The sequence below is a fragment of the Medicago sativa genome, chromosome 1 (genome assembly GCF_051527215.1).
Source record: "Medicago sativa cultivar Bolivia chromosome 1, Bolivia_mono, whole genome shotgun sequence".
Classification (NCBI taxonomy): Eukaryota; Viridiplantae; Streptophyta; class Magnoliopsida; order Fabales; family Fabaceae; genus Medicago; species Medicago sativa.
The window spans coordinates 29,984,019-30,041,701 of NC_140749.1; the positions used below are offsets into that span (position 1 = coordinate 29,984,019).

The following is a 57,683-nucleotide window of genomic DNA, read 5'->3' on the forward strand; positions in this document are numbered from 1 at the left end:
TGTAAAAAAACGACTTGTTCCATGTACATTAGTAATTTAATTATTTATTTTGATGGAAATTATTTTAAAATTTATATGTATGACGACTTGTCTCGTGTATAACAATTACTTTTAAATTTTGAATAGTGACAACCTGTCTTATGTGTAATATTTATTTTAAAATTTGCATCATTGACGCTTTGTCTCATGTTTAATAATTATTTTAAAATTTATATCAGTGACGACTTGTCCTGTGTATAAAAATTATTCTTAAATTCGTATCAGCAAAGACTTGTCCCATGTATAATAATTATTTTAAACTTTCAGCAGTGGCAAATTGTCCTATGTATCATATTTAGTTTAAATTTTGTATCACCAACAACTTTCCCCATGTATAATAATTATTTTTAAAGTTATATCGTTGTTGACTTTGTAACATGCATAATAATTATTTAATTTTTTTTATCAAGGACAACATGTCATGTTTATAATTTGTATCAGTGACGATTTGGCCAGTGAATAATAAGTTTTAAATTTATCAGTGACAACTTATCATGTGTATAACAATTATTTTATAATATATATCAGTGATGACATGTCACATGTTTAATAATTATTTTAAAATTTATATCAGCGACGACTTGTCTCTTATGTTATAATTTTTTTAAATTTTTTATCGATAACAACATGTTCCGTGCATAATACTAATTTTTAAATTTTTAAGATAAACAACTTTTTCTTTCAAAAAAAAAGTGACCAAGTTTATTGTGCATAATAATTATTTTAAAATTTGTAATAGTAGTGACTTTGTCCCGTGTATAATAATTTTTTTAAACATTTAGCAGTGGCAAATTGCCCTATGTATAGTATTTAGTTTGAAATTTGTATCATTGACAACTTGTCTCGTGTATAATAATAATTTTAAAAATTACGTCATTGATGACTTGTCTCGTGTATGATAATTATTTTAATTTTTTTCAAAGATAAATGTCATGTGTATAATTATGTTTTTTAAATTTTACGTAGTGAAATATATTCAGGGCCGTCTTAACAAATTCATAGGCCCAGTTTTAGTTTTATAAGGGATGCAAAAAAAAATAAAAATTATGGGCCCCAAAAAAAATAAATAAGTCATTTTAAAAAAAAAATTATACTTTGGTGGGACTTGAACACATGACCTTGCACTTAACAAAAGCTACCCACGCCACTGGAGCACACTGATCTAAATGATTTTATTTGCTCTTAATATATATATATATATAACCATTTTTCAGTGTCATAAATATTAAAAAAAAAATATTTTGGGCCCCAAAAAATTGGAGGCCCGGTGCCGTAGCCCAGCCTCGACGGGCTATGGGCCGGCCCTGAATATATTAATGACAATTTATCCCGTTTATTTGAGTTAATTCAGAAAATATATTAGGGAAAAATTGTATACTATTTTACTTGTTCTTTACTTATTTGTATAAATAGTGGTCAATGACTTTTAAATTGTGGCAGTACGTAATCTTGAATTTAGCGGTCTATGATATAATATTAGAAGAGATTAATGGTGGTTGTTACGGTCCAAAATAATTGTACACACCCAATCAATTAAAGCATTTAAATTCTAACATAAACTAAATTGATATAATAATTTTAAATGTTTTAATTAGCTGTGTGTGTAAAGTTGTTTTTGACTCTCAATCATATATCATTAAACGCATAATATAATTAATATATCTTAAAAATAATTTTTTTTTCTAATTATATATCTCCCTCGCTATTCTACACGTTCAACTCACACACTTTCTAAAAAAAAAAATCACACAATTTTTTTTAGGGTTAATTATGTTTTTGGTCCCTACAAAATTGCAACCTTGTAAGTTTAGTCCTTACTTAATTTTAATAGCATTTTTAATCCCTACAAAAAATTTCTGCACTCAATATTAGTCCTTACTCAATCCAAATTTGTTTAATTTATGCTTAAACTCTTAAGTTTTTCAACAATTTTTTACAGGCGTGTTAAGAGCGTTATTAAAAGGTCATCCGAAAAAAATATCGCAAAAATTTGATTTATACGTCCATATTTTTGTTATTTATATCTTAAACTTTTGTCGTTTTAAAAAATTCATATTTAATTTATTTCATGTTAAAAAATTATAGATTTTAGTAAATGAACCGTTCATAGTGTTCTAAACTTGTATAAAAAGAATCGTTAAAAAATTTAAGAGTTTAAGGATAATTAAACAAAATTTATTTTAGCAGGGACTAAAATTATAAGTAAATTTTTTTTTTGTAGGGATTAAAAATGCTATTAAAATTAAGTAAGGACTAAACTTACAAGGTTGCAATTTTGTAGGGACCAAAAACATAATTAACCCTTTTTTTTTATGCACAAAAACAACACAAAAAAAAACCATATTAAAAAACAAATATCTTACAATTTTATTTGTTTTTAATTATTCTCCTATCTCTTTCTCACGGTCTCTCCCTTTATTTTGATTTTTTATTTTATTTTTTAACTGCACCTATTTGACAGCAAAACAAACACAATCTTCATTATTTATTTTTTTCTCTCTCTTCACTTATAGAGAAAGGGAATCATAGATCTCATCTTCTCTCTCAACCAACCCTAGCCGCTTCCACCCGTCTTTGTGGCCGCTTCCACCAACCTAAATGGTCAAACCAGATTTATTTCTTCCTTTTTCTTTCCATCAGTTATTTTCTTTCCACCTTTTGTGTTTCAAAATGTTGAAACTATCGCCGGAGCTCCATCCAAAATTCTCCATTTCTGATTGATTGAGAGCTCATCCATGATTTTAACACCAGGTCTCTATTAGGTCTATTATTTTCACGATACGGCCTCTAACCACACGAGATCTTGTTCTTCTCCATTTAGAGATGTATGAAGATATGCTTCTGCTTTTTTTTTTTTTTTTTTTCAGAATATGTAATTTCTTTTTTTAATTAGGCCTGGTATTTTGTAAAAACAAATACTACTATTAGATCTGGAGCAATTTAACTTTTATTTGTTCTAGATGTATTATGTGTATTGATTTTGGTTTATACAAATGGTTCTCTTTTGGAAAATATAATTTCACAAGTAAATTTAAGTTATTCACTATGTTTGTATTTATTTTCTTGTAACTCGTTTTTTTTTTCTCTACAATTTCTTTGCAGAATATTTTTGTTTCTTTTTAGCAATTTTATGTTTTAATGTAGAAAAATGGAAGCATATGTTGTTGCTGCTAAATAAAATTAGTTGACTCGACTTACATTATCCAACTAATTTTTTTCTTCTTATTTTCCATTTACTATTTTTTTTCACATAAAAAAAAAGTATGATTGTTAGAGATTTACAATACCAGATTCGTAAAAGTGTCATGTTCTTTTTTTATTTATAAATCTTTGTTCTCTCTTCTAGTAGAATGAAAAAAAATAAATTAATATCATACAATAAGTTCTTTAATGGTGATATTCCATTTAAAAAACTCTAGTTGCTTTTCTTACCCATACTATCACAAAAACACACACAGTTTGTTCTTTTCATAGTGATATGCGTCTTTTTTTCTTCTTTATTTGTTCTGTTTAAAAAACAAAGGAAAAACCAAGGAAAAACTTTGCAAGAACACAAGTATTTGTGCATAATGCAAATCTTCATTGTAGATATGAAATAATATATTTATTATAGTTTGGATTTGAATGTTTGATATATTGTGCAGTAGAATTTGTGATGTTCATGTACCTAGACAAAAGAAGAAAGTAAACTCAGTTGAAGATTATGTTATGAAGAACATGAAAAGGGAAGAGGAAAATTTTGCAAAGAAAAAAATATAGATGTTATTGTTGTCTTACTCATCTTCTTTCTTTATTAGTATTCTTCATCTAGAAAGAAACATATCCTGCCCATAAAAAAATAAAATGAAGATTAGAAAAATGGATGAGATGAAGAAAGACATGTGAGAAAAAATGTGAGAAAGAGAAAACCAGATAGAATGATATTGTGAGATTATTGTATCTTATATAAAAGAGTTTTGAAATTTGAAATTTGAAATTTAAATTTAAGAGTTTGCCCCCCAAAAATATTGGGAAAGTAAATGTTGAAAACAGTGAAAATAATGATATTTTTTATTGATGTGGTGTGTCATTCAGTTCAAAAGCAACAATGTGCATTTCTTTGTTAATAACAGGCGGTTCCCATTCAATTGGAAGTCTTGTTTATAAGAGCAAACAAAGCAAAAATGACTTTATTATTAGTTAGATGACATCATTGTAGTTAAGTGATATCATTTAGTTAGTAAAAGTAAATTTTAGACATGTTTTACCCTTAATATTGTGACGTGGCAGAAGCAAAGGTTAGGGTAAAAATTGATTTTCCACAGCATCTTCTTTTCTTATATTAAGAGGGATGCTAGCAACACACACTTTTCATACACTCCAAATTTATATGGGATCAACATGATTTGGTGGGTCCCAAATTTTAACCAATCAACGAGAGTGTTAGAAAATGTGTGTTAGAATGTGTGTTGTTAGCATTCCTCATGCTATCATTGGCCTTCCGAATTCTTTGTCAACAAAGGTGTATACATGTCGAAGTTTGTTATTGCATCTTCACGAAAACAAGGAAATGGTAGCACTCATAGTCATAAAGTGGTGTTTTCTCTTCATTATTCTTCTCTTTCTGGAAAGTAGAACTCAGAGAGAGTGTACCTAACAGTTAGAAAAAAATTAGAAAAGGAAGAAACATGTTGTCTTGATAGAGAGATATGAAATGAAAGAGATTGGTTTATATATAAGGGACACATTTTTACCCGTGCGTCTTGTTTATGCAACCCAAATGCGTGTTTTGGCCGGTGATTACCCTTTTCTTGACTTACCCTTTGTCCCCATTTTCAGTAAGACACAAAACTCTTCTTTTTCTCTTATTCATTCTAGAACTTTGTATTATTGCTTTATTTTTAGGTTTCACCTACGAAGTACAGACTCAGACACGAATACCAAACACAAGATTGCACGTCGACATCGATAATAATTTAAAAAAATGATATAGTTCAATATAATCATATATATCGGTGTAGTATCATTGTCGGATAAAATAAGTATCCGATATTGAAACACGTCTAATCCTAAAAGTTTCACATGCAATCCTATGTGATGAGACTATATTTGAGAATTATAAGCATGGTTACCTCTTTTGATAATGAATATATTATTTTATTGGATAAACAACTCGGATTAATGTTGTAGTGCTTGCTCTGCAATCGTAAATCTCTACAACATTATGCCGGTGGATTTTTTATGCAGCTTTTGGCCGGTCATTTCCGACAAAAGTAGTGTCAAATAGTCCATCTTTTCTTGAGATAAATTAATCAATAAAAATTGATTTATTTGGTTCATAATAATACATCAACTTTAATTGATTCATATGTTACTGATAAAAAAGGCGATATAGTATATGATATTGATAATGGTTCAATGATTAAAATGTGATTAATTTAATTAAAATTGTAGTTAATTAAACTAAATAATTAAACATAATTCAACATGATCTAGTTTAACCATATATTTAGTTGAATTAACTATATTTTGCACGTGATTGATCGAGTATCGCACATGTAAGGAAAAATGGATGGCCATGAAACATGTTTTGATATGATATATCTCACAATTTCACATATGATAAAAAAATTGTATAAATAAAAGAGAGAATATAATTTTTATAATATAATCTTTATCATATAATAGATAGATAAGTATATAAATGACACTCGTTAACTATAAATCAAAAGTATGAAGATGAGAGAGAACTTAAAGAGAGAAACTCTAGGGAGCACACAAGACAAAACGGTTTTCGATGGGGGAATGGGTCCACGGGGACTAAACAGGTTTCACTGGCGAAACAACAGTGACCTGGTTACTTCTAGCTTAGACAAAATCACCACTCTCTTCAGTGACCTGGTTACTTCTAGCTTAGACAAAATCACCACTCTCTTTTTTTTTTACAAAATTTTTGGATCATGCAAACATTTCTGACCTTTAGAAGTTGTTCGCACGTTTTGGACGAGTGGGAGAAGTCTTTGTTTCGAGAAAACTGAAAAAATGGGGCCGTCGATTCTGGTTTGTAAAATTTAAAGAAGTCAGGGATGAATAAGATTCTGGAAAAACGCTTGAAAAGGTCAGTTTAGGAAAAGACGAAGCTAAAAGTAAACCAGGCTCCCTTTGGTAGAGATGAAGGAAAAAGAAAAGAACAGAAGAATGAGGAAAGGAATGTGGATTATGGGTGTACAATGGTGGGGGAAAATTCCTTTAAAGAGGCGGGTGACTAATGAGATAGAAGGAAGGGAAGAAGATCTGATGACCAGGTCATGTTTGAAGTTTCATTCGAGATCAGTGATGTTAGAGGAGCTACAAGATTACTTCGTGGGGGTGTTATCTTTTAACATATAAGGTAGAACTATCTAAAACTATTTGGTTTTGGAAGAATTAATAATTATGAGAGCAATATAAATGGGGAGGATATGGTATTGTTGAAACCCTTGGTACCAGAAGATATCGAGAGAGCACAATTGGCACACAAGCAATGGTGGGATACTACTTTCTCTCAAGTTCGATGATGGTCTCCTCAAATGGAGTCAACATGAAGAAGGGTTTGGCTAAATGTGTATGTGATCCCACTTCATTTAGAGGATGAAGGTTTTTTAAATTTCCAGGGTCTAAGTTTGGTACTTTCCTTGATTTTGATGAAGCTATGATATAACTGAGAAGATTGGATATGGCACGGATACATTTTAGTATAGGAAGAATGGGGCTGATTGACAGATTTCTAAGGATAAAAGTGGTGGGTGAAGTGTTTAATTTGTGGGTGGTGGAGGAAGGGAGGAGTTTGGAGGTTAATAGGGTGGAGGTTCATAACGAAGGTGAGTTTGACGGTGGTGGCGCCGCCTATGTTGATGGTGGTGTGGAGGGGGATGAGGAAATAATGGTTTCAGGTGAGAGTGATGGAACCCTAGTCTCTTATGATTTCGTACAACTAGGGGAACATGGAAACAATCCTATGTTTAGGACAACCAATGCTATCATGGGGAAAAAGGTAGGGATGGATATGACCTTCTTGTTTGCCGATATGACAAGAACAATGATAAGTTAGAGGGGGTGAATAACTTTTCCCTTTTTTCTAAATCTTTTTCGAAAGCGCGGTTTTCTAAAACTTCTTTTGAAATAAAATGACTATATAAAATTATGCAATATCCTCAATGATAAAAGAATAAGAAATGACACAGTAATTCAACTTAGAATGAGGTATCCACTATTGAATTGTAATTTATCAATAAATTATTAATACACATTATAATCCACAAAACCAATAACTATTTCAAACCAAACCTAATCTTAAACAAGAAATCAATATCACAAGAAACTAACAACTTTGAGATAATCAACTAGTTAATCACTAATATGAAAGGTGATTGAATTAATAGCTCAATAATATTCTTGACAATAGGGTTTTAGAAATTATTCAATCACAAACCATATAGCAATTAACCTAATTAATCAACATCATATATCAAAGTAAATTTGGAGAAATTAAAGAATAAAGAAAAAGAGAACACCAAATTTATGAAGGCTCCCATATCGTCCTCGCTAAGGGAAGATCCTCTCTTCGTAGAAGAAAACGCCTCTTCTACGAACTTCAACTAGAATGTTGAAAATGTTTACTAGAATTAATCACAAGGTTCCTTCAATATATGAATCACCCACAATCCTAAATCTTTCTACACTATGAAACCACTCAGATGCCTCTAATCTTTAAGCTCATTGAAATTGGATGAATCCCAAGGTCTTTAGATTGAGATATATAACATGCAATCCTTCGACCTTCTTACCCAAGGAATCTTTTATGCTATGACAAATTAAGATCATACATGATAGCCATATGTGCTTATTTTTGCATAAAGCCCTACAATAGATACAATTAGGGCTTATTTGTGCCTAAAGGTCCAGAAGCATTACTACGACCAGAAAAATTAAAAATAAATAAGAAATTTAAACCATAACTATATAAAGAAATTGCATTAATGAATTCGAACAAATAAACAAAGTTTCATCTTATAACCCTAATCAGAGGAAGTTTAGTTGCTCATGGCAATAGAAAACATAAACAAGAAAGAATTAGAAAACATACTCTAAAGGGAGAAAATTGAAAGAAACCATATCTTCATCCTCCTTAATGATAGACTTGCTTTTGTGTTCACACCTTGCACCGTCTGGTTTATGAATGAATAATGTTTGTGAGGGGTCTCTATATACAGACAAGTTTTGAACCAGGTTGTTGGGCTTTCTCCACGTTTTTTGTCTTGAAATATAAGTCAGAAAGGCGTTGGGCGTCTTCTGAGGTGCATGGGATAGAAGCAAAACTGCATTCAGGAAGTGCCATGCGCCTGGGGCGCATGGCGCCGAATCTTTGCCTTAAAATGTTGTTTTCTTTGTACGTTGAGTGATAATCTTCCATGCTTTCATCTTGGGACCTGGGACATTATTACCCCACACTATATTGTCTTCAAAACCCTTCTTGAACTCTTTTCTTTTTCATTCTTTTCCTTCCATAACACCATGTGATGTCTTGATATGCCAATTTACATGATATCTCACTAAATTGACTCAAAATGAAAATAATGCTAAATGTTCCATAAACCATAATCAATTCCTCTAAAATATCTCTAAAATGACCTCAAACTATACTAAAACGACTCAAAAACACAACTAAAATATCATAAAATACCTTGTCATTAGTGTTTCTAAACCTTCATTGGTTAGGGCTCACCTAATAAAATTGGGAGCAATAGTCATCGAAGAGATTTAGAGACCAGGAAATTGGGCTAACTATTTTGTACAAAGGTATTGAAATCAAGTAATCAATAGCACCAGGGGCGGACCTGGACTTCCAATATCAGTGGGGCAATATTTTTTTGTCAAATGATTAAATAATACAATATAATAAGAAGTTATATTAAAAGTGGTTGTAGCAACCAAAAAGTACAAAACAAATGCTATATTTTCCATTTGCAGGTATGCGAGAAGGATCTGTTTCTAATATTTCAAAGTCGATGACTTTGTTACTCTCACTACTACTACTAGGTTTGTCTCTAGGCTTAACCGGAAAACAATTCTTCATCCTAATTCAAAAAAACAAATCAATGTAAGAGGAATACTACTGTAAGAATACAAAAATTTCTAGGCAGTAACCTCTAAAACACTTTCCTCCCGAGATTCTACTGCGTTCTCTTTAAGAACATCTTTCATTGTTACGCTGCAAGAATTCTATAATTGTTTTGCTGCAAGAATTCTATAAGTAAATATGTTTCTCATATGAAATTTTTCAATATGTATAACCTGAAAGTAAATATATTTCTAATCATATATCTCCAATCCTAATTCATAGTTTAAAGATATAAATAAACTTCAGAATATTACTGTAACTTAGTATGCAGTAAGCAGGACAATGTAAGAGAATTCATAGAAAGTATATTGACAGCAATAAATCACCACTTTTGAGGATTACTAATTACTACACTATCAATATAAAATCAACAAACAAAACAATACATTCTAATTCAATTTCAACTTCAAACAATATAAAACCAATTTTAGTAACCAAACCCTAAAAGTTAAAATCAATTTCAATTTCAATTTCTGTACTTTTATCACTATTACTCTCACTATCTTAATTCAATTTCGATTTCAATATCAAGATTCAATTACTCTCACTAATACTATCAATTTCAGTATAGTAATTCCAAATCTGATCTGAAAGAGAAGAAGAGAGGAGATGGGCATCGATTGGCCGACTGAGAGAGGAGATGAGATTGGGTAACCGGCTGTGAGAGGAGAGAACTGATGGACGGTTCATTGGTGGTGATGGTTGTGGACTGGTCGTGTGTTGTTTGTTGGATTCTGAATCACGTTTTGCCAAAGAGAAGAAGAAGGAACAAAAAATACGCGTGGTATTTTTCATAGAAAATTGCTTTTTTGACATTTAAAACGTCATATTGACACATGGAAATGACGTTTTTACCCCCGGTGGTAGTTAACTACCGCTGGATTGATCCGGCGGTAGTTAACTACCGATGTACACCAACACAACTTAAAAAGAAAGACATTAAAAAAAAAAACTCCAACGGTAGTTAACTACCGTGGAGTATAATCAAAGTTTTATGATAACACATGCTCTGTTTCATCTCCTCTGCTTTTCCAACCTCCAAAGAAAACATTAACAAACACAACACAATATTGAATAAATTACTATTAAACTTGATTAACAAGTACTAATTCTTGTTTTCAATAACAGTTTCACTACATGAAGATTCTCATATAGTTGTTATACAAAACCAAGAACAAGAAATAAAGATAACAAAATAGCAGTGGCAATCATCCCTATCAATTTCTTCTCCACAACGATTAGTAATATGGATAGTAAGGTAGAATAGGATCAGGCGGTGGTGGAGCACCATAAACACCACCACCGTTGTTATTATTGTTGTTGCCGTTGTCACCGCCGCCGCTACCGTAAGGTGGTGTTGGATTATAAGGGTAATTGTTATTACCAGATGGTGGTGGATATGGTAATCCATATTGTGGTGGTGCTGGTGGAGCTGTTGAAACTGAAGAAGTTGGATTTGTAGGAGTGACGATGGTGGGTAACATGGATAGGGACAAGGGGTGTCAGATTTTGTTGTGGTTGGAAAACAGAGGAGTGTTATTGAGAGGAAGGAGAGAGTGGAAGTGGTTAAGTTAAAGATAGACATGTTTGGATGGAATTAAAAAGATGGTAAAATGATTAAGGGAAATGAAGAAGGGAAGGGAAAGGAACAAGTGGTTGTGTAGTGATGAGAATATGTGAAGGTGATGAAACAAAGTGAGTGAGTTGGAAAATGGAAATAAAACTGAGTGGGCTGGACTAATAATAATAATAATAATAATAAAATTGGGCCTGAGCTGGTGTGGCTATTGCCACACCCTGCCTTGCTCAGGTTCGCCCTTGAATAGCACTGTATTCACAGTTGTTAGTTACTCGAATAATTATGGGAAGGAAATCTACATGACCTAGTCACTTTCTCACTCTCTGAAGGAATCAAAACTAATAATACTGCCAAGTGCAAAACCCCTATTTTACTTTAAACACCCTAATCATAATCGTAGTCGTCAAGTTGAAACTACATCATCCATGTGAAGACGAACTCTTTTATAAAGATTACTACCTATACTAGTATTTTGTCACGACTTTGTTTCGTTTGTATTCAACATTCTACACATGAAATGCACATTAAAGAGCAAATCATTCTCTTATATTCTTTTTGTCACCATAAAAAATGAAAATTAGAGTCCACTCTTCTTCGAACGAACTTAATTCTAACATACCAGTCCTTAGAGCTTTGATTCCATCCAACTTACCTCTTCGTTTTATGCACACGTGAAAATAACCTATATTCAAGCACATTCTCTTAACTACCTCAATCGAAACCATTGATAAGTTATTACATCGATCTTTCCTCTTAAGAAACTCTCACAATTGTTTAAACAAAGACTTCTGATTTTCAACTTCAACAATTGAAATACCTCGATCTTCATATTGCAAATCGACCACATTAGTAGTATTCTCCACCAACTTTTGAATGAATTTTAACCTCTATTGCTCCATACACCTCCCTATTCCACTTTTTTATCACCCCTTTCAAGCCCTTGAGCATCTCCTTTAGGACATACCTTATCATACCTGTGAAGGACTAGTTCCTCCATGTATCTTCTGCTAACTCTATGAAACTATTATTCTTGAGATAATGATTGTTAGAAGGAAACAGCTTCAGACTTCAATCTTTCAAATTATACTTGTTTGGAAGACAATTATACTAGAGAGTAGATTCTCTTCATTGAAAATATCTCATACATGTTTTTTCCTATCAATAAAAAGATATTTAAACATGTAAACTTAATAAAAATTGATAAATTTAAAAGTTTATAAATCATTAATTTGATTCAATTGAAGGAATAGATCTCAAGTTTAATTAATATTTAATGTTAATATAAAAATTATTTACACTTCTTTGTCCATCAAATCATATTTTAGCAGTCCTCGTGAGCTTAACTCAGTTGGTAGGGACAACGCATAAAATATGCAAGGTCCGCGGTTAGAACCCTGGCCGCCACCAAAAAAAAAAATCATATTTTAGCAAATAGATAATTGTGAGGAACCACTATATAAAAAAGAGTGAATAAATAAAATAAAAAAGGCCTAGGCTGGGCTGACCTATGGTCCACATGAATCAGGTCGGGCTCTAGAATATGAGACTCAATTATAAACGAGTTTGGTTGAGCTGATCCATTTATCTAACCAGGTCGAGCTGGGCTAACCTATTTGACAGCTCTAGACTTATACTCAACAACATATTAAATTATCAATTTCAGATAATTTCAACAATATAATTTGAATTTAAATCACCTATAAATCTTAAGTAGTACTTTTTTTTACATAAATAAATGACATTCATTTATTCAAATTGATAGAGTACATAGATACAATACAAACTCAAAATTGCTAAAAACAAAATGGATGAATTTGCAAACAAACTCACAACATCCATGTTAATAGCATAAAACGGCAAAGTCAAGTGTCTGAAATACATATGTCTCCAAATCTATAACTCTGAAGACGTTTGATTGAATCTCCACTTGATCAAAGTTAATCATTCAACCCAAATCAAATAAAAACCTCATTGATATATGAAATTCAAAACAAATTGTACAAAAACGGGAAATCAAAACTACGAACAATGTGACCAAATCATAAAAACATACGAAATAAGATTGAAAATATGTGGAAACCACCTATTTAACTAACAGAGAAACAAAAACAATTTTGAAAGATGACTTCGGAAAAAAAATTGAGTAACCATCCTTTTTTCGTAGATAAAAAGAAGAAAAAATTGATGACAACAAGGGTTCAATAAAGTTCAAAATTTGGAGCAATTAATTTTTATGGCAAATTATTCTTTCTTCTTTTTAAAAATTTGTGTCATTTTGTTTGGACATTGGCTATAATCATACTCGTGTTTGTGATGTTGGAAAGGGGGATTTGTGAGGGAGGTTTTGACGGAGGACAAATGGTATTAAATTAGTACTTAATACTTATATTCTGCTTCTAATTTGGACTATAAAAAATAAGTTAGAAAGGTAAACTTTCACCATTTTAAATATCAAATAGCTGTTTATTTTAGTTTTATAGAAGAAAAAAAGTCTACGTAGTCAATTATTTATACACATATGTATGTGTATGTGTACGAGTACGTACTGAATGGATTAGGTTGATAAGAATTACTCCTCAAATCAAACATTGATGAATTAATATAGTGAACCGAGAAAATGACGTGCTCCCACCTGGCAACTTGCACGCTACCCCACAAAACCCTAATTTCAAATAATCTCCCAAAGAAAGGGCTTTTGCTTTTTATTTTTTATATAAAAAAAGGCAGAGCTTGTTGAAACTTGTATGTTCATCATGTTGCCATTGTTGCCATTCTGGCAACTATATATAATTTCATAAACAAGAAAGCAAAGGAAGAAAAAACACAATCAAAGAGTGAAATTAGAGTAAAGTACATAAAAAGCTATAATCGTACACAAATAAATGGATAAGTTCCTAATACTAATTAAACGAGGAGAAACTCCTAGGCACAAAATTTAGACACATTTATAAAAAAAATACTAGGTTGAAAAAGAAAAAATTTAATAATGTATAATTTAAAATAACTAAGTTATATGTATTTCTATGCATGTGTCCAAAATCTTGTGACTATAACGAGAAAAAAATACCGAAATTTTAAGAACATTATAAGAAACTCTTTTATAAAAAATTAGAATTTTTAAGCATGTAATAAATTAAATATAAATTTTTTTAAACTTCAAAATTTCAAGATAAAATTAATGAAAATTTTGAGCAAATTTTTTGGAGATGAACTTTTATAATGATTTAAACAAGTCTTTAAAAAATCATTCAAAAATTTAAAAGTGTAAGCATAATTAAACAAATTTTAATTTAACAAGGACTAAGATGATTTGTTGAAATTTTTTATTGGGACCAAAACATGTCAATTTTTTTTATCAGAACTAAAAACGAAATTGACTATATTTATAGAGGCGAAAAACTTATTTAAACAAATAAAAACTATAATTGAAGTCGAAGTTGCCACAAACAATACATATGAAAGTAGCTAAAGTGCTTATTTCAATAAATTGAACCGGAATGTACCACTGCAACTATTGATTAAGGGATATGATGCATTTGACCCTTTAATTAATTTTTTAAGGACTTCAATTAAAATTTTATTTTCAATAATAAATATTACAATTTTTTTTAATCATTACAATTAGTTGCAAATAACTAACGAGTAGTAAGAGTCTTGCCTTGTAGGCTTAAGGAATTATATATTCAAATCTCTTTGGAACATTATGGTGTTTTTTGATTCATGTAGCCGATCATATTTAATAGGATAAGACTTGATTGTTGTTATTGTATGAAAGTGTTGTATTACTTCTTTGAACTTTAATCGATATCACATAAAGTATATTTATGTTCGTTCATGATTTTGTGAGAGGTTTAATTTTACGTCCGTTCGATGTTTTTTTAATTGTGAATGAAAGTTTAAATGAGTTGAATTTCATAATTAGCGTATTTGTTGTGTCCACTAATATCACTTCTTAATATTACAATTTTAAAATCAAAACAAATCAAATAATGTTAATAATAATAATAATATTAAAATAATAAAGAACACTTCCTGTTAATGATAATCGTCTGATCAACCATCACTAAGTCCTTTTGCATCTTATGATGAAACCATCTCTTTTACTTAATTAATAAATAATTAATCTCACTTTCATATCACACACACACACACTCCTTTACTTGATTCCCTTGAGTCATTGAATCTAATTCCTCACCTCTAACTTCTAAGCACCTCTCTTTAGTTTTTCCTTTCTCTTCTCTCTCTTTTAATTTATCTGTGTAGCTAGTGAAAGAGCATCTTTGTATTTCATATAATTTGTTTTTAGGTAATAGATAGATAGACACAAGAACAAACCCTTTGTTTTTCTTATATCATGAGTTGTTAAGGTTTGACTTTCCTTATCTCTTAAAATCAAAATAGACAAAACAAAAAACTTCTATTTACCCAATTTTCCCAGCAAGTTGCAAGAAGAAGCTGCAGTCCAATATAGAATAAGTCAATTGCTATCTGTAAGAAGAAACTTTGAGCTTTAAATTGAATTTTTCTTACCTAAACAATAACATCACCATCATTTTCTTATTTTCTTTGCTTCTCCTGAAAAGGAAAAGGAAAATTCTCATCAGAAACAAAAATTCTGGTATTGTTATTTTCTTACCTCTATATTTTGGGTTTGAGTATCTCTTGTACTTTATCGTAAAAAATCAACAGCAGTTCTGGCTAATCCGTGGTGGACAGGACATCAGGTAGGATTACCTGGGGTGGTGGATCATCCCCACCACCCGTCAGGTAATCCACCTGGTTTTATGAACAAACGTCCCCACACCGAACTTTTCATCAACGAAACCAAAAGAAGAGAAGATGAAGAAGACGATGAAGAAAGAGACGACGATGAACCAAAAGAAGGTGCAGTTGAAATTGGAAACCGAAGACCAAGAGGAAGACCACCAGGTTCAAAAAACAAACCAAAACCACCAATCTTCGTAACAAGAGACAGTCCAAATTCACTGAAAAGTCATGTGATGGAAGTATCCTCTGGAGCAGATGTAGCTGAAAGTGTAGCCCAGTTTGCAAGAAGGCGACAACGCGGCGTTTGTGTTCTAAGTGGTAGCGGATCAGTTGCAAATGTTACCCTTAGACAACCAGCAGCACCAGGAGCTGTTGTAGCACTTCATGGAAGGTTTGATATTCTATCGTTAACCGGAGCTTTTCTACCGGGACCTGCTCCTCCAGGCGCAACCGGACTCACAGTGTACTTAGCCGGTGGACAAGGTCAAGTTGTTGGTGGAAGTGTTGTTGGACCTTTGATTGCTGCTGGACCTGTTATGGTTATTGCTGCTACTTTTGCTAATGCTACTTATGAAAGATTGCCACTTGAAGAAGATGAGGAAGAAGGTGGTGGTGGTGGTGGGGTCCATGGAGGACATCATGTTGCTGGTGGTGGTAATTCCTCTCCTCCTGGAATTGGAAGTAGTGGCGGTGGCGGTGGCGGAGGTGGGGGCCACATGCAATCTGGCCACCTTCCAGATCCATCTTCTATGCCTTTGTATAATTTGCCACCAAATCTTCTTCCTAATGGTGGTCATGTGGGACATGAAGCTTTTCCATGGCCTCATGGAATTAGGCCACCCTACTGAAAAATATGAGATGATTACAACTTACAAGAAATTGAAGAAAGGAGTTATCAAGTGTTTTTAGAGTAATGGAATAAATATATATGTAGTATTATAGTGTTTGTGATGAAAATGTGATGAGAAGTGAGAAGAGGAAGCAATGTTATTATATGATTTTATCATTCCCTATGTATGTGTATATGATTATTAAGTATGAACTTTCTGTGTGTTTCCTTTTTAGTTGTGTTTTGGTTGGAATAAAAAAGATGATGATGGGTTTTTTTGTTTTTTAATTGATTTCTGATGAATTGATTATCATGTTTATATTCTCCATGATCAAGTATTTTTTTACTCCTTGTTGGTTGCTTTGTTTTTTAATTTTATTATTATTTTACTGATGAATTTGTTAGTCATTAAATACATGATGGAATTATTATTCACAAGACTTTGGAGATATGAAGTTTAAGCTTGTTTTCTTGGACTTGTTTAAATATAGTTTCTTCTATCAATCACTACTAGTTTTTATTATTATTTTTTTATTTTTTATATTTTGCTGGAAAGGAAAACATAATAAATAGAAAAAGATTCATAAGTTATTAATTATAGGCGCATTAAATTCACACTAATCTCCAGCTGTATATAGTCAACGATCCATATCATTATAGGTGCTGATCTTCAGTTATATGCCTTCCTAAAATTACTCTAGCAATATCATTGTACATTATTTGTTATTATTAGCATTACTAGGCGTCATTAATTTTAACCAATTTGTATTATAAACTAGCTGTATATATTTGCACCTATTATCAATGAAATATCAATTGAATTCTATTTCTCTATATGGTATCATCCTTCATTTTTTGCCTAACAGCATTTTTTACGATCCTAGCAATGGCTACCACAGAACCAAAAGAGTTACTAGAGTCCAACACTTCCACTCACCTTCCCATTAAACTAAACTCCTCTAATTACCCTGCTTGGTATAAACAAATTCATTCCCTTCTTGTTGCACGTGACCTTGTTGGATATGTCACTGGTGACACCCCTTGTCCCCTTGCAACAATTCAATCTGATGGTAAAACAGTGCCTAATCCTGCCTATTCCAAGTGGATCCGTCAAGACAAGCTATTGTACATTGCTTTTCTTGGTTCGTGTGATCCGGAGGCCCGCTCTGTCATGGCTTCTGCCGATACCTCACGTGATGCCTTGCTTGCACTCCAGCAAGCCTTCAGCAATCGGTCTCGCTCTCGCATCATGTCCCTTAAGGAGCGTCTCAGTTCAATCTCCAAGGGTACGCAATCGGTATCCTCTTACTTGCAATCCATTAAGTCCATTAGTGATGAGCTATCCCTTATTGGACATCCACTTGATGACCTTGATCTGGTCATTTATGCTCTCAATGGCTTGGGACCATCCTTCCGCGAATTTACAGCATCTATTCGCACACGAGACTCTCCAATACTCTTTCATGAGTTATATGACAAGTTGGTTGATTTTGAAATGTTCCTCGAACGTGAAGAACGCTTGAACACGTCTCTCCCAGTGACTGCTAATCATGTTCAGCGTCGTCGACAAGGCAACACTTACAACCGTGGCCGCAACTCTAACAATCACGTTGCTGATGCAAACAACAAGAAAGCTTCGGTTATCTGCCAATACTGTGAAAAATCTGGTCACTCGGCCAGAACCTGCTATAAGATCCACGGTTATCCTAACAAACCCCGCAATCCTTCTGCTCATGTTGCTCAAGCCACGCGTCCTTCTTATCCGCCTCCTCCTCCATCATGGCTGTTTGACTCCGGCGCTTCCCATCATATCACAAATGACATGGCAAATTTGTCCATCAAGAGTGACTACAATGGATCTGATAATCTGCAAGTTGCAAACGGTAAACACTTACCTATCACACATATTGGTTCTGCCAAAATTTCCACTCCCTCTTCTCACTTAAAATTATCAAATATTTTATGTGTTCCTACTGTCACTCAGAACCTAATTTCTGTTTCCCAGTTATGCCAAACTAATAATGTTTCTATTGAATTTTTTCCTTGGCATTTCGAGGTGAAGGATTTACGCACGGGGGAGATACTTCTGCGCGGGTTGAATGAAGATAATGTGTACAAGTTCACTCCTACATCCACTCCTCATACCTCTCTTGCCCACACTACACCCACGCTCAAGCTTTGGCATCAACGCCTTGGTCACCCTGCCTACCCAACGCTCATACATGCACTCAAAACCAATAATATTTCCTTCGGTGAATCATATAACAAATGCTTTGATTGTCTTTCCAATAAGAGCCATAAGCTCCCTTTCTCTAAGTCCTCTATATCTAGTCATTACCCACTAGAAGTTTTGTACTCTGATGTTTGGGGGCCTGCTCCCGTTAATTCCATTGATGGTTTTCGGTACTACATTATTTTTGTCGATCATTTCTCTAAATATGTTTGGCTATATCCAATGAAATTTAAATCCGATGTTTCAACAATTTTTCCCATTTTTAAAAACTTGGTGGAAAGAAACTTTAACCATAAAATCAAGACCTTATACTCTGACAATGGTGGTGAATTCATCAAACTTCGATCCTTTTTACAAAACCATGGCATCACTCATTTAACTACCCCTCCACATACCCCAGAGCACAATGGACTCTCTGAACGCAAACACCGCCATCTAACTGAAACCGCTCGGTGCCTACTAAATCAAGCTTCCCTTCCATCCAACTTTTGGACCCATGCCTTCCAAACAGCCGCTTACTTAATAAACCGCTTGCCCACCAAAGGACTTCACATGAACACACCTTATAATATCCTGTTTAACCAAGAACCCAATTACACTAAATTAAAAACCTTCGGATGTCTGTGTTTTCCTTGGTTGAAACCTTACACAAACAACAAACTTGAACCTCGGTCCGAGCCTTGTCTTTTCCTTGGTTACAGTCTAACTCAAAGTGCCTATATTTGCTATAATTTTAAATCCCACAAAACATATGTATCTAGACATGTTCAGTTTGTGGAAGATGTTTTTCCTTACTCTACTAACCTAAATCAATTCACGTCACCATCATCCCAACCAACCCTTCATGAGTCCATTCCATTGACTTTTACTACTCCCCATTCAAAATCAATTAATTCCATAAATTCACCCCATCATGTTAACTCTCCACCCTTAACAAATATATCTTCATCAGGCACACACATCACTCTATCCAATACCATTAATTCTCCAAATCCAACCAATCCCCATATTAGTTCACCAATTATTCCCACATCACCTCCCCCACCTACACTTACGACACATTCACCAAATATATCTCAACACACACCTACACACCATATCTCTCAAAGTACCACCCATGATTATGCTTCAAACTTAAACCAAACTCCTTCCATATCCAACTCCCAAATCCCACACACAACTAATTCCTCCCCAATCACACCACCTTCACGTGTTTCCAACCCATCCCCTTTAGAATCTCTTATACCCTCAACGACGGAGTGCACATTATCTTCTTCCCAATCTGCTGCTGAGGTGTCTCGTCCGGCATCCTTAACCACGACACACCCCATGACCACTCGTGGGATGAATGGCATATTCAAACCAAAGAAGATTTTTTCTGTCACCAAATATCCATTACCATCACCTGCAGAACCAACATGTGTGACTCAAGCACTTCAACATAGTGAGTGGAAGCAAGCTATGTCTGACGAGTTTAATGCTCTAATGCAAAATGGTACATGGTCCTTGGTCCCTTTTCAGCCTCATTTTAATATTATTGGAAACAAATGGGTGTTTCGCTTAAAGCGCAATCCTGATGGCTCAATTGCTCGTTATAAAGCACGTTTGGTTGCTAAGGGGTTTCACCAACGCCCTGGTATTGATTATAAAGACACTTTTAGTCCTGTAATCAAGCCTCAAACAATAAAACTGGTTCTTTGTATTGCTCTTTCCAAAGGTTGGGATCTCATGCAAATGGATGTAAACAATGCCTTCCTAAACGGCACAATATCAGAAGAGGTGTACATGTCGCAACCACCGGGGTTTATTCATCAAACTTATCCGAACCATGTATGTAAACTACACAAATCCCTCTACGGTCTCAAGCAAGCCCCGCGTGCATGGTACAATGCACTTCACTCATTTGTTGTGGAATTTGGTTTCTCAAAATCTCAAACTGATCCCTCTCTTTTCATCTATAAACAAGGAAATATTGTGGCATACTTTCTGGTATATGTTGATGATCTTTTACTTACAGGTAACGCCACCTCATTTCTTCAAAAATTCAAGACTGCTTTGGCCAATAAATTCTCTTTGAAAGATATGGGCAGCCCAAGTCATTTTCTTGGTGTGGAACTTCTTCCTACTCCCACCGGTATTTTTCTTTCTCAACAACATTATATCAGAGATATATTAGTCAAAGGTAACATGATTGATGCTAAACCGGTGTTCACTCCTATGTCCACTTCGTGCTCCCTCACATCTGATGTTGACACACCCAATTGTGATCCATCTTCCTATCGTAGCATCATTGGTTCATTGCACTACCTGTCTATAACTCGCCCTGATGTTGCATTTGCCGTGAATAAATTATCTCAACACATGCAGGCTCCCAGTGTCATCCATATGCAGGCACTCAAACGTGTATTGCGGTATCTCAAACAAACAATAGCACATGGATTGCATCTGACTCGGACTAAAACTCTTAGTCTAACCGCCTTTTGTGATGCAGATTGGGGCGGTGACACAGTTGATAGAAAATCCACAGGAGCTTACATTGTCTATCTTGGTCCCAATGCCATATCATGGTCATGTAAGAAACAATCCACAGTTGCACGATCATCAACCGAGGCAGAGTATCGCGCCATTGGCTCAACCACCACCGAGATATTATGGTTGCAACAACTCTTACTAGAACTTGGTATCGACATAGCTCAACCTCCAACAATTTTTTCTGATAATATTGGTGCCAATTATTTGTGTGCGAATCCGGTTTTTCATACGCGAATGAAGCATTTAGCGATAGACTATCATTTTGTTCGCGAACTTGTTGCTAAAAACGAACTTCAAGTCTCTCATGTTCCCTCCAGTCACCAACTTGCAGATCTTCTCACCAAGCCACTTTCTCGAAGACAACATGAGTTCCTTACTTCCAAGATTGGAGTCGTTGATCCCTCCTCCATCTTGCGGGGGCGTATAGGCGCATTAAATTCACACTAATCTCCAGCTGTATATAGTCAACGATCCATATCATTATAGGTGCTGATCTTCAGTTATATGCCTTCCTAAAATTACTCTAGCAATATCATTGTACATTATTTGTTATTATTAGCATTACTAGGCGTCATTAATTTTAACCAATTTGTATTATAAACTAGCTGTATATATTTGCACCTATTATCAATGAAATATCAATTGAATTCTATTTCTCTATATTAATTTCTCATACAATTTTCCCCATAAAACTCTAAGAAATTATATTTTTATATTTCAAGGCACAGCATAACTGATTCTTAGGGTTTGTGAATTTAAGCTTTGCTAGTGTACTTTGCTTGTGTGACTGCAAAACATCATGAAAGCAAATATAGCTATTTTGCTTTTTCTTATTCTCTTCATCTCTTTCTCTCTCTTATATCTCTCTGCTTCCTGTCTGCTCATTATATTATTTGAATCCATCTCAGCAGCAGTTTACTGGTTAGTTTTTTTTTTTTTTTTTTTGTGGTGATTTTACTGCTTAGTTAATAAAAGTATCTCTAATAAAAAAATTGTTCGTGAATAAAATTATATTATATATATAAAATAAACTCATGTAATTCTAGTCTACACATTTTGGTCTACTATTTCTATCTATAGTTAAATGAATCAAATCTAAGGATACTAACTAGGTTTGTTTCCAAATAGTTTAAGTACTTAAATATCTTTTTGCCTAGTATAAAATAGGCCGCATATATTTTTTGTCATTTAAATTTGACAAAAATACCAGATTAATCTTTTAATTTTTTTAAGTTTTAAATAGATTCTTTACGTTGTTAATTTAACGCAGCATTACCAATTTAAAGACCTATTTAAAACTTAAAAACTTAAAAAACTTAAAATAGGTATATTAAATTAACAACTTAAAGAACTTATTTAAAACTTCAAAAAAACTAATCTGATATTTTTGTCAAACTGAAAGGACAAAAAGAACTATTTGACCTATAAAATATATTCACTTTCAAAGAGAAATTTGAATTAATTACGTACAATAGACTTTTTTCTTATCTTAAAATATCTATTCGACTCGTAAAAACATCACATTCAATCTATTATACATTGATCTAAGTGGAAATAGATATAGATTTTTGGGTTAAACTAGTAAGATACCCGTGCATCCGCACGGGTACCCGTTGGTGTGGATGATTTATTTAATTTCAAGTTTTTTTATATGCAAGTTTACACAATAATGATATCAACTTATATAATTTTTCTCCAAAAAACAATATCAACATATATGATTTTGAAATATGTTTGCCAAATTAAAATATCAACTTGGAAAAATATTTCTTTCATTCTTTGAAAAGAAACTTTAAAAAATACTTTTTAGCAATGAAGATCTGTCTTGTGTATAATAATTATTTTAAATTTTTAGCAATGACAACTTGTTCATGTATAATCTTTATTTTAAAATTTGTATCATCAACGACTTGCCCCGTGTATAATCTTTATTTATTTATTTTTTTGTAAAAAAAAAATTATATCGTTGATGACTTGCCACATGCTTAATAATTATTTTAAAGTTTTTTACCAATGACAACATGGCATGTGTATAATTCGTATCAGAGACGACTTGGCCCATGTATAATAATAATTTTTAAATCTAACATTGACAATTTGTACCGTGTATAAAAATTAATTTATAATATATCAGTGATGACATGTCACATGTTTAATAATTATTTTAAAATTTATATCAGCAATTACTCGTCTCTAGTATTAAAAAAATTAAATTTTTTTTATCAATGACAACATATCCCGCGTATAATACAAATTTTTAAATTTTTAAGAGTGACAACTATTTCCTTAAAAGAAAAGTGACCACTTTTATTGTGCATAATGATTATTTTAAAATTTGTAATAACAACGACTTGTTCAATGTATCTCTAAAAAAACGACTTTTTTTTTTTTAAGAGGCTAAAATGAAATTGTATTACCACCTCAAAATGGCCTTCCCAGCACAAGGTGTGCTAAGGAAGAAACACCAGAATTCAAACAGTGTCACATATATAATCACATGGCAAAGCCAATCCGCAATGGCGGACAAAACAACAAAGAAACTAACAATTAACCTATGCCGAGAATAGTAAACGGACGAAGCCACCAACCATGTAAAAAAACGACTTGTTCCATGTACATTAGTAATTTAATTATTTATTTTGATGGAAATTATTTTAAAATTTATATGTATGACGACTTGTCTCGTGTATAACAATTACTTTTAAATTTTGAATAGTGACAACCTGTCTTATGTGTAATATTTATTTTAAAATTTGCATCATTGACGCTTTGTCTCATGTTTAATAATTATTTTAAAATTTATATCAGTGACGACTTGTCCTGTGTATAAAAATTATTCTTAAATTCGTATCAGCAAAGACTTGTCCCATGTATAATAATTATTTTAAACTTTCAGCAGTGGCAAATTGTCCTATGTATCATATTTAGTTTAAATTTTGTATCACCAACAACTTTCCCCATGTATAATAATTATTTTTAAAGTTATATCGTTGTTGACTTTGTAACATGCATAATAATTATTTAATTTTTTTTATCAAGGACAACATGTCATGTTTATAATTTGTATCAGTGACGATTTGGCCAGTGAATAATAAGTTTTAAATTTATCAGTGACAACTTATCATGTGTATAACAATTATTTTATAATATATATCAGTGATGACATGTCACATGTTTAATAATTATTTTAAAATTTATATCAGCGACGACTTGTCTCTTATGTTATAATTTTTTTAAATTTTTTATCGATAACAACATGTTCCGTGCATAATACTAATTTTTAAATTTTTAAGATAAACAACTTTTTCTTTCAAAAAAAAAGTGACCAAGTTTATTGTGCATAATAATTATTTTAAAATTTGTAATAGTAGTGACTTTGTCCCGTGTATAATAATTTTTTTAAACATTTAGCAGTGGCAAATTGCCCTATGTATAGTATTTAGTTTGAAATTTGTATCATTGACAACTTGTCTCGTGTATAATAATAATTTTAAAAATTACGTCATTGATGACTTGTCTCGTGTATGATAATTATTTTAATTTTTTTCAAAGATAAATGTCATGTGTATAATTATGTTTTTTAAATTTTACGTAGTGAAATATATTCAGGGCCGTCTTAACAAATTCATAGGCCCAGTTTTAGTTTTATAAGGGATGCAAAAAAAAATAAAAATTATGGGCCCCAAAAAAAATAAATAAGTCATTTTAAAAAAAAAATTATACTTTGGTGGGACTTGAACACATGACCTTGCACTTAACAAAAGCTACCCACGCCACTGGAGCACACTGATCTAAATGATTTTATTTGCTCTTAATATATATATATATATAACCATTTTTCAGTGTCATAAATATTAAAAAAAAAATATTTTGGGCCCCAAAAAATTGGAGGCCCGGTGCCGTAGCCCAGCCTCGACGGGCTATGGGCCGGCCCTGAATATATTAATGACAATTTATCCCGTTTATTTGAGTTAATTCAGAAAATATATTAGGGAAAAATTGTATACTATTTTACTTGTTCTTTACTTATTTGTATAAATAGTGGTCAATGACTTTTAAATTGTGGCAGTACGTAATCTTGAATTTAGCGGTCTATGATATAATATTAGAAGAGATTAATGGTGGTTGTTACGGTCCAAAATAATTGTACACACCCAATCAATTAAAGCATTTAAATTCTAACATAAACTAAATTGATATAATAATTTTAAATGTTTTAATTAGCTGTGTGTGTAAAGTTGTTTTTGACTCTCAATCATATATCATTAAACGCATAATATAATTAATATATCTTAAAAATAATTTTTTTTTCTAATTATATATCTCCCTCGCTATTCTACACGTTCAACTCACACACTTTCTAAAAAAAAAAATCACACAATTTTTTTTAGGGTTAATTATGTTTTTGGTCCCTACAAAATTGCAACCTTGTAAGTTTAGTCCTTACTTAATTTTAATAGCATTTTTAATCCCTACAAAAAATTTCTGCACTCAATATTAGTCCTTACTCAATCCAAATTTGTTTAATTTATGCTTAAACTCTTAAGTTTTTCAACAATTTTTTACAGGCGTGTTAAGAGCGTTATTAAAAGGTCATCCGAAAAAAATATCGCAAAAATTTGATTTATACGTCCATATTTTTGTTATTTATATCTTAAACTTTTGTCGTTTTAAAAAATTCATATTTAATTTATTTCATGTTAAAAAATTATAGATTTTAGTAAATGAACCGTTCATAGTGTTCTAAACTTGTATAAAAAGAATCGTTAAAAAATTTAAGAGTTTAAGGATAATTAAACAAAATTTATTTTAGCAGGGACTAAAATTATAAGTAAATTTTTTTTTTGTAGGGATTAAAAATGCTATTAAAATTAAGTAAGGACTAAACTTACAAGGTTGCAATTTTGTAGGGACCAAAAACATAATTAACCCTTTTTTTTTATGCACAAAAACAACACAAAAAAAAACCATATTAAAAAACAAATATCTTACAATTTTATTTGTTTTTAATTATTCTCCTATCTCTTTCTCACGGTCTCTCCCTTTATTTTGATTTTTTATTTTATTTTTTAACTGCACCTATTTGACAGCAAAACAAACACAATCTTCATTATTTATTTTTTTCTCTCTCTTCACTTATAGAGAAAGGGAATCATAGATCTCATCTTCTCTCTCAACCAACCCTAGCCGCTTCCACCCGTCTTTGTGGCCGCTTCCACCAACCTAAATGGTCAAACCAGATTTATTTCTTCCTTTTTCTTTCCATCAGTTATTTTCTTTCCACCTTTTGTGTTTCAAAATGTTGAAACTATCGCCGGAGCTCCATCCAAAATTCTCCATTTCTGATTGATTGAGAGCTCATCCATGATTTTAACACCAGGTCTCTATTAGGTCTATTATTTTCACGATACGGCCTCTAACCACACGAGATCTTGTTCTTCTCCATTTAGAGATGTATGAAGATATGCTTCTGCTTTTTTTTTTTTTTTTTTTCAGAATATGTAATTTCTTTTTTTAATTAGGCCTGGTATTTTGTAAAAACAAATACTACTATTAGATCTGGAGCAATTTAACTTTTATTTGTTCTAGATGTATTATGTGTATTGATTTTGGTTTATACAAATGGTTCTCTTTTGGAAAATATAATTTCACAAGTAAATTTAAGTTATTCACTATGTTTGTATTTATTTTCTTGTAACTCGTTTTTTTTTTCTCTACAATTTCTTTGCAGAATATTTTTGTTTCTTTTTAGCAATTTTATGTTTTAATGTAGAAAAATGGAAGCATATGTTGTTGCTGCTAAATAAAATTAGTTGACTCGACTTACATTATCCAACTAATTTTTTTCTTCTTATTTTCCATTTACTATTTTTTTTCACATAAAAAAAAAGTATGATTGTTAGAGATTTACAATACCAGATTCGTAAAAGTGTCATGTTCTTTTTTTATTTATAAATCTTTGTTCTCTCTTCTAGTAGAATGAAAAAAAATAAATTAATATCATACAATAAGTTCTTTAATGGTGATATTCCATTTAAAAAACTCTAGTTGCTTTTCTTACCCATACTATCACAAAAACACACACAGTTTGTTCTTTTCATAGTGATATGCGTCTTTTTTTCTTCTTTATTTGTTCTGTTTAAAAAACAAAGGAAAAACCAAGGAAAAACTTTGCAAGAACACAAGTATTTGTGCATAATGCAAATCTTCATTGTAGATATGAAATAATATATTTATTATAGTTTGGATTTGAATGTTTGATATATTGTGCAGTAGAATTTGTGATGTTCATGTACCTAGACAAAAGAAGAAAGTAAACTCAGTTGAAGATTATGTTATGAAGAACATGAAAAGGGAAGAGGAAAATTTTGCAAAGAAAAAAATATAGATGTTATTGTTGTCTTACTCATCTTCTTTCTTTATTAGTATTCTTCATCTAGAAAGAAACATATCCTGCCCATAAAAAAATAAAATGAAGATTAGAAAAATGGATGAGATGAAGAAAGACATGTGAGAAAAAATGTGAGAAAGAGAAAACCAGATAGAATGATATTGTGAGATTATTGTATCTTATATAAAAGAGTTTTGAAATTTGAAATTTGAAATTTAAATTTAAGAGTTTGCCCCCCAAAAATATTGGGAAAGTAAATGTTGAAAACAGTGAAAATAATGATATTTTTTATTGATGTGGTGTGTCATTCAGTTCAAAAGCAACAATGTGCATTTCTTTGTTAATAACAGGCGGTTCCCATTCAATTGGAAGTCTTGTTTATAAGAGCAAACAAAGCAAAAATGACTTTATTATTAGTTAGATGACATCATTGTAGTTAAGTGATATCATTTAGTTAGTAAAAGTAAATTTTAGACATGTTTTACCCTTAATATTGTGACGTGGCAGAAGCAAAGGTTAGGGTAAAAATTGATTTTCCACAGCATCTTCTTTTCTTATATTAAGAGGGATATGTTTTTGGTCCCTACATTTTGCGCGATTTTGAGAATAGTCCCTGCATTTCAATAAATGTTTTTGAAATCCCTATATTTTTCCTCCATTAGTGCAATTGGTCCCTGCCATCAATGCCATGTTGATGAAACGCAATCCATCGCAACAAGTTCAACCCCACCCCACCAAATCTCCACCACAACACCTTCCACACCTGCAACAACAAGCGCTTTCAACAATAACATCATTGCCTTCGGCCTCCAAATATTCCCCTCTAAACCAACATATTTCACCGGAAGCGTGACGAACATCGGCGATCTGCATCTACGACGCTGTAGAGAAAGATCGTGGTGAAGTTTTCCGCCGTTTTCCGGCGAGATTGAACCGCCAACATCGGCATCACGTTAGAAATTTGACAGCAGGGAGTATTTACGCTAACGGGGGAAAAATGTAGGGATTTTAAAAACATTTATTGAAATGTAAGGACTATTCTCAAAATCGTGCAAAACGTAGGGACCAAAAACATATTTAACCCTAGATTTTTTAAGTAAAGTCTGAGATTTCGATCCTTATAAGTGAAAAATATGTGGTTGTGAGAGATCCAACAAAGGTGGTCAATTTTATTCTATGGTGAAAATTAGTTATTTGCAAAACCAACAGTTACTTCACACCATTAACATACTAAAAAACTATAGAGTCATCGTATGCAACTTCTCTATTTCTTTACAACTTTCAATGTCACTTGCAAATAATATTCAATAATTAATATTGATTATATGATTGTAAAGGGAAAAAAATCAATATCTCAGACACCTTTTTGATAAGTTTTAGAACTGTCCAAAAGAACTTTGTTTTAATTATTTTACTACTTTGTTGTTGATCTTCAATCCAAAGTTATTTTGTGGGTCTTATTAAACCACATCATCTTAAAGCAATTCACTCACATTTTTCTCTGATTGTCCAACTTTAAAGAATTCATATTAAGTCTCATAATTTTATATAACATATTAGTATTTTATACTTATTTTATTAAAATTCATTCTGAGTACATCGTCACTTGCTGAGGTAACTCTCATGCCACCTTGTTAAACCTTTGGTCTCGAGGAGTGAACTAGTGAAAAACCAGGTGCCAACTTGTCAAACTCAATGAAATACCTCCATCCGGAGGTGCTCTTAGTGGTTGCGGTGGCAGATCCTGACTTAAATTTTAGAGGGTGACATATTATAAAGAACAACGAACAAGAAATGACAACATCGAGATTGATTGCTAAACGAATATTCTTGGGTGGTCACAGGTCCAAGAAATTGGATTTGGTCACTCTCTCTCCTCTCTTTAAATGTGATGAAGTGTCAGTTATTGGTTGGTTGTGACCATGTGGTCATGTGACCAACTAAGAATTACTCTTGCTAAACCTTCCACTCGCAAAACAAACTCTTCTCATTGCCATTAAATACAATTGACAATATTTAAGAAAACTTTTATTATATAGATAGAACATTTTTTCTATGAGAAATTAAATAAATAGAACAACTCTTGATATAATATAGGTCCAATACCATATGTGATCCTTTAAGTTATATGTTTATAAAGTTAGTCCTTTAAGTTTTTTTTTGTTACAAATTGGTCCTTTAAGTCAGAAAATATGTGCATCATGATCATATTTTCGTCAAACGCAATTAAAAAGTGTTTATACATTTAATGTTAAGTTGGTATTTCAAATTCACCACCAAATTAGGATTCAAAGGTGTAATATTCAGTCTTGAGTTGAAATGAAATTGATTGATTACTTAATTTATAATATTGTTGTAAAATATTTGTCTATAAAATTAGGATTGAATTCAAAACCAAGAAGAAAATGTGAGTAAGTAGTCATGTTTGATGTCATAAGTATTTTTGGATCTACCACCTCAATGTTAAATGGTTTATAAACATTTTTTAACGAAGTTGGGTGAAAAAATAGATAACAGTGTAAATATTCTATGACTTAAAAAAACTAATTTATAATAACAAAATAAAAATTTAAATGACCAATTTGTTCTGAAGAAAACTTAAAGTATTAACTCATTATAAACATGTAAGTTTAAAGGATCGTTGGAGGTATGTAATCTATAGTATATACAGTTAAAACTCTATAAATTAATAATGTCAGGATCGGAGAAATTTATTAATTTAGAGAGTTATTAATTTATCGATAAATTAATAATTATTAATTTAAAGAGTTTTTAAGTAATTATATTGTACATACCAAACAAAAAGGCAAATTAGTCTATGCCTCTTAGAATTACGTTGCAGCGAACCTTGAGACTCAACGTAAATTAGTAACTACTGTGTTCATATGCATTGGAAATCAATAATGACTTTTAAAGTACAGTAAATGTAAACAAGAGGAACAAATGTGTTCAATGTATTCTTAATATATTTTTTTCAGTTTCTATGAATTATTAATTTATGATTTTCTTGGGACCGAAAATTATAAAGGGATCTCCCGAAAAATTATTATCTTATTATTTTATCGAGTTTTTCAATTTTTTACATTGGCCCAAGTCGGGACCGGACAAATTTATTATTTTAGAGAGTTTATTAATTTACCGAGTATTAAATTAAAGAGTTTCTACTGTATCTACCAAAGAGAATAAAATTTTGTGGGATAACACTTTTAGTAAAAAGTATATAATATTTTATAGTATACAAGTTGCTTAGTATGAAAAATAGTAGAAGAGACTAAAAAAAAGTATCAAACGTGGACCAACAATTTTTAGTAAAATCATGTGTTTTTTTTTTGAAGGAGTAAAATCATGTGTTTTGAACATAGCGAAAGGGAGTGATATTTTACACAATTTTTAGTAAAATCATGTGTTTTTTTTTTTTTGAAGGAGTAAAATCATGTGTTTTGAACATAGCGAAAGGGAGTGATATTTTACTAAAAACTGTGGAGATCTGGAAAATATATACTTTTTTTTTGAAGAAGCTGCAAAATATATACTTAAAACTGCAAATCATGTGGACCAACAATTATTAGTAAATTAAAATCAAGTGTTATGTCCATATTAGATGAAACTGCAAAATATATACTTGAAAAATAACTAAAGATAATCACCTTTAGGGTTATTTAAAAAAACAACTTTAGGCTCCCTAAAAAAATAAAAACAAAATTATTTTAAGTTTAAATGAAGTTTTGATCTATACTGTATAAGCTAAAATTTATTCCAAATAAAAAAGGAAAATAATATTAATAGGTGCATGTAGGGGTGTTCAAAACCGAACCAACCCAATAGAAAAACCGCAAACCAAACCAATCCAAATCGAAACCGCAAAAAACCGCACTTGGTTCGGATGAATTCGGATGACTTTTGAACTGAACCGCGCGGTTTGGTTTAGTTTGCGGTTTGCATCTCAACAACCGAACCAAACCAAACCAAACCGCAAGAATAATCAATATTACTTAAACTTGTACTAGCCCAATTACATAGCCCAAGAATAATCTCTTTTATTTCGATTTTCTCATTGTTGCACCATCAGGTTCGATTCTAATTCCTTTCCATCTCCTTCAATTCATTTTCGGTGAATTAGTTTTCTTTTCTTCCCAGTAATTTGTTTCATGCTTATGTTTCTTCTCAATTTTACCTATTTTGATATAAGATTTGCTTGGTTTTTAATCTGGTTAGTTGTAATTTGTATGTAACTTTATGTATTGTCTATATATGTTGTGATGAGTGACTTTATAATTTGTATGTAACTTTATACACTTGTTTTGTTTCCTCTTTTGAGTGATGAATGACAATGATTCCATGATTTTTTTTTTTAATTATGCTTCAATCAGTCGTATTTGATTTTTGACATAAGTTGTGTTTGATTTTAATCTGGTTAGTTATAATTTTACCTATTTTGATCAGTCATATAACTTTGGTGGTATGTTCTGCCAGTTTATGACATAGGTAATACATGATTATATTAAGGCAGAACAATATAATGTTGGTATTGAAACTAAAAGTTTAGGATCTATGCAATTCATGTAAAATCATATTTTATCATGTAAACAACAAAATAAAATGACCTATGTTTATTTTGTAACAAGTTTGCAATATTAGAGTTAATGTAATATTTTTTTATCTTCCGATAAACCGCACCAACCGAACCAATCCAAACCGCAATGGTTTGGTTTGGTTTGGTTTGGATGACTTTTTAAAAATCAACCGAACCAAACCAAACCGCATGCTTTTTTATGTCGCGGTTTGGATGACTTTTATGCTCAAAACCGAACCAAACCGCACCGCGAACACCCCTAGGTGCATGAGATACTCTAATGAACAAAGTATTTTATAAGGAAAAATTGGGATAACCGTACATAATTTTTTTTTTTTTGGGTCTAACCGTACATAAAATAATTTCAGTTGACTCTCTCAAGAAAATCCAACCCTAAGCAAGAAAGTACACCCTCCAGTTTTGAAACAACCAACATAAGAAAAAACATACAGTCAAATCTAGACAAAATGTGCTGACTGCATTTGTGTTATGAGATGAGCAATACTAATCATAAACAAGGAATAATTACATTGGAAATTTGGAATTATGTACCTCAAATCAAATTTCGTGATAAGACTAGATGAAATCAGAGCCAATTTACATAGAAATTAGATAAGTTAAAATAGAAGTCAATCTACTAAAAGGCATGCTCAAACAGTAGTCAATTTGTTGGAATAAAAAGGCTAAAACGGTAGTCAAAATATAGAAACAGATGAGGATAAAACATGAGTCAATATGTGAAAATATATGAGTTATTGTGAACAAAAAATAAAAGAAAAATTATTGACTCAAACACTACTTTTTAGGATTAAATTTTGAAAGGATTTATAGGATTAAATATGTTTTTTATAAAATCACGAATCTTTTTAATTGTAGTTCCTGTTTATATTTTTAGGGAGATGTTAACTAGTGTCTCATGAGCACTCTTTAATTAAGACTTTTAAATGATAATTTTTTTGAAATATTTAACTTTTTTATGGAATAATTTCTTCTTTTAGAATGCTTAAAGAGTACCCCGAGGATACTCGTTAATAAGACCCATATTTATAACCATTTTTAATTCCTATGAAGAAAAAAAATTGTTGTTTCTAGTTCATACAGAGAGACAAAAAGTTGTGAAAGGTATAAGCTAAAATCACCGAGATTTTTATAAATATAGGGATTGAAATTGATAGAATTTTCATAGATGGAGATCGAATAGTTCAATTGATTTCATAAGATAAGAAGTTAGATGTTATGAATTCCAACCCAAACAAATGAGAAAAAATAATCTAACATTTAATTATTAACATTTGTTATTAAAAAAGGCAAAATATTTATAAACTAACTAAAAATATGGATGATTTATATGGATAAAAAACTTTTTTTTTTTTTTGAGGTGAAGGACGAAAAACAAATTGAACAAAGTTAGTCTGAGATGACACGGGGGAAACAAACTAAATCACATTTTCCTTCGATATTTATGCAAACAACAACACTTACACTCATTAGACACATTTATAAAAAAACAATTTTTAAATTCATTGAATAAATAAATTGTCAAAAAAATGTTCATTAAATATATAATATATTTTGTCTATAATATATGTCAAATACATTGAATATTGAATGATCTTTAAAAATTGTTTTTTGTTTGTAAATATGACTACATGAAATATAACAGAATAAGAAAGCTGAGCTTAAGCGTTCAATGTAATACCAACAATATCCAATTTAACTTTTATTGAGTAACCAACATATATTAATTTGAAATGAAAATTAAATCTGAGTTAAATTTCTCTAATAAAAAGTACATATTTAGTTTAAGAAGAGTCGGATGAATTATAAAAAAGAAATGTTCTTTCTAGAAGAGGAATGATATTTTGACAACCAATTTCGAACAACTTTTGGTGACAACCTTTTTACTCTCTTTCTATTGGACAATAACAATAGAGAGAGAAAAAGGAAGAGAGAGAAATAAAAGTACAATGAGAGTATGAGAGAGAGAGTTGTCACAAAAGTTGTTGAACAATGGATAGGAGATGTTCCGTTTTGTTCGAGGTTTAGTCGCCTTTTTGATTTATCGAACAATAAATTATGTACGGTGGCTGAAATGTTTAATCTAGGTTGGGAAGATGGAGGAGAGGCGTGGAGTTGGAGGAGGAGGCTGTGGGCGTGGGAGGAGCAGTTGGTGGAGGAGTGTAGGAATCTTATTTATAATATTGTTTTGCAGTTTGATGTTTCTGACAGGTGGCAGTGGAATCCAGACATCCAAGGGGGTTACACTGTGAGCGGTGTCTATCACATTCTGACTACTCCGAATGACCCCCCACTGGGTGGCATGAATGATCTTGTCTGCATAAGCAGGTACCATTGAAAGTGTCCATTCTTGCTTGACGGTTGATGCGGGATAGGTTACCAACCAAGACCAATCTTGTCAGAAGAGGTATCATCAACGCAGACAACGTAGGGTGTATTGTGGGTTGCAGTCACGACGAATCAGCGGCGCACTTGTTCCTCCATTGTGCCGGTTTCGCTCCTTTATGGCGGCATATCAGGTTTTGGATTGGGGTTGCAGGTGTTGATCCTAATGACATTTGTGACCACTTCTATCACTTCATTCATTATACAGGGCATTCACGGAAGCGCAGATCCTTCCTTCAGCTTGTTTGGTTACTTAGTGTCCGGGTGGTTTGAAATGCTCGTAATGATAGAATATTTAATAACATCCAAACCATAGAACAACTTTTAGACAAGGTTAAATTTCATTCTTTGTGGTGGCTAAATGCCAATAACGCCTCATTTGTGCATGACACTCAGATGTGGTGGTCGAACCCTATGTTATGTTTGGGTATCGACTGACCGAACTTTTGTAAATATTGTTTGACTGTTCTCATTGAGGGGTGACCCTTTGGTACATCTTGTGCTGAAGTGGTTTCACTGTCGGTGTTAATATAATCCATTTTTGTTTCTTCAAAAGAAAAAAAAAAAACAATAGATGTTCAAATATCATTTCTCTTTCTAGAAATTCTAAAATATTCACTTTGTCGCATGCACATGACTCCATATTGCACAAATTAAAGTGTTACAAACCTTGCCGGGGCATCTTACACACTTTCTTGTTTTTTCTAGTTGAAGCTGTTAATGTTTGAACTTTGAAGTATGGAATGAAGTATGGCTCTATTCTTTCTACTTCGATTTCATCAAATTTTGCAGACACTTTTGTCGTCCCATCCACACCCACGTGTTAATGTTAAGGATAAATCACTAGATAGATATAATGGAGGTTTCTTTTTTTTTTTAAAGCTTATTTTAGTAAAATGGAACATCCACTAGTTTTTATGTGAGAGTGTTTTAGCAAGTTACATCTTAGGATGTATTTAATCATTTTTTAGTTATTCACTTGTTAAAATACTCCTTTTAAAAAATAAGTGGGTGTATTCTAGTAAATACATATAAGAGTTGCTAACATACACCCACTATATGTATGTATGTATGTATGTGTGTGTGTATGTGCACGGTGAAGAGTCTCTCATGTTTTGATAATATAATATAGTCAAATCATATGAACATAGCTCATTTTAATAATAATGTTATGATTGTTGTTTGAGTCCATTAATGGTCATTACTTGTTAATAAATTAATAATATCGACTGTGTATAGATGGGATGATATTTAGAGAAACATAGAGAAGCTCACTAGATTGGTATTTTGTCTTGGTGGAGCACGTTGAGGTTGTATTTTGGAGGTAGCTAGGTAGTAGTTTATTTGTCTAGGACGAATATGACTCTTGCATGCAATATAGGTGATGTGTCCTTATGAGTTTGTTTTCAAATTATTATTAGATGTTGATCTGAGGTGGATTTTTACAATGGCCAGAGGAGATGGATGCACAATAGAGGACAATGACAATGCTCCTCTCTAGGGGTGTTGTACTATCAAACACCTTGATGTTTACGTTAGTTTTGATTAAGGTGTGTGAGAGGCTTAATTGAATGGAATGTGTTTCTTTCTGTTGGATTAGATATCCTTCTATAGTATGGGTTATATGAGAATTGAGTGAAAAATAGGTTGAGGTCGTTGAGGGATTTAATTGAACAAAGGTTAAACACCCAACGATAAAAAAAATGAGTAATGTCAACTAGTACTGACAAAAGGTTATTGGTCCAAACACAAAAACGATTCCAACTTCCACTCGTAGAAAAGACAGTAGTTCAAAGAAATCTTACTCAAAAACCGTTTCCAAAAGAAAAAAATTATTCTATTAACTAATTGCTCAATATTTTTCAACTTGAGAAAAAAAATTGATATCACTACACCACTTTCAATTGGACCATCCTACCGAATGTCTTACCACAACAAGGCCATTCATCCACCTAGACTCTACCCTCAAAGGCCTAAAAAACTGATCACAAATAGAGTAGATCAAGGGGCATAACTCACTTCCACCCTAACCACGTTCAAATATTAAAACACACATGAATGGGAAACTCACAAGTAATGAAAAGATGGTGCGAAATCCATCATGAGCACCACAAACACACAAGAGGTACCTTAAGTTCTAAGAACACTTCTCGACGACGAAGACTATGACAGATAAGGGCCTTGTCAAGGAGTAACGGCCAAAAGAAGACAATTACTTAGTTAAACAATGAAGGTCCGTCACCTACAAAGGAAACAATAGTGGTGGTATTTGAAGCCTTTGGGGTAGCACCTAGGTGCAAGAAGGGTCTTGTTATTGTATAACATTCGATATTGTGATTTATTTAAAAGTCACGTAATGATATTATTTTTCTTTACAAGATGATTGTTGTTGAACAATTGGTTGATAAAATTATTTTTTCTCTTGAAAAATATTTTTGGTTAAGACTTAATAGAAATCCTCCATGTTCTTATCAACTATTCCGCTTGTATGTCATGGTTTGACTTTTATACATATTAAGAATTCAACTAGTCGAGATACCCGTGCTACAGCACGGGTAGCGCGGCTTCGCCGCGCTGTATGGCCGCGGCTCCGCCGCGTGTCGCGTCTCGGATGCACTTGGCATAGTGATTTTTTTTGTCTATAGTGAAAAAAATGTAAAGCATTTAAAGCATAATAATGTATATATTGATCGTTAGTAATAAAAAATTATAAAATAATTAAATTTTAATATGAACAATTATATATATTAGATTTTAGTATTGATGATATTAAAAAACCTAATAAATAAAAATAATCATAGTTTTTATTTACTAATATGTTTTGGTGTGAAAAATACTAATAAGCATCCCGTGAAAAATCATAATTAATTGATTATATAATATTGTTATCTTAAAATATATTTCATAAATAAACATATGCTAACATATTCCCGTAAAAAAATACAGTGAGATATATTTTTGTTAATATATAGTCCATACACTCATATATATTTTATCAATATATATATAGTTCTCATTAGATTTCAGAAATAAGAATATACTAATATATTCCCGTAAAACAAACATATACTCATATATATTTTTATTAATATATAGTCCATACACCCACATATACTTTATTAATATTAATAAAACTTAGGCAGTCACGGTATTTAAATAGAGATATTAAAAAATACTAATTTTTTTGAAAGATTAAAAAATACTAATTAAAACTGATCACTCGTTATAGTTACTAAAATGAGTCCCATGTTACAATTGTACACTCCAACGGGTTTTTTATTGATACATTTTTTAAAAAAACAATGGAAAAAATTGAAGTGTGATTAATCATAGTATATTATAATTTTTTTGTTTGTTTTAGTATTGACGATATTAAAAAAAAATGAAAATACATTTCACAAATAAACATATACTAACATATTCCCGTATAAAAACATATAGTGAGATATATTTTTATTAATATATAGTCCATACACTCATATATATTTATCAATATATAGTTCCCATTAGATTTCAGAAATAAGAACATACTAATATATTCCCGTAAAACAAATATATACTCACATATATATTTTTATTAATAAATAGTTCATACACCCACATATATTTTTTCAATATATTAATAAAACTTAGGCAGTCGCGGTGTTTAAATAGAGATATTAAAAAAATACTAACTAAAATTGATCACTCGTTGTAGTTACTAAAATGGGTCCCGTGTTACAATTGTACACTCCAATGATTTTTTTAGTGATACATTTTCAAAAAAAAGGGAAAAAATTGAAGTATGATTAATCATAATATATTATAATATTGTTCTTGTTTTAGTATTGACAATATTAAAAAAGCTAATAAATGAAAATACATTTCATAAATAAATATATACTAACATATTCCCGTAAAAAAATATAGTGAGATATATTTTTGTTAATATATAGTTCATATACTCATTTGTATTTTATCAATATATAGTTCCCATTAAATTTCAGAAATAAGAATATATTAATATATTCCCATAAAACAAACATTACTCATATATTTTTATTAATATATAGTCCATACACCCACATATATTTTATTAATATATTAATAAAACCTAGGCAATCGTGGTGTTAAATTAGTGATATTAAAAAAATACTAATTAAAACTGATCACTCGTTGTAGTTATTAAAATGGGTATCGTGTTGCAATTGTACACTCCAACGGGTTTTTTAGGGATACATTTAAAAAAAACAACAGAAAAAATTGAAGTATGATTAATCATAGTATATTATAATATTGTTCATGTTTTAGTATTGACGATATGAAAAAAGCTAATAAATAAAAATAATCATAGATTTTATTTACTAATATGTTTGAGTGTGAAAAATATTAATATGCGTCCCGTGAAAAAACATAATTAACGTATTTTATAATAGTGTTATCGTAAAATACAAAATCATATTCTGTTATAACAACAACACTTGTTAGGTTCCTCTAGAAAAAACTTGTTAGTAAAACTGAATTGAAAATTAGTATAGAAAGTGGAGTTGAAAATGAAGAGAGAAAATGAAAAATGAAGAAAGATGGTAAGAAAAAGATAAGAGAGGAGAGTGAGATTGAGAGAGAAAAGTTTATTAAAATAAAGGTGAGAGAAAAGTTTATTATTAAATAAATATAGATGAAAGAGAAAAGTTTATTATTATAAATAAAGAAAGATGAAAGAGAAAAGTTTATTATTAAATAAAGAAATGTGAGAAATTGGGATGAGAGAGAAAATTTTATTATTAAATAAAGATAGGTGAGAAAGTGAGTTTTAGTAAAGTGAGTTTTGATAGTGGATTTGACAAAAATAACCTTAAAGTTGTAAAGGAAAAAATTTGGAAGAAAATTAGGTATGGGTAGTTAAGTAACTTTGGTAGTACTTTGTTTTTATTGTTAGTAAAGTAGATAGATAGATTTGTTCCATTTGAAATATTAAAACATTTAAGTTGTGTCTCAAATTTGATAAATTGCGTCGTTTGTAGTGCATAAAGGGGCAAAGGAAAATTAGTCTTGATGTAACCTGGTTAGTTAGCAAATTAATCAATAAACAAATAAAACAAGAGTAATGATATTTTGACATCCATTTGATGACAACTTTGTTGACAGGTGACATTTAGCCTGGGAAAGGGATCTTTTTTCCCATCATGGGAAAGTTACTTTTTAACCATTAGATCAATTAAGGAACACACTTTTATCATAGTCTCCCTACACTATATTTTTTTACACACCATCATCAATTATCATTCTCTCTCCTCCATCCCACTCACCTCCATGAACAACAACATCAGATTGACAGTCCCGAATTCTCCTTCTTCCCTTGTTTGTACTTTTCATTGTTAATTTAATTTCTTTAAAATAGAATAAAAAACAAGAAAGTCTCACATACCACAAATAAAATAGTTGTTGACCGTCTAACATCGTCTGCAATGATTTTTAGTCTCAGGTTATGGAAATCTAGAAACCATTTGTTCTTCGTCTTTGTTTCTATGATTTTTTATATCCTTTGTTCGAGTATAATTTCTATAACACTGAGATTTTATTGCAGTTTTGCTATTCACGTTTTTAAAATCTGGAAAGGGGATCCATGATATATGGATTAAACAAAAACACTTAGAATTGGAATAGGAGTAGCATAATAATTATGAGTTTCGACAATATATTTTTATAGATTTTCCTCTTTCCATTTACAAACCTTTTCTCCGATTGTGATATGGATTTTTGTGTATTGATTTTCTAAATTTTCTTCATCTTTTAATTTTTTTCTTTGAAGATTTCAAGATCTTGAAACCAACTTTCTTGCACATAACTCAAAACCTTCTATTTATCAAGGAAAAAGTTGTGATCTGCAGTAATTTCACAATTGTTGCATTTTTTCTAGTCTGGGTTGAAAGCTTGGTTATGACATTGATGGAGTGAGAAAGTCCATTGAGGTGGTGGAGGCTAGCATGGAAATAAAAAAAATTCCAGATTGAACAAGAAAAAAAAGTGTAAAAGACAAAGGAAAAAAATATGGTGCAGGCAGTCCATGGTAAAATCTTTAATCTAATGGTTGAAAAAAAACTTTCCCATGGTGGGAAACAACTTTTCTTTCCCATGCTAAACTCCACCTTGTTGACAACCTTGTTTTTCTTATTTCTTATTGGTCAAAAACAATGGAGAGAGAAAAAGAAAAAGAGAGGATAACAATATCATGTGAGTATGAGAGATAAAGTTGTCCAAAAATTATCAAAAAATGATTGTCAAAATATCATTTCTCATAAAACAATAATGAAGTGACATGGAAAAACAAATTATGGATAAATAATTCAATCCACCCCATCCACAACTTTAACCTTTCATATTCTTTGAAGACAAAAAACTTAGAAAAGAAAGTTGTCTTTTCTCCTTTTCAATATTTGTCTAAGAATCAAACTAGCAAACAAGGAGCGTACCATTGAGGTGACCTCATATCTCCTTTGGTTTTTGTGCTTTGTCGCACCCATGATGTTTTGCAACTTTAAGCATGTGATGTGAATTTGTACCATTAGCATTAGTACTTCAAGTACAAAATCGTGTATGGGAATGCAAAAACATTTACATTTGCGCTACGGCAATTATAATTCGAGAAGATCAATCTCACCGTTCACTTACAAAAGCCTCATTTAAAGACAAATCAAAGTTTTGTATGGACTTAACTTACCAAAATTGTTATAAGGGGGAATCGAACATGAGATCTTGAGAGGAGCACATTCCAAGATCCAAAGTCAATCATTAGGTCAACCCAAATTGAGCGAATAATTTATAAGAGTTAAATATGTTTTTGGTCCCTATAAAATTGGGAACTTCTAAGTTTAATCCTTACTTAATTTTAATAGGTTTTTTTAGTTCCTACAAAAAAAAATACTTCTAATTTTAGTCCCTGTTACAATAAAGTTTGTTTAATTATCCTTAAACTCTTAAATTTTTGTACGATTTTTTTAAGACAAGTTTATAATACTATGAAAGGTTCATTAACTAAATTAAATTTGAATTTTTTAAAATGACAAAAGTTAAAGATAAAATTAACAAAATATGGACGTAGAAATCAAATTTTGCGACAATTTTTTGCAGAGGAACTTTTAGTAATGTTCTTAACACGTCTGCAAAAAATTGTTCAAAAACTCAAGAGTTTAAACATAAATTAAACAAATTTGAATTGAGGAGGGACTAATACTGAGTGCAGAAATTTGTTTTAGAGACTAAAAGAACTATTAAAATTAAGTAAGAACTAAACTTAAAAGGTCCCAATTTTATAGGGACCAAAAACATATTTTATAAAATGGGTTTGTCTAACATGTGCAATATTGCACATGTTAAATCAACTAAAAGTGTAGATTTTTTTTTATTGAAAAACAACAATAATTTGTAAAAGATACATATTTAATATTAAATGCACAAGTTCCAATGCAAACTTATCATTTTGAATTTCTTAACATGTACAAATTTGCACATGATTGAAAAACTCAAAATAAACATGTTTAATTAGTAACAATTTTTTCCTCACTAGTTTATAGTTTTGATTTTACAGATTGATAACATTTTTTGATAATCCAGTTAAAATAACATTTGAGCTTATATCTCACTTGTTTTCATTTTTAGATTCTTGATAAATGACCTTAGAGCATCCACAATGAAGACACTCATTTTTGGATACTTAAATGGGTCTCATGCGTATATATCATTCATTTATAATTTTTTAAGGGTCTTGCTAACCAGTGCCCTCAGGGCATTGGTTAAGGATTCTATAAATAGAAATTTTGTCTTGGAAATATAAGATGTTACTTTTGACCCAGTATTGATTACACAATTCTTTCACGAAAACTTGTTTGTTTTGGATGCTTAACCAATGCCCTTGGGGCACTAGTTAACATTCTCCATTTTTTAATTGTAGTACCTAATAAGAACTCAATTTCTCCAACCCAGCATCTCACACAAATTTCTTAAATGGAACTCACTAATCAACTATCAATAACTTTATATCATTACATTTCAATTTTTTAATATTAAAAAGGTATGGGTCCCGCTTAAAATTAAGGTTCTTAAGTGAGACCCCAGGTCTTATAAGACCTCGAAAAACTTTCTTCCCAATGGGAGTACCTAATAGGTACTGGGTGTTAAAAGTTCAAGATCCTCCCATTGGAGATGGTCTTAGGGCATTTGTTAGTAGAAAATTGCTCTTCTCCCAACAAAAAATGCTCTTGGCCAACTGAATGGACGAAAGTACCCTCGCATGACTTAAGTCACGCTAGGTACTTTCAGTGTGAGTTAACTCACGCATGTTATAATCCAGCGTGACTTAACTCACGCTACTTTGGCCGGTGGCGTGACTTAACTCATGCTGCTTTGATCGGTGGTCTGAGCACGTAAAACATGTTTTTTGCACGGTGGTGAGTTATTTAAACTTGATTTTACACATTTTTTTACTACATTTAATGTAGTTATAACATATGTAAGTCATTCCCCCTATAAATACCCTTCCAACCTTTACCATTTCTCACACCATCATCTCACACTCTCTCTTCTTCTTCCTTCTACAACAACAATGTTTTTCCATCGATGACCTTTCATAGAAAGAGGCCTGTTTGAAAATTTCAAGGATTGTATGAACGATCAATGGAGATGGTAACGCACTGCAAAGAAGTGCGATTTGTCTGGGTGTCATGTTGGTTTGTTTGGATGCAAGGTTGACCATCAATGTCTCTTTCGCGTTAGACAAGAAACATTCCTTACCCCAGTCCCCTTCTCCCCCACTATTTATTTCTCCTTCCCCTTCCCTTTCCCCCATCACCTTGCACCACTAGAGGTTTAGCTTTACCCCACTGGAGGTTTAGATTTACCCTAGAGGTTTAGCTTTACCAGACTAGAGGTTTAGATACTCCCCCCCCATCACCTCCATCTTCTTTTGAAACAGATTTAGTCTTACCCCAACCCCCTTTCCATAGACAAGAAATATACCTTATCGTAAATGCATCGACATAATAATAAAATGAGATTTTATGTGTATCAATTTGTTCTTTTATTCATTTTTGTTGATATTTGCATTTATTTTATGATTTCGGCATCTAACAAATATAATGACTTCAAAGACTAATTTTTTTTTTTAAGCAAAGTAGAAATAGAATTAAATAAAAAGGAAGTACAAGACTGGGGGCATGAACCTGACCCAGTTAACCACCGACTCAAACCCTAACGGGTGATACAACAAATCAGAACACAAGTGGTATAAAAAAATAACTATAAACATCACTACTACGGACAGCCCAGCGAACCCACGCATGGATACGTAATCGAACTGCAAAAAAACGTAGAGTGAATGTCTAGAGTATCAAGGTAGGCGTATGAATCGTCTGTAAACACATAAATGATTCAAGGTCAAACAGCTCCCTAAAAACATCAGCAAGCCAAAGCGCTATTTCGGGCTTATCAATCTGATCGAAGTCCAGATAAATGAACGAACGGCGGAACACAATCCACCTACGGTACAACCGTGACGGATGAAACCGTTCTGACTGTAGGATTGAAGACTACTACCGTCAACACGGAGCGACTACGCACCAAACTCTTTCGAGCAACATCTGGCGAGACCACACAGATGAATCAGAACATAAAGTAATTGGATCTTAAATCTGGAAAAAATAGATTTGAGATTAACAACAACCAAGATCCTGATCGAACCTCCACCAGCTTCATCTTCCTGGAAACAAAACAAGAACCAACAGAACAACAAATAAACAGAACCTGTCAGCACATCACAGCGACGAACACAAACAACCACGAACAAAACACTACACAACAGAGCCGGCTAAAAAATAAAAAACTCAGCAACACGTAACCCGTAACGGCTCAAGGACAAGCAACACGACGTAGTTCCGTCACTGAGTGAGGCAGAAACAACAACCCACGACGACCTAACCCGCAAACCAGAGCGACGCCGGATCTGAATGGAATCTCCATAACCTATCGTAAAGCTCAACAACCAGATGAAACGGTGACCGCAGCAACCCAAGAACGTGGCACGGGCAGAAAAGGCTGAGAAGAGAGACGGTGTGGATGGAAGATCCACCAGCACACTGCGACCACCACCATCTACATCTTAAGGAACGGTGGTTTGGATTTAGAGGGAAGGTGGTTGGGTTTGTTTAATTAGTCTTCAAAGACTAATTAAACCCATCGTGAAATCGAATAAAGTTGTGTATTGAATAAATTCGAATAAAGTGGCATAAGTACACAAGATCAATTCAAAAAACACACAATTTTATTTAGTTTTAATTTCATCTACATTACATTACATTCTCCCTAAATATATGTGGTATCATCATGATGTTGGATTTAAATTAAATTGTTGAAAGTTTGTAGTAAATGTTGGAATTGAAGTGTCTTGTACTTAGTGTAAAGATTTGAAACTCCCTTTGAAACTCAAAAGAATGGATATAACACATGTTACATTCTACCTAATGAGTTGTACAAATTTTCCTATCAAATTCCCTCATGTAAATTGAGTTGTGACAAACAGGAATGCATTCCAAGAGGTTGCTTTGAACATAATCTTACTGCCTTGCCAACTGACAAGTTTCAATTGACAGAGGAGCACGATCAAGCACAAAACATTTTAGAGGTGCATTCCCTTATGTCCCACTCATTTTATACGAAGGAATCTAATGAAAAAATTTGTACAACCATTAGGTAGAATACAACATATGTTTTATCCATTCTTTTGACTTTTCAAAGAGGCTTGCAAATCTTTACATTCAGTATATGATACTTCAATACCAACATCTTCCGCAAACTAACATGAATTAAAACTTAAATTCCAACAAAATAAAGACACTTCATAATAATGATGCTACCTAAACATAATTTTCTGGCATAATCAAATTGTTAAGAATATATTCAGGCGATCTCAACAACATAGCTTCCATCTCAAACCTCGGGAACATGCGTGTCGGATAATATCTGGAGAACATGCTCCTCACACCGTCATCGTTTGTCAGCATTATCTTTTCGGTCTGCAAATAACTGGGACGTGCGTACTAAAGGTCCTCCCACCCTCCTTGTGTCTTCGAGGATGGGCCCTTGATTGATTTCGTTCAGTTGATCTTTCAGATCCTTTATCGTGGCATCGATCTGGCCCTTGAACAAATAAGGGTTTCCACCGTTAAAACTACTTGAGCTTTCAACAAATTATCCATTGTTTCATATCTACACCATACGAAATTAAACAGTCAATGAAAAACTCATTCAAACATTTCATCAAACACTTGGAGTGCAAATTATACATAAACCCTAAAACTCATAACTGCAACACAAACATGCAAACATCTAAACAATTAAGCAATATAAGTCATTTACATGTAAATATTGTAACATTTCTTGCCAAAAAAATCAAAATTTAAACAAACCCTAAAACTAAAAAAAAATTTAATTTAAGAGGAAAAATCTAACATATAAACATAAAGTTAATGATGTTTGATTATGAAAAATTACTTGTTATTGGAGTGTTGTTGGATTTGAACTTGAAGAAATTAGGGATTTGGTTAATTTGAGAGAGTTTTTGGAGATTTGAGATGAGAATTGAGGAAATGAGCTGACTTTAAAAAGGACACGCAACGTAAGTTAACTCACGTAGGGAGAATTTTCGAAAGTGCAGTTGGGAGTGAGCATAACGTATTAGAAGAAGAGCATTTTTCTTATTAGTATGACCCTAAATTTTTTATGTCATTTCACATTCATCGGCTAATTAAACTATTAATTTTGTCAAAAACACTAGAAGTTCAAGCTGATCGATAGCTTATCCATATATCAACCATCTTTTATGGTAAAGTCGACACACATCTTCAATTCTAAATTAATACTCCATTCGGTCACATTTATAAGCAAAAACCCACTTTTTAAATTCATTGAATACATAATGTATTTGGTCTATATATTGACCAAATACATTAAGTATTGAATGAATCTAAAAAGTGTTTTTTTTCTTATAAATGTGACCGGAGCGAGTACATATTTATTTTATTTTTGAATTTCAATTGATCATCCAAACAAATTTTATATGTGGGAGATAATTTGTTGATCGTGCGGTAGTCATCATTGAGGTTTTGGATTTTGCAATGATGTTTAGAGATGGGGTTCAATTTTTTCATATTGGCTGAATGATGCCTAATTGGAAAGGTAGTTTTGTGGTTCTCATTCTTAGGGTTAATCAAGCAGATAGAATTGAATAATATAGTTCTATCTCAATGGCTAATTTAAATTTTAAATCAATACTAATGTGTTAGAAGATAAATTAGCTAACATTATCTCTCCTAATTATAGAAGTTCCATTGAAGGTAGACAAATCTCCGATTGTATTTGTTTGAGGTATGAAGCTATTATAAGGTCTTCCAAAAGAGGATTTATGTGAGCAATCTAGTATGTCATATTAACATAACCAAAACTTTTAATATTATTGATTGAAAATCTCTCCTAAGTTCTTCACTCATTTGAGTTTCATCAAAAGATTTGCAGTTGGATTGAGGTGATCTTGAACTCTTCTAAACTTTTAGTCTCTGATAATGGTAGAGCCACTAGCTAGTTATCTCTTCTTTCTGGATGTAGAGCTTCTTACTATATTTATTCTATCTTGATGAAGACTTTATTATATTGATATCCGTCAAAACCTAGCTTTATGATTAAAAAATATTCAATAAACATTTTATATTCTCTCTAAGAGAGTTATAAACTTTGATTGATATAGATTAGAAATTATAATATCCTCTCTAAATGACTTTATGTCACAGATTTTAATTTTTGTAAACGCCCCCTAGTAGCAACAACATTTTGTTGAGCAAATTTCCTAGAGAGGCATATAGTACTCACTTCCTCAATATTGTTTGGTTCCCAAAAATTGAGAAGACTAGAATTTACTAGTAGACCTAATAAAATTTTAACACAAAATTGAAGAGACAAAGTTAAGAATACTTTAAAAAAATAACAAAAGTTAAGAATTACTTGTATACTATTTGAGGATAATGGAAAAATTGTTTGTAGTTGCCAAGGTAAATCTTTCACTAGATGAAGGGATTAGAGGTAGCATTCCCTTTGAGTTAACTAGTATGAATATATATACTTAATACTTTATTGCATTCAAAGCTACTATTGTAGAAGAAAGAAAAGGCTGAAACTAAAAATAATTCAAAATAGTCAAGTCTGACTAACACAATTCAAACAGTTATTTCTTGTTTCTTGCACATTTAAATATTGCATCTAGTATTTCTACAAAACATCCAACTAATATTTCACCTATCTATCAAGATGTTACTCATAATAGAGAAAATATTAAAAAATAAATAATTAATAGAGAAAATATTGAAATATTTACATAAAATATTGGCACTAACTCACTCTGTTAGCCCCTTAAATTAATTGGTCAATGATCCAAAATTTTATGAATTATATATAACAAAAACATGAATCATGTGCTTTTGTACATCATAAGACAATTAGCTAATTAAGTCGTGTGGTCAATATATAAATATGTTTGTGTTGTTGATGATGGAAATCAAAAATGATATTTTATCTCAGCACTTTACTAAAATTACTAAGGAAACATTCCTTTTTAGACATAATTAATAAAACATTATGAAACTCATTATATATGTACTTATCCAAAAGTTCATGTGATTAAACTAAAGTTGACAAAAAAAGAGTGATTAAACAAACATTACATCAAAAGAAGAAAGTAAAAAATATTTATCCTATAGCCTGGACTTCTATATTTGTGCGATTAAAGCTTGCCAAAACTTAACCTAGTTGATTTAAAATTGTACCAACACTATAAAATTGAATTAAACTTTAATTAGTGCCCAAAGGATCCTAGAGGGCATAGCAAGAGGACCCACTTCACGTGGAATCACGTGTCTTAGTTGCTAATCCTTGATTATTTAATTTAAATATTTTCAGCAACTTGAATACAACATTCTTAAGCTAAAGTCCAATTTTGATGGACCACTTCTCTTAATCCAATAATTATGAACTCTATAATAAAATATGGGAAATGCTAACAAGTGCCCTAAGGACACTTGTTAAAAAGATCAAAAAGAAAAATTTGTCTTGAAAAAAGTAACTTTTTCTACTTTAAATTTATCAATCATTTCTATTTTTGCATCCTTAACAACTGCCCCAAGGGCACTTGTTAGCCAGACCCATAAAATAATCCTGTCCGTCAATGGCCATTATAAAACAAATATATTCCCCTCGTGTAACGTAATCATTTTATTTATTGAAAGGAATCCACTAAGCTTGCATTAATGAAATGTCCACCACCCAATAAACGCTTTTTATGTGAAAAGTGAATTTCAGAATTAAATAACTTATTATGGTGGGGTAGATTCATATATCACCAAGAAAAATTGCGGAAAATGTTGGCTTTACTTTCATGTCCTAGTCCATGTTGGTTTTTGTCATGGTGAACATACTCCCTCCGGTCACTATTGTAAGCAAAAATTGATTTTTTAGATTCATTCAATAAATAATGTATGTGGTTTATATATAGACTACATACATCATTTATTGAATGAATCTAAAAAGTAAACTTTTGCTTGTAATAGTGACCGGAGGGTCCCAATAAAATGAAGTTTAACCTAATTTTCCAAAGTGTCTTTTGGAATTTTTACACCGTCCTAATTCGACAAGTCTTTCTTTATTAAACTTCAGAGTTAATTTGCATGAAGTTGAACTTTAAAGTGAGTTGTCCCGCGAGCCTAGTTCAGTTGGTAAGGACAATGCATAATATATATAAGGTCCGGGGTACGAACCCTAGACACCACCAAAAATAAAAAAAAATTAGAGTGAGTTTCGATGAAGTAATTGATAATTAACGAAAAATTTGAATTTTGGGCAAATTTTTTTTGTCAAGTAGCCTAATGGCTAGATTCACACACATTATGTGTGGGGAATTCAGGGTTCGAACCCCGGCCCCTGCACAAATTATCCTTGGTAGCTACCACTGAGCTACACTTACGGGACAAATTTTGGGCAATTTGAATGTTTATTTTGAGTGATTTTCTTTGTTTTTTTTTTATTAAATAGAGTATCAAATTTCTTCATTCTTAAACTTTATTGAGCTATTTTTATGAAATTTTTAAAAGTTGAGAAACCAATGTCAAAATATGAAAAATACAGACTAATAAACAAATTTTTCAAATTTAGGGATTAATTTGCAATTTTATGTGTAATTGAGAAGTTATAGAGACCAATTTGAAAATGTTCTTATATGTGTGTTGTTGGTTTTTTAAGTGATGTTGTGACAAAGAAGAACTATACTCAAGATCCTCCATTTTTGAGTGGTATGACATATTCGAATGTTATTGTTGCTGACAATAATTTAAATCCAAATGTTGCTCAGAAGTTATAGATATTGCAGCATGTTTGGAAGGATTAGGAGGCTAGAGAAAACAACAATATAATATATATAGTTGAGGAATAGAAAATGACAACTATTTGACATTTGAATAATTGTTGTTGTTTTTTTTTTTTTTTTTTATAGAAATAAGTTTATTGTATTTCATTTTATTAGAATGTCAACCATACAAGAGTTAGAGTAAATATGGAAATTAGGATTAGACGGAGCTTCCTTAGCTAAGCTATGTGCAGCACCGTTTGCTTGTCTTCCAATGTACTTCAAGTCTGAGTTCATTAAATAAGTTGTTAATAACATGTGTCTACAGTCATTGATAATGGCCATATAATTTGAGACACTGGTGCTTCCTCCATAAACACTATCTACCACAATTTTGGAATCCATTTCAAAATCCATATTCAACAGTTGTAAATCTTTACCCATTGCATAGCAGTCAAGAGCCACATCGCTTCACCACATCAATGTCAATAATAAGTGTAAACCATTCTGTCTTTGCAAGGACAAAATGTCCCTCGTCATCTCTTATGCAAACACTATGCCAACTTTGTTGAGAGTTGGAAAAAGATGCATCCACGTTACATTTGTAAAATTGTTATAATGCAAATTAAAGAAGAACATTTTACATAATCATACTTATATCTAATCTTTGTTAACATTGCTAATGACTTTGCAAACCCTAAACCTAAATGGTTTTGCCTCCAAAACAAGGGAGGCCGTTGGATCTCATCATTTGGCTCAACATGCATCTCATCCTTTGATCTAATATGAGTTTATGGCTTGCACACATTACAAAATTAATGGGGTCCCAAATCTGAAATTTGAATCCCACATTGGAAATATATGACAATTACTGTGCACATTGAAAAATTAACGCGGCATTCTTTCTCTTCCTTCTAGCGTGTTTTTTCCCATCCTATATTCTCCCTTTCTTATTCTCCCCATCCTCCCTTTCTTATTGATCCTCTCCACACCAATCTCATCTTCTTCCCTGGCCATCCCTTATTTTTCCTTCATCAAAGCAATAGTTAAAATTAGATCTTTTGAAGCAGGTTTGGAATTTTTGTTGTTAGATTTTTGTTGTTTTAGGATTTTAATGGTTCTTTTTAAATAAATTGATTCATTTCACAATGCTTCTCTCTGCATACTATTCATTGGTCCTCAATTGCAGTTGAGTGCCGTAGGGATATTGTTGAAGTGCCGTTTTCGAAAAGTTTTAAGAATCTTTAAAACTTTTTCTTATTTCATTATATATGCTTCTTTTTGAATATTCACATTTTCATTCTTTCCATACTCTTTACTTTTCCTCTTATCTGTATTTTTGCTATGGATACAACTTTTGATTATAAAGGTAAGGTCTAGGTTTGGAAACTCCCTACCTTTTTGAATCATGATAGGACTAACTCACGATAAAAGTTTCAAAGTTGCTATTTTTCAGTTTCAAGGCACTCATCTTTCTTTGTTCTTTTGAACCAGAGAAGGCTAGAGGAAAAATAAGGCCATTTCAAAAAGGTCTTATATAACCCAATCATTGTGTGTGTAAGTTTAACTTACTGTTGAAAAGCATATGTAATTTGAATTTTAAAAGTTAATGATAGTTGTGTAGTTTGATTGTGTTTTCTGGACTTCAATTTTATTTGGTGAAGGTGAGTAGCTTGCAATTTTTGGTGCTATCGTACGAATTGATGGGCAGTATGGTGGAGCTATTAGGTTATTTTCTTTGTGAGTGCTATTGGTTGCAATCCTATTTCTACTTTTTTACTTTACTTTTGTTACAAGTATAATACTCATTTCTGGAGTTTGTTAATCAAATACTTTCAGTAATTTGTCGAATTGGTTGATCACATTCTAATGGTATCTCAAAGACATTGAAGTTAATATAGATGGTCTCATATTAGCATTTTTAACTCATTTATTAGACTTCTATATTTAACCACTTCCATAATTTCATTCTCTTCTATATTCAACTCTTTCTCAGTGATGGAAATGTTGTATAGTCAAATAAGGATAGAAATGAATGTATAGGAGAAATTATAGGACACAGTTTAAACCTGTAACGTGTATATATTTGGTAGCCTTTCAATGAAACAAAGCAATGGTGTCTTTTTAGAGTTCTTTAAGAGTTTAGATAGAAAAATGGTGTCTTTTTAGAGTTTAGAAATGAATGCAGCTAATCTAAGTTTCAAACACATGTACATGTGTTCTAATAATAACCTTTATAATTGATTTTTCCGCGTTGAGATTTTATTTTTCAGTAGGAAGAACTTAATAAGACCTGCACATTACATGATTCCAGGATTATGAGTCATTGTCCATGCATCCGATTTGATCCGAACAAGTTATTTGGATTTATTCATTATTAATAACTTACATCAATATATAGCTCTATTTCATTTTAACGAGATGGTTTGAATCTTAGATCAGTTGCATTACATGATCTGTATTGAAATTTTTAGCTGACACATTTTCTCTTATGAGTCATCATCTAAATAAGTTATTTGAATTTTTAGCATATGGGACAATACACTAGCGAGTTTATATTCATTTCTTTTAAGATTTTTGTTTTCAATACCCTCTCCTATGTGTGCATGACTAATTGATTTTGCCATCTCAAATGACACTATTGCAAGCTTTCTATTGTTGCTATAAATTGAAGAATGAGATGGTTACAGTAAAGGTTCCATTGTCATTGCATATTGAGAATTTTTTTTTTGAAGAATTGAATGAGAGTAATTGCCATGAGAAAATAAATTTATTGTAAATATTTGTCTTGGCCCTTTGTGAAATTTGGGAAAAGATTTATTTTGTATTAAATTAAATGTACTAATAACAAGATTCATAATTTGACAAAAAGGTAGTTGTTCCCCTCTTATAAATAGAACCAAAAAAATAGAACGAGAAAGATTAATCGTTAAAAAACAATAGCGCTTCAACTCTAATAGACCCGTGCGATAGAACAAATGACAATGGGATTGTATCAACACCACTTCTAATGTAGTGTATAAAGATATTCCAAAATGTGTGACCAACTGTCGTATGTCTTAAAATATTGTTTGTGTTGAATTGTTTTCTTATCTATATAAAAAATCATATTACAACATATTAACTTTTCCATTGTTTATGACCCGGGCGGTAGCACGGGTAAAAATTCTAGTAATCTTAAAGACAAATAAAAATGCAAAAGAAAGTTCAGTTACAAACTACGCGCAACATGGTAGACAACTTGCTTAATTTGATGCGATATATTTTTTTTTTGTTTCTTTCATGGATTGCAGTCATGTCCTCTCGGTTTTTGTTTTCTTTTTTCTTTAACTATAAAAATTAGAATTTTATATAAAACCTTATATACCAATTTTTAAACTTTGTTGGAATGGTTAAGAAATTTTAAAAAGTTTAAAGACCAATTTCAAAATATGAAAAATGGGGATTGATTTGCAAAATTAAAAAATGTAGGTTTCAATTTGACAAAAAATAAAATAAAGGGACGGATTTGTAAAATTTGAAAGAATTATAAAGACTAGATTGAGATTCATATTGAATAGAGTACACCACCAACATCCAAGCTTTATTCCACTAAGTAATAGCGATTTATGAATTAAACTAGCCATATAGTTATGTCAACAATTATATTTTTACCCAACCAATAAATCTTTAGATCTTTCTTTATATTCTCTGTTATAGTTTGTCTGGTCTTCATCTACCTTTAATGATTTGACTCACATCTATTTTGTTAATTCTTCTAACTACAATCACACGTATTCTTTCTACATGCCCAAACACCTAACCATATATAGATTCTACCATGTTTTGTAATATAGGTGTAACTACATCTCTCTCTCTCTCTCTCTCTCTCTCTCTCTCTCTCTCTCTCTCTCTCTCTCTCTCTCTCTCTCTCTCTCATGTTGTCATCTATAATCTTACCTCACAACATCCTAATATATGCTACGTTTAATTTATTTTTGTTTTGGTTCTTTACTTGCAGAAGAAGACTTCAAAGAAGTTAGAAGACACATGAAACTCATGTATCTTTGAATTTGGTTTATTTTCTAAACTATAAATAGTAAAATCAAACTCCATGCAAATAAGCTAAGTTCATTTCCCTTCCATAAACTACACTTACTAGATAGCACATCCGACCCTACACGATAGTACATCTTAATGACAGTTGAAACGAACAATGTATGCAACTCACTTTTATCTATAAATATAACTTCATGCAAATAAGTTTATTTTTGCTCCGTAAAACTACACTTATTAGATAACACATCCACCCCACATGATATTACATCTTACTGGCTATTGAAACTAACAATGTATGCTCCTCACTTTTATCTATAAATATATTTTCCCAATTTCATCTTTATTTTTACTTTTTGCACCCTTTGCGTATATTTTTTGTTGCAGCAATTTTTTTTTTGCACCATTTGTGTATATAGTTTTCCTTCTCTTGAAGCTTAATCCCGGAACAACTTTACATTCAACGGTTTCAACCTCTTTTACCATTTGTCACTCAAACAACCAACCATATTTGTATATAACCCTAATCAAAATAGATAAACGGTTCAATTACCAAATCTCTATAGATGATAATTATACTTTTATACTGCAAATCACATTCATCAAATGACGCCATTGTCGGGGACTTGCGTCATGTGGACATCACAATTACTTTTGATTGTTTTAAGTTTCTTAATTGAGATAATGATGATCTTTAGTGATTGAATATGAGAGTTATTTATATTTATATATGGAAAATGTTAACAAGTGCCCTTAGGGCATTGTTTAAGCATCCAAAATTAGTAAGTTTTACCTTGGAAATTGTGTAATTATGACTTTTATATATGTTTGACTTGTATTTTCAAGACAAACTTTCTTTTTGTGGGTTCCTTAAACAATGCTCTTATGACACTTGTTAACAAGACCCTTTATATATTTATAGTAGATCACAACATACTAATTAACTATGGTGAGGTGACAACGATATGATACTAAGAATAAGGTTAACTAACTCGATGACTTAACTCTTAATAACCCTGTTTGGATGTCCAACTCTTAATAACCCTGTTTGGACATTTTAAGTTTTATTTATGGGTTCCTGTTCTAATATGTTTGAGTAAATTTGTTGTTTTTATAATAGGGCATAGCCCTTAATACATTGTGATAGTGGATATATTATTCTTTGCTTCTTTTAACTATTGAATTACTTTTGATTGAATTCCTATTAAGCATTCATGCTATGTGAATTTGTTGAACCCCTTATTCTCATAATCATATGTATTAAGGTAAGGACTAAAGGGGAACCTTAGTATTTGAAGAAATGGAATTGAACTTCGGATTTAAATTATGAGTATGTTTAATCATTCAAACTTTATGGTTCCTTGGTACACAAGAAACAGATGGTTTAGCTATTTGGTTAGGGTTAGGCAAACGAATTTCATTGTAACTCACATTTTTAAAGAGGAAAACTTTTGTGCTGATCAGCTTGTAAATCACTTGGTGGGAGGATTTCCCTAATATCATTAGGCTTGAGATTATTAGAAAGAAGTCGGGCAACTTTGAATTTGTTAATTTCCGATTTTGGTTTTGGCCTAGTCCCCCAATCTTCCTTTTACATCCTTTATTTGGAATGATATTTTGGTGACACATCATCATGCATCACTTTTGTAAAACAAAATAAAAAAAATAAACCATAAACTAGTCTATAGCACAAGAAAAGATAATACGCCAATATACAAAATTAAAATTGACAAACACTTGGGGCTAAAATCTGGCAAACTGAAACAAATAATTAAGACTGTAGACTCAGTTTATTTCTCGAAAATAATTACAAGATCCGATTTAGTCTTTTTCCTTTCTTTTACTTCTTGAAAAAACTAAATAGGGACAATTTAGTCCTTACATTCTTTACTTTCTAGAGAAAATAAAGTGAAAAAAAAAAAGATAAAACAATGAGAAATAAGAGTATCCACATTAACGCCGGCGCTTAGGGGTGCAAACAACTCTATTGAGTTGATCCTCCCAAATTGTGAGGCCCAAAATATTATTTTTAATATGGAAAATTCCTATATATATAATAATAACACGCAAGCATATTAGAAATATTGAGATGGCTTAGTGGTAGACAAGGGTGCTTGCATTGTAATTGTCTTGGGTTCAACTCATTGTAATTGTCATGGGTTCAACTCTCAGTAGTGTCAATTTAGGTAACTCAACTCTCAGTAGTGTCAATTTAGGTTTAATTTATGGATTTGAGTTGTAAATATCCTCAATACTCTCTTCTCCCTTAAAAACACTTGTAACTTTTGGTTTGTCATGGGTTCAACTCTCAGTAGTCAATATGGATTTGAGTTCTAAATATCCTCAATACTCTCTTCTCCCTTAAATCCTCAATACTCTCTTCTCCCTTAAAAACACTTGTAACTTTTGGTTTGTCATGGGTTCAACTCTCAGTAGTCAATATGGATTTGAGTTCTAAATATCCTCAATACTCTCTTCTCCCTTAAAAACACTTGTAACTTTTGGTTTGTCATGGGTTCAAGTCTCAGTAGTCAATTTAGGCTTAATTTATGGATTTGAGTTCTAAATATCCTCAATACTCTCTTCTCCCTTAAAAACACTTGTAACTTTTGGTTCTAGGCTTAATTTATGGATTTGAGTTCTAGGAAGTTTTACCCTATACCCCGACATATGTGCTTTCACCCCTACATATTTTCATAAATTCCAATTTTACCCTTTTTTATATTTAAACTTTAACACATTAATTCTTCACTCTCACTTTCAATTCTCAGTAGTGTCAATTTAGGTAACTCAACTCTCAGTAGTGTCAATTTAGGTTTAATTTATGGATTTGAGTTGTAAATATCCTCAATACTCTCTTCTCCCTTAAAAACACTTGTAACTTTTGGTTTGTCATGGGTTCAACTCTCAGTAGTCAATATGGATTTGAGTTCTAAATATCCTCAATACTCTCTTCTCCCTTAAAAACACTTGTAACTTTTGGTTTGTCATGGGTTCAAGTCTCAGTAGTCAATTTAGGCTTAATTTATGGATTTGAGTTCTAAATATCCTCAATACTCTCTTCTCCCTTAAAAACACTTGTAACTTTTGGTTCTAGGCTTAATTTATGGATTTGAGTTCTAGGAAGTTTTACCCTATACCCCGACATATGTGCTTTCACCCCTACATATTTTCATAAATTCCAATTTTACCCTTTTTTATATTTAAACTTTAACACATTAATTCTTCACTCTCACTTTCAATTTTTTCAATCTCAATATAGTATGAGTTCACCCCTACATTATATTATTCGAGATATGTATTTCAGATTTTTATATTTAATATTAAAACGTTTTCGAATTTTGTTCGGAACTCTCGTGTGTACGTTTCCGAAATATTTTCGGAATACTCATGTGAAGGTTTCCGGGACATATACCGGAGTGCTCTTTCAATCCTTTCCGAAATAGTACACCGAAAGAGATGTATATTAGTGTTCCGGTATAGGTTTTTTTATTCTTCTTTTAAAACTAAAACTTGCATACATAAGGGAGAACTCACCTTTGTTGACTTTTTGAACACCGTTCTCTATCAAACACACACAAAGCACTCTTTTTATACACACATTGATATTTAAGTCCAATACTTAAAAGAACTGATACACAAAGCTGATATTTAAAAGAACTAATATTTGTATTAGATTTCGTTGCACAGGAACTACTATTAAAAAGCATTCCTCTCATAATAAAATGAGTATGCAAGAGCTTATATA

General features: G+C 31.6%; 6 long non-coding RNA genes and 1 pseudogene across 7 annotated transcripts; 5 read left to right on the forward strand and 2 right to left on the reverse strand.

Annotated features, from left to right (window-relative positions):
* The first annotated feature begins 2,004 nt into the window (after window positions 1-2,004).
* On the forward strand, window positions 2,005-3,883 carry LOC146954149 (uncharacterized). Its single transcript, XR_015011901.1, has 2 exons — window positions 2,005-2,864; window positions 3,684-3,883. It is a non-coding gene; the product is annotated as an uncharacterized LOC146954149 (long non-coding RNA).
* LOC146954150 (uncharacterized) lies at window positions 3,386-4,027 on the reverse strand. The gene is made up of 2 exons (XR_015011902.1): window positions 3,817-4,027; window positions 3,386-3,706 (listed from the first exon to the last, which is right to left on the reverse strand). It is a non-coding gene; the product is annotated as an uncharacterized LOC146954150 (long non-coding RNA).
* A 10,870-nt stretch (window positions 4,028-14,897) lies between these two features.
* On the forward strand, window positions 14,898-16,641 carry LOC146954151 (AT-hook motif nuclear-localized protein 20 pseudogene; annotated as a pseudogene). The gene has a single exon (XR_015012049.1). The product of XR_015012049.1 is annotated as an AT-hook motif nuclear-localized protein 20 pseudogene (transcript).
* Window positions 16,642-25,712: 9,071 nt separating this feature from the next.
* Window positions 25,713-27,591, forward strand: LOC146954152 (uncharacterized). The gene is made up of 2 exons (XR_015011903.1): window positions 25,713-26,572; window positions 27,392-27,591. It is a non-coding gene; the product is annotated as an uncharacterized LOC146954152 (long non-coding RNA).
* On the reverse strand, window positions 27,094-27,735 carry LOC146954153 (uncharacterized). The gene is made up of 2 exons (XR_015011906.1): window positions 27,525-27,735; window positions 27,094-27,414 (listed from the first exon to the last, which is right to left on the reverse strand). It is a non-coding gene; the product is annotated as an uncharacterized LOC146954153 (long non-coding RNA).
* Window positions 27,736-35,095: 7,360 nt separating this feature from the next.
* Window positions 35,096-37,223, forward strand: LOC146954154 (uncharacterized). The gene is made up of 2 exons (XR_015012053.1): window positions 35,096-36,572; window positions 36,611-37,223. It is a non-coding gene; the product is annotated as an uncharacterized LOC146954154 (long non-coding RNA).
* Window positions 37,224-50,403: 13,180 nt separating this feature from the next.
* On the forward strand, window positions 50,404-52,031 carry LOC146954155 (uncharacterized). The gene is made up of 3 exons (XR_015011908.1): window positions 50,404-50,970; window positions 51,395-51,457; window positions 51,565-52,031. It is a non-coding gene; the product is annotated as an uncharacterized LOC146954155 (long non-coding RNA).
* The last annotated feature ends 5,652 nt before the right edge of the window (window positions 52,032-57,683 follow it).